This window comes from Pollicipes pollicipes, unplaced genomic scaffold, assembly GCF_011947565.3.
Source record: "Pollicipes pollicipes isolate AB1234 unplaced genomic scaffold, Ppol_2.1 Scaffold_7261;HRSCAF=8764_pilon_pilon_pilon, whole genome shotgun sequence".
Lineage (NCBI taxonomy): Eukaryota > Metazoa > Arthropoda > Thecostraca > Pollicipedomorpha > Pollicipedidae > Pollicipes > Pollicipes pollicipes.
Genome location: NW_023597054.1, coordinates 62128475 through 62200563, shown reverse-complemented (window position 1 = coordinate 62200563; position 72089 = coordinate 62128475). Strand labels below are relative to the sequence as shown.

The 72089-nt window shown below is 49.6% G+C and overlaps 3 protein-coding genes across 5 annotated transcripts in view; 2 read left to right on the top strand and 1 right to left on the bottom strand.

Moving 5' to 3' along the window:
• Positions 1–15934: 15934 nt before the first annotated feature.
• Positions 15935–26011, top strand: LOC119112268 (galactosylgalactosylxylosylprotein 3-beta-glucuronosyltransferase P; the record flags this gene model as incomplete). Its single annotated transcript, XM_037236377.1, has 7 exons — positions 15935–16548; positions 21334–21743; positions 23241–23404; positions 23708–23884; positions 24239–24349; positions 25085–25203; positions 25861–26011. Coding segments are annotated over exons 2-7 (1131 nt in total), but the record flags the coding sequence as incomplete, so codon positions are not given.
• Positions 26012–36573: 10562 nt separating this feature from the next.
• On the bottom strand, positions 36574–57006 carry LOC119112041 (galactosylgalactosylxylosylprotein 3-beta-glucuronosyltransferase P). 3 transcript variants are annotated; one of them, XM_037236007.1, is made up of 7 exons: positions 56857–57006; positions 47415–47824; positions 45862–46025; positions 45380–45556; positions 44977–45087; positions 41392–41510; positions 36574–40731 (listed from the first exon to the last, which is right to left on the bottom strand). In XM_037236007.1, the coding sequence occupies exons 2-7, from the start codon at positions 47821–47823 to the stop codon at positions 39930–39932; spliced, it is 1782 nt and encodes a 593-aa protein (XP_037091902.1). In that variant the 5' UTR covers position 47824; positions 56857–57006; the 3' UTR covers positions 36574–39929. The 3 variants fall into 3 exon arrangements, with proteins under 3 accessions (XP_037091902.1, XP_037091901.1, XP_037091903.1); XM_037236006.1 differs by lacking the exon at positions 56857–57006 and adding an exon at positions 48710–48969; XM_037236008.1 differs by lacking the exons at positions 36574–40731; positions 56857–57006 and adding an exon at positions 48710–48969 and having other exon boundaries at positions 40826–41510.
• Positions 57007–67045: 10039 nt separating this feature from the next.
• Positions 67046–72089, top strand: part of Pka-R2 (cAMP-dependent protein kinase type II regulatory subunit) — a 29975-nt gene continuing 24931 nt past the window's right edge. The window contains exons 1-2 of the mRNA XM_037237569.1: positions 67046–67242; positions 67604–67840. Of these exons, the coding sequence (XP_037093464.1) occupies positions 67621–67840 (220 nt within the window). The 5' untranslated portion in view covers positions 67046–67242; positions 67604–67620. The remainder of the gene's footprint in view (positions 67243–67603; positions 67841–72089) is intronic.

Genomic DNA, 72089 nt, shown 5'->3' with positions numbered 1-72089 from the left:
CCCCCGCGTTCACCAGCTGCAGCAGCGTGCGAGCACTCCGCTCCGCGCTTCGGCGCCGGCCCGCCGCCGCCCGCTCCCACGTCCTCCACCCACCGGCGTCGGCCCTGGTGAGGATGCACTGCATGGGGTGGTCGGCCGCGTGGCGTGTGGTGGCCGAGCCAGCGTCGTGACAGCCGGCGCACAGGTCGTAGTCATAGCAGATCAGGCACTTGTAGCGGCGGCCGCGGAAGTTGCTCCGCAGGCAGGCGTCGCAGCTCACTCCTGCCGTCGAAGGGGCGCGGGAGGGGTCACGCAGCGCTCAAGACGACGGCCAACAGGCCGAACTTCGACAAGGCTACGGCTTGGGCCAGACTTCGGTTGAGTTAAGCTCTTCGCGGACAGTGCGACGAGGCCTGGCGGGTAGTGAACGGAGTAGCCAGCGGGTTCGGTCGGACGATCGCCGAACTGTTTTGGTGGAATGGGGTCAGGGCTCTTTGGAGTCGGAAGTGGGCGCGGTATGAGGGGGACAATGGCAGTAGTCAGGTGCCTGAAAGCTGACTTTGGCGGGCATCATGGGTCGAGGAGTGCTTCTCAGGGCTAGGTGATACCGGGCATAAGTCACGCGGTACTTGACGTTCTTCTGCGACGCAAACAGCGCCGATTCGGCTGCTATCATCTTAACATAAAGTGAGCATCGTCCAGAACACCGTTTTGTTTGTATATTATTTGGTAAGGGCCATGACATCTTTCTGATGGCATGTAGCACCAAACTAGGACTTCAAAAATATCAGGCATGGGGTTTATTTATAATGACAATGGCCACAAGCATGTCAATGTTAACAACAACTTAGTTTATATGGTTGGAATCTTTCTAGCTTAGGCTTCTTTTCACAACATAATCATCCTGCATTATACCAGACATAATGCACACAAGAATGCAGCCAAGTTTCCAATAAATGTTGAATCTGTGAGTAGATTATCATATCCAGCCACTTCCTCCACTAATACAGACCACCAATCAGAATTTGCTTACCTCCTGACCTCCTGTCACATCAAAACACACATTGGAAACTAAATATTTAGAGACTCCCCTGGCAATGAGGCCATGCTGCAAACAAACTGTGCCTTTTTCAAACTGTTTTTATGTAGTCCAATATAAAGATGTTATACAATGATGTGTGTGTGTGAGTGTATGTGTGTGTGACATATTGAGTGGATACCTACATCAGGGTCCTCTCTGAGATGCTGATGGAGATGTGGGTATGCTGACTGGGATACAGGTGTTTTACAGTGATGTGTGTGAGTGTATGCGTGTGAAACATCAAGTGGACACCTACGCCAGGATCCTCTGTGAGATCCTGATGGTGTGGGTGTGCTGACTAGGATGCTATGAGATAGACAGCTACTACTGAGGGATACCTTCCAGAGGCAAAGTTCTATGCTGCAACTGAGAAAGGCAGCACTTTGGTCACAGAACTTGTTCTGTGGGACATGGAACAGCTTGAGGATTCCAGGGTAGTTAGAAAGCTGATGGATTAAAGAAGTCCAAGAGTGACAGCCACCCAGACCCCTGCCATACAAGGACTTATAGCAAGAGCAAGGGGCCTTGGTAAGAATGCACTAAGGCAATGCTAGCCAGTGTATCATTGCTTTACTGGTGTAATTGATCCATTGGCACATATCATTTGAATGAATTCACATTGCATCACACTGTTCTGTGGGCATGTGTATCAGGTGATTACTAAACCACCTGATCAGGAAATTTAGGCTGAACATAGGGGAGGTCATGTAAATGTTGCAACTGCAGACTGTTCCTCCATTTCCTCATAGCAGAGTACCAGACTGGTCAATATATGCAGCCTATTCTAAAAAAAAACAGGAAATGCACCCACAACTTTTATGTCAATGATCTCTATGCCTTAACATCACAATTCTGAAATATTGCAGCTTTGTATGTGTATATGTATATACATGTATATATTAAATACTGTTTCTTAAAAAGAACTGACACAAGCATTACAACATTACAAAAAAAGATAAAAACCATGACCCGGTAACCTATTTCTTATCACACAGAACTGCTCCATTGTCAAATAAAAATAGCTTGTCAGAATTGAGGCATTAAAAGCTTTCCAAAACATGCAATAGATGGTAATACATTTGAATCCTAAGCTCACAGCATTTCCTCCCTTATAATGTACATTGGTGCCCAAAGCACAACTTATACAGCAATCAAGTGAACCAGAGTATCACAGGCCATCTGCTGCACTTGATGTACACAGTATAATTTTGTTTGTACTTGAGTGCATTTGTAATGTGTGTGGATGTAGTGCTGCATTAAGGAGAGCGATAACCATATGGTGCCTGCCGCCTCCATCAAAAGTCAAAGAGCTCAAAATCACACAACCTGCAGTGGAGCAGTAAAAGGTCACAGTTATGTGGCAAGTGTATTGAGTCCATAAGGCTAAGAGGTTGGAAAATCAGAATTAAGGTATATCCAAGATCATGAATCCATGGAATAGATAACTTTGTGTTTGAACTGAACAGCTCATTGAATTGTTGTGAGACATTTTCCCTAAATACACCTCCACTGCAATGGTATTTATAATTTTCTACACAAGAACAACATAAGTTTTATATCTATTTTATCTTGTTTGCTTCTCCTTAGTTCTCCTTTTAGTATCATATAACACCATTTCTGACACATCATAATGACAAACATGCCTAACAGCCAGCTATACAACTGGTCAAGAACTGTACATGTAAGCATCTACCCATAATGGGGAGAAAAATGCACTTCTATTTTTATACAATGTTCATGCTTAGTATACACAATGGACCTTGTTAAAATTGCCTTAATCTATACACTACTATATTATATCAAGAGCAAAATAGGCTTGTATTTAGTGCATTCAGCTCATTTACTTCCATGGGCTTCCATTATGCATAAATAGCCTGTTGGCCAGTTCAAGGTTTATGTATCTAGCCAATTGCTATGCAAAATTAGGATAGATTTTGAAGGCTTAGGTTAGCTAAATCCAAATTCAAGGCCTTAATACCTTTCAAAAATGATGCAGACTCTGTCATGATCAGCTTTAGAGTTCCAGTGATGCAAAACTTTGAATAAGTACCTTGGGAACATGTGAGGAATGGGGGAGAGAGGGCAACACTCACAGGATGTGCCTAGATGCCCTGATGTGACAATAACAAATGATCGTCATTTCTAACCATAGGCACCATGCTATTAGCACAATGTCAGCACAACAGAACTATGCAGTTGCCTCTCTTCTTGTCCCACCCAAGCAACCACAGAACAGCGTAAGGACCCACTGATGACTGTTAGGTGGTGACAAGCCTATTTTATGAAAATGGCATCCTGACAGAACCATAAATCCCAGCTCAAAATCTCCATATCAAGGATTCAAAGCCTTCATAAAGTTGACTGATCAGATGGCTACCCAAAGACAAAGAAGCCTTACAATAAAGCAAAATAATAATGCTTGCCTTCATGACGAGACATCTCCCTCTCAGCACAGGTCACCAGTTATGGCACCCAGTGAACTGTTTATTAAGTCTATTGCAACCAACCAGCAAGATGAAGCTAAACCATAATGATTGTCTCGTTTCAATGAACAAGGAATAAACACTACAGGAATCTTCTCGCGCTTCGTGGGAAAAATCCTACATGAGTAAGATTCCGTAGTCAAACACTTCCGACGAAATGGAAGCCTGTCACAAACTTTTTGGTCTGTGAGTGACTGGTTTACAGTTCTGAGACAGTAATAAACGCAAACGGCACGCAGTTATCCCACAACAGAACGACGGCAGCGCAATAGCTGTTGATGCTGGGCTTTCGCCCTAACGATGACGACATGACATTAGCACGCGGTAGAATTGTCGCAACTGAAAGCTCCCAGATCTGAAAACTTCCTTGAAGTTTTTATTCTTGCATTGGCCTGCTTTAAAAACAAAAAGTTTGCAGGACGTCTTTGAACGCTTTTCACGTCACATTTTAAGCTGAATCAAGATATAAAAAGATAACCTCATTAAGACTTTTTCAAAGGGGAGGATTTTACGATTTCAAGCTCCGCCTGCATGGAAGCGTGGCGCATGGCCCGCGTCGAGCACGCATGTTCGTACGCCTGGCTGTTGAAATCAAATCGAATCGATTTCGGGATCAAACGAAAATGGGGGATCTGACGCAGGGCGTAGCCAGGCAGGGGAGGGGATAAAAGGGGCGGTTGCCCTTCCACTTGAGAAACTGGGGCTCTTCCAAGCGTCCGAACGGTGCCTAAGTTACGCATCACGGGTGCGTAAACTTTCTTGAGAAATTGAAGAGCAATAACGATGAATAAGTTTTTGCGAGGTTCCCAGGGGTGTCTAGGATTCCTTAACCGGCCGAGAAGCTCTTGGTGGTCGGAGATGTGATTGCACTATGTAAAAAGATGGTGTAAAAAATCCAACGTGTCGAAGATGCTTGAAGATGAATTCCGTGGCCCTCCATCCTCCAAATTGTGCGACATCTCAGGTTGCACGGGCTCATTGATCAAATTTTCGTCCATCCCCATCCCTTGTCGGGGGGTGGACAGAACGAATCGCCTCTGAGGCAGCGTCTCGCGCTGCGATATACACCAGCAAATATGTGCAGGTCCCTGGGCGGGGCGATCACAACAGACCCTCACAGGCACAGGCCGAGGATAGTTCAACCGCAGAGAGCTTGGTCTGCGGGCAGCTGGACCGGGGAACAAACAAGCTCGACCCGCAAGGAACAAACGAGCTCGACTCAAGCGGAACAACCAAGCTCGACCCGAGCAGAACAACCTAACTCGACCTGACCGGAACAACCGAGCTCGACCCGACCGGAACAACCAAGCTCGACCCGACCGGAACAACCCAGCTCGACCCGAGCGGAACAACCCAGCTCGACCCGAGCGGAAAAACCCAGCTCGACCCGAGCGGAACAACCGAGCTCGACCCGACCGGAACAACCAAGCTCGACCCGACCGGAACAACCCAGCTCGACCCAACCGGAACAACCAAACTCGAGCCGAGCGGAACAACCGAGCTCGACCCGACCGGAACAACCGAGCTCGACCCGACCGGAACAACCGAGCTCGACCTAACCGGAACAACCAGACTCGAGCCGACCGGAGCAACCAAGCTCGAGCCGAGCGGAACGACCGAGCTCGACCCGACCGGAACAACTGAGCTTGACCCGACCGGAACAACCAAGCTCGACCCGACCGGAACCACCAAGCTCGAGCTGAGCGGAACAAGCGACATACCTGTGGGCGGCCAAGCTTCGTCACGGTCGTGGACGAGCGAAGCTAAACTGTGATCTCTCCATGAAAACCCGCACAAAGTAACAAATAGCGTAAGGTCTGGTACTGTCGACAGCTCGGGCAGCCATGGGCAGCCATGGGCAGCCACGGGCAGCCACGGGCAGCCATGGGCAGCCATGGGCAGCCATGGGCAGCCATGGGCAGCCATGGGCAGCCGGGCAGCCATGCGTCTCTAAAGCGGGCTAATTCTGTCCAGGTTTGGCACTGCATGGTATGGTCTTAGGGGCATCTTGACAGAGAGAGCCCTCCAGTGCTCTGACTGGACAACCAGCCACTCACCGCGGGGTAACCACAACACATTCATCATTCCCTTCCCAAAAACAAGGTGTAGAGCATTTCTGGATTGGGAAAACGTTGGAGAACAGGAACAAGCATTCGCACCATGAGCAAGCCCACAGACGCCATGTCAACGCTTGTATGTGGTGTTCCGTAAGCAGGGCAAACCATTGCGGTTTATGACACCGATAAGCCTGCTACGGCATTAGCAAACAACACAAGCACGGGACGCGTCCGGGCTGTGGAAAGAGTCTGAACGTGTTTGAATTCCAATCACGCAGCATTTCCCCCTAATACAAGCTATATCTCTCCTACGCTATTTCGCGAAGGGATGGGGAGGGAGGGTGAAACTAAAGAATGCGGTCAAATGACTCACCGTATCTAGATCTTTTTCAATACCTTCTACCGTCTAGTTCGGGACACCGAGAGTCGACTGGTAAAAAACGCGAAACGGCCGACCAGCCCGGCCACAAAACATACACTGATTTGCCGCCGATCTGCTGCCGAGTCGAGCGAGCAGCTAAAGTTGTGGGATATTTTTGTTACCGGGTTGGGATGAAGCCTAAAAAGATACCATGGTGCCATAGAATACGGTAAATGGTCTTTACAGAAATGGTTGCTGATACTGTGTGACGATATGCATTAGCATAGTGGTCTCACACTAGATAAGGCGATGTGCGCCGTACTATTGTGTCGTGGCCGTCACCAACGTTTTCAGGAAAACTGTTTTGGCATCAAGTGTCGCGTAAGATTTACGTTTCCGTTGCCGACCCCATCTACCAAGTCGGCACGTTTTACCACCTATGGCCGCCCCGCCACCCCACGGAGATCGCACTGACCGCCATTTCCGACCACACCTTTTCCGCAAATGACCGGGGAGAAATATCACTGCCCTGTCGCCTTAATCTCGGCGGGTGCTTCGATGTCATAGACCACTTAAAACTCCTCTACAAACTGCGCACCCACGGCATCGATTTGGAATTCGCACGTTTCGCTTGTCAGCAAACACTGCTTCGGTATCTAAGCTGGTCTATCACCTCTAAGGCACAGTCTGACTGTAAGTGTCCCAGTCACCCTGGTGAACGCCTTGGTTACATCACAGGCCCGTTATCGCATGTAAGCACACGACAGCGGCTCGCAGCTCGATAAGTCCAAGATTAATTGACTTTGCTGCGAAGCTCATTTTCGGCGGTGAAACATTGATCACGTGTCAAACCTACAGCAGAGGCTTGGATGTCTCTCCGCTGCAGATCTAGGCGGGTATCACACCACCTCAGTCAACCACAAGATATTCCATTCGAGCGAGCCTGACTTGCTAGCTTGCACGCTCCGTACTGTGGGTTTAGTGCACGGTCGACCCACGAGACAGGACTGTGTATATCTCGCTCGCATACTGATATAGAAAAATGACGTTTTTCTTTTCGCGTATCCAAAGTGCATAACGAGCCCCCAGACAATCTTCAATTTCTCCCGTTTGTCTCTTTCCCAAAGCATCTGGAAAGACATCCCGTAGGACATTTTAGGATGTCATGACCTGTCTGGGCGGCGGAATCGTGACTGGTGCGCATTCAGGTGTTTTTCGGTACGTTTGTTTTTGGATGGCTGTATTTTCATCATGACCTATTAGCGGCCCAATTATCTGCTAACGATGGACCGGAATATCCCACGGCTGGTTCGTGATTGCCCAAATACACTGCAATAAATGGATAAATAAATTAGACACCCACCTTGTCTCAGAGGTTCTCAAACGGTCCAACAAGATAACTGAGTGATATTTCGACCCACGACCCTACTGGTCGCGTTTCTGTATATGACTTACAGCCAGCCTTTGGGCCCTTATGCCTTTTAACCGAGGACTTGATCACCGGTTCGGGTGGATCGCCCGGGCTCCAAGCTAAATCACGGAAAATGAACCCTGAATGTATCATACTGCCATGTGACCTAATGTTCATGATCATACCTGGAATGGTCGCGCCTCCTAAACTGAGCACAATTACTCACAGACACAGTTTATACGCCGTTAAAGCCAGGGCACGAAGTGCCCAAAAGGCCACGATCCACGTCGTGCTCGGCTTGGGTCCCCTCCCCCTTCACGCAAGCGCATGACCCAACTGTAACAGTTGGGCACCCGATGTGGCATTCTCGGCCGCCCGGCTGCCGGGCCTCGGCTCCAGGTCCGGTGTAGCCGACAGTCAACGTGACCGCCACCGGGGGACAGGCACCCCAACTCCCAACGTGACCGTCACCGGGGAACAGGCACCCCAACTCCCAACGGTGCCGTGCCGCGCCACTCAGGACAAGCGGCACCCACAGCCAGTTCCGCGATCCCTCTCCGTAGGGAAACACCCTCGCCACGGCCGCGAAACACGTGACACTTGTGCGGAGGCGTGCCCGAGATTTCACCAGCGGGAAGCATCTCAAACGTTTTCGCTGAAAACCGTGTTACGGCACCCGCAGTTTCTTACACGTCTTTAACTGTTAAGATGAATGACGCACGTTCTTGATCTTCTCGTTTACGCGAACCTGCATGCCGTTTTCAACTTTCAACGTGCTGTTACGTCCGCATTAACACATGCCCCCAAATTTGGTAAAGGGAGGAGGAGGGGTGCATATACCTATGTTGGCCATCGCTCGGTCCCATATTTGCCTCGGAGTAGTATCAGCAAGAATCTGATTATGCATCGTTACAAACAGTACCCCGATGTCTCATAAATTAAATCGACTAAGCTCGTCTCATTTGCCATCATTTTCTTTTCGCCTTTCCCGCCTTTTTACGCTGTCATACACATATCCGCTCCTGCCCGTACCGGTACGCTCACGCTGCATCATCTTGCTGGTATTTTTGGAAGTTTTTGTGCTTTTTCATGTGCGTCTCTGGCTGCCCCAGCTAGGACGCCGTGACCAGTGTCCCTGGCTGCCCCCGAATGTTCCGTCTGACTCATCCCCTTGGCCGCTGACAGGTGTAAGCGTACCAGGCATCGCTGCCCGAGCTGGACTCATACACTCTAAAGGTGCGTTCGCCATCAGCCCAGGAGCATGTGCTACCAGCGCCGGTGCCATTCCAGGCGCGTTACGGTGTCACAATGGCCGCCGCCTGCCGCAGTCTGCTCGCCGAGACGAAGTCCGACAGTGTGGCCATAGTGGCTCTTTCGCGGGATCGTCCTCAGGGCGGTGGCCGAGACCGATGAGCCCACTGCGGGTGCAGACCGGCATGAGACGACGGGCCTATTGGATCGAACAGCGCTTGCTCAGGCTGTGTCGCGATGGTGGGTATCATTTGTGAGTGCGGCTCAGCCGTCGATCCTCTCGGTTTCGACAGTCAAGTGGCCTTTAGAATGCTATGCATGTCTACTGTGAATGCTGTCACCACTTGTCTGTGTCGCCGCCGAGAACAATCTGTCAAGTGTCTGTCGTGACGGTATGGACCGTTCCAAGCTCGCTTTGAGTGCCATCAGCTGTCTGCCGAATATTTAAAGGGATTATGTCTGGTTTAAATATCGTTCTCCAGTGACACGTAAGATCGGTTGTGTCATTTGCTGAACTAATTCTGTGCCTTTCTCTACGCTGTTGTATGTGCTCTTCATACTGCAGAATTATGCTGAGCTTTGATCTCAACCTATATGCGTTCAACAGGAAGTGCGTGCCACTTCGTGATGCTTGCATGACATCTTCAGCTCATATTGTAGCGTAATGCAAATAGTACAAGATGGTAATATTTCACGTTCTGGTGGCCTGACTGTCTGGCAAGTTATGTGTTGTAAAAGGCAATGTTTGTGAGGCTCGACGTCGTTGAAGCCCGTCTCCTCGCCGCCTGCGCCACTCGCTGGTCCGACGGGGCGCTGCCGTGTCCGCAACTGTCAGCCCAACCTCGGACTTGCTACCGGCCGTGCTAGGGGCGGGGGCGTCTAGCGAGCTATTCCCCACGGTGGCGGGATGCTAATGCACCTGATTCTGCTGACGCAACGGCTGTTGATAGAGCCGGTGCCCTTGGACCGGCTGCTGGTCACGGCGGTTCGAACGCCGACATCTTCAGCTGGCCGAGAGACATCACCGGGTCAGGCGGTCTGACATATGCCCTCCCTTTTCAGGGGGAAACGCGCTTGCTCTATGTGGATCCAGTTTTGAATGTTACTCGCTTCTGCTGACACGCAGACGAACTCACTGGTGCATAATTTGATATCATGGTTGCTGGCGAAGGAGAGCCATATGCATGGCCGGTAGATAAATGTTGGGGAAGCCAGGCTTCAATGCGCTTTGTACTATGCGTCCCGGAATTCGCGTTTGGGTCTGTCCTGATCAGTTCACTGGAGAAAGGCAGTCCGCGAGATGTGAGTGATCGCCGCGTGGTATGAGGTGTTGTTGACATGGTGGTGTGACCCGGCGACATTCCTCTGTCTTATCTCTGGGGCTTGGAGACCCCGGGGAGAAGTACACTTCTCCGGCCAGGCGCGGTTGTCTCAGACCCTCGGCCGGGCGCAGCTGTCTCAAACCCCGGTTGGGCGCGGCTTAAGACTTTAGCAGAAATTGCGTCGGAATTTCTGTCGTGGAGCCGTTGACTGCGTCGGCGAGAAAGCAGAGGCCCTTGAGTTGTAATCATTGCACCCGTTGCCTGGCACACCAGCCGGATTGTGCGCATGCGTGAAAGGGTTGACCGGCCAGTGCAGGACAATCCCCGTATAGGTGCTGAAGACCAGGCCATCGCAGCACTCCGTGCCGGGGCCTCCTCGAGGTAAGGCCTGGCCTGTGGGTCACGTCGCGGGCAGGGTAGGAAGTCCACTCGTATAATTCCAAGTTTTATCTAGCAAAGATGAGACCTTTGCACTTGCTGTGTATTTACGAACTTTGACTTATTGCTCGAGATGTTCGTTAGGCATATTCCGTGTGCCGTTTTTATGGCTTGCGTTATTTCATTGGACAAGCTAAATCGCAACATAGTTGAGATTGGGATGAGTTGCATTATGTCCAAGAAATATCAGGATGAATATTTTCCAAATATTTGGGGGAAGGATCCGGGGGCGGCGCCACCGGGGGGGGGGGGGGGGGGGAGGGACGCACCCCTCCTTTTCTCCGACTATGGTCGACAGTCCTGTTCCTGACCACATTCTTTCAGGAAAATATGTTTTTCATGCATATTTTCACCACGGGTTTTTCCATTAACAGCAGGGCACGGCGCCATATGGTGTGGTAAGGGTATTGTCACTAAGGACACGGGGTTCGATTCCCCCCGCGGTGCCCGCCCTTCCTGCTAGGGTGAGAGGTTGGCAACGCCATATAGCCCCAGCGGTTGAGTGCGTCGTTAAGCCCCAAAAGGCGAAGACTAAGGGACATATAAGCCTATATGCCCAATTTTTAGTGCACTGCAGTTGCCTCACATCGATAGGATCCCGATGCTACAAAGCTAGAACGATGCTACTAGAACTCCAGAAGACCGCTCGGCGATGTCCCCCTTCCCCGCATACCGGCCGAGCACATCCATTACCTCCCGTGCCTGGAGTTCAGTCAGATTAGGAGGTGACTGTATCATCACGTGGCCTCCCGTACCTGGAGTTCAGTCAGATCAGGAGGTGACTGTATCATCACGTGGCTGCAACCTATCGACAGACATCTCTAAAGGGAAAAGTGAAAACTAGCATTGCACTTGATTACACGTGCGACAATGCAATACCCTTAACCCCCGCGCGCCGGTAGGGGGATCGATGCGACCCCATTAAATATTGTTTGGGATATCGCTCCGGAATATCGTGCAATAGTGCCCACATTTTTAGTGGGCTATAGGGAATACACTGTACATGTATCAATCACGCCCAAATTTTTATTAGACTGTAGGGCATCCACTGTACACGTTTTGACACCAAAAGCATGTTCCCAGTTCTTCTGGTTTCGTAGCAGCGGCGTTTTTCCTTTTCAGGAACGCCGCACGGTGATAACGGCTGTCGTGGACGGTGGGCGGCAAACGACGATGCCGCGGAACGCCCGGAGGGTCGACATTGCTACAGTAACGGAGCTGCAAATCATAACCGTATGCTCAAAACACACCAAAAATACATAGTTTCACTCAGAAATAAACAAAGCTGAAAGTAAAAACACGCCTGTCTAGATTTTGTGTCGCTACGAAGCATGACATCGTATGCATAATGTCGTAAAGCTGAAACGATTAAATTCTCTGGAAAATTTGACCTTTGACCTGAAATTATAAGGAGAGTTATTTACCTTAGATAAAAGCCGGTACCAATCTTGATATCTCGTTGGAATCAATTCACTAGGCTTTGTTTTGCTAGGCTCCATACGTAATAGTTTGGAAGCGTCAGTGGGGTCGCATCGACACCCCCGTCTCATTACATCTCTCAACAATAGTCTTTCAACAGCATTGGTGTGCCTGAATTTCCACTTGAAATATAGGCAATATCTCAGCTGGGCTCAGCCGGAGGCGCGTCCCTGCGATGCCCACCCTTCCTGCCAGGGTGAGAGGCAGGCGACGTCACATCGGCCCAGCAGCTGAGAGCGTCTTAAAGTCGCGAAGGCCGACGGCGACGGTCGGAGGGCGAAAATCCTCCCCTTGTGCTTACGAATGGTCTGCACTGGGGCTTTCAGAGTAGCTTGCATGACGAGAATAGCTCGTTACGTGTACCTTGAAACCACCACCCACTTCGTGCCGTCCGTTGTGAGGCTATGGCGCGGAATGCTGCGTACGGCTGCCAGCGGCCTGGATTGACCCTCGGGGAGTTGCCTGCTGACCTGTCCATGTCGGTCGGGCCAAACGATGCGTACGCCAGCTGGGAATTAATGAAAGTAGCTTAAGCCAGACTGTAACTTGTTACTAGTCGTTGCCATGCTAGCCGTGTCAGAACTGCTAGTGTAGCGGACAGGCTGACTTAATTGCAGCACTCACCTCAAAGGACCTAGTTAACTTAAGCGTGTGGGAAACCTGCGACCGTTATGCGCGCGCATTTTGGCCCTTTCTCTTGATGTTCTTGAGTACTTTTCCGTGATAGTATGCTTTATACTTGCATTTGCATTATTGGTCAGCGGTTATAAAAGGGTATTTTTGTCACTGACCGAATTTGTACAGTCAAAATTGTCGCCATCAGTGTAACACAATAGCATATGGCATATAATAACAATGAAATCCTTGCCCAGTACCGCCATCAGGAATCACCGTGTCACCAAAAGCCTCCTGCGTCACCGCAAGTTTCAACGTCATACACGCAAACAAAACCCTCCTTTATACAATGCCATTCCACCAATGTCAGGATAACTACTGGAGCTAGGAATGCAGGAACACTGCCATAGACTATGGGATAGTCCAATCATAAAAGCAGTCTTCTTCCACCATCGGGACATGCCGGGCCTCACGTTTTAACCTCATCTACAGCTGGATTTGCTTTACTCGACCGCGAAAAAAACGAAGGACCTCGACAGCAGGGTAGCTGAATACATGGCAGAATTCCAACCGGTGGCAGGCAGCGCTGGGGGATGGCATTCCAGCCGGTGGCAGGCAGCGCTGGGGGATGGCATTCAATATGCTGGGCCTCCTCGGGGCCACGCCACCTTATGAAAACCACGTGTGCGCTCCGAGCTTCACCCAAATCGTCATTATGCTTCCCACCGTACCACAGACATGCTCCAAGCCAGACGCGACATGTTTTACATGGTGGACGCCTTTCGTCGCGCCCCAGCAATCGTAATATACAATTGTATGCCTCGTTTTCACGCTGTCGGGTAAGGAAGGAGCAATATCTTTGGTTCCGGTTTGGGCTTAGGTTGAGGTGAAGGCGGCTACGTAAATGCTGGGCGAGAGGCAGTGGGGACGTACTGAAAAGACAATGCATCTGGGTCATGGAAAGGTGTGATCGCCGAACTGTTGGAGGAAATATAGCAGTTTCTTCATATTGGTGCCGCGCTGGGCAAAAAACAACAATAAAAACAATAATTTGCGGCTGCAGTCCAACGTAAGTAGACTGTTGCATATTTTGACAATACGAAGGTGCCAGAAATTCCAGGCTCACGCTAAATGAATTTCCTCCGTCTGAATAGAGAAATGATGGGTGTTCCAGCAAACTGTTGTTGACCCTAACCGCCTCTATTATCCATTAGATACCAAAGAAGCTTAACAGCTGGCTTGTCGACTTGGACGCACCGAAAGCGCGAAATTTTTAGTTTTGTTGAAATCATAAGTCATTTGGTTTTCGAACCACAGCCTGACGACGTTTTTTCAATTTCACGCAAATAAAGCTGCAGACAAGTTTCTGCCTGCAAACTGGCATGCACAACCCTATTGAGCAGCACTCCAATATGTTTTCCTCACAGAAGTTGCATGGACGGTTCAGTTAATACGTGATTATCAGCGGTACCATTTGGAACAAAGAAATGCCATTCAAGCATTTCAGAGTAAATTTTCATCGTCAATGGAACCCTTAACTTTTTCTTAACTTAACGAAAAAAGGAGGTGAACAGCAAGAGCCCTTTCTGACTGCGCTCGGATTTTACTGGCCGGTCCAGGGCCACATCCTTTTAGCCCATTTTCATGCAGTGGCTAGAGTTCATGCCTGCCAATAAGGGTCACTGCTTTTTGAAGCAACCGAGGCACCATTGGTAACCAGGTGGCCTTTGAGCGGAAAAATGGGCTCTGTGCAGCTAAAAAGACCACGAGTATCCACAGAGTAACGCGGATATAAGGACCTCGAGCCCCTAAAAATGTCCTGAGCGCACCGTGAGTCCCTGAGAACTCAGAGATCATCTCATTGGTCAGAGGGCTCTTCAGTGGCCATGGCAGCCCCTCGGTAGCCTGACAAGTCCCTAAAGAGCTCAGACGTCCCTGGGTGGCCAGAGGGGCGCGAAGAAGACAAGAGAGCCTCGGTTGATGCCTAAGAGTCCTCGCGTCCAGAGGGGACATCGGCAACCAAACGAACACCTCGTTGGCCGGAATGGTCTGCGAACGATCCAAGGTTCCCCTTCGTGACCAGGGGGTCTGGGTGGCCAGGGGGTTTGGGCGATAAGAGGGGGATCCACACCCAAACCAGGCTGCTCAGAAGCCAAAGGCGCCCATAAACGGCCAGAAGGGCCCTGATCAACTAGAAGGCCCGTGCGCAGCCAAAGGGGCCCTAGTACATAGAAAGTTGAGAGGTCAGTGCGACCCCCCAAACGACTGCTTCCATTGGGACTTGATGATTTGATGACCTCGTGGTTTGGTGATTTTGATGGCTAGGTCAGTGAGGACATTGCGCAGCCAGAGAAGAATGTCAGTGGCCGGAGAGTTGCTTGGGGGCCAAGGTGTCCCTCCATGGATAGACAGCCCCCTTAACAGCAACGTCCCCAAGCAGCAAGCCGGGCACTAAGCAGACAGGCAGCGCTAGACATTTACTGCACACCTGAGTGTCCAGAGTGCATCTGGCCGGCCAGGGTGTCCAACGAGCAGCCAGAAGCTCTCTTGGGCGATGGAAGGGACCTCCTCCCAATGGCCAAATGCGTCCCGAGCAATTAAGACGGTCACATGTGTCCAGAAACTTTTGAATATGAATACATCGCTTTGACGACGAAAAAGACCACAAAGTGGCCGGCGAGCTCTCAATAGCCAGAGGTCCATGAACCGTGCGATTCTCTCCTTCGTAGCACAGCTTTCATATCGAGTGTATAAATTGGAGTTGGACTTGAAATTTTGCGTCAGTGGTGGAATGCTTGGTAGATTTAACCACCTTAACCATGCGCATTCACTTGGCTGCAAGCATAAGTAACACTAATTCAACAAGAATGATACGAATTTTAGGTGTTCCGTAGCTACATTACAGCTGAGTTATTGTTACTGGGGACAAAACTATGCGTTTCTTCTGTTTCCGTCAGTCTATTAATAACAAACGTTGGCACGACAACTTTGCGGATTGAAACATTCACGTCGTGCGGGTTTAACATTGGGAGCCCGAGGTACGAAGTGCATGTGTGGTGCTGAGGTGTCCATCCTGTGCTTCATAATCTGTCGTGACGGTGACACATCGCATTTTTGTTCACGTGCGTTGGTAGGCTTTTACTATTCTCCTTCAGGATATTGCACGCTTTTCCGCAAATAGTCCTCACAAATGTAAAAAGAGAGAGAGGAGAGAGAGAGAGAGAGAGAGAGAGAGAGAGAGAGAGAGAGAGAGAGAGAGAGAGAGAGAGAGAGAGAGAGAGAGAGAGAGAGAGAGAGAGAGAGAGAGAGAGAGAGAGAGAGAGAGAGAGAGAGAGAGAGAGAGAGGAGAGAGAGAGAGAGAGAGAGAGAGAGAGAGAGACCGCCCCCTGTAGACCACACTATTCCTCGCTCTGCACCTCATCCCCGCGCAGTAAGCACGACCTAACCGGCTGCCTCCCGTCTGCACTGCGTCGCTCTTCATAGTCGTTCGCGGAAATCGTTGTTGCCGCCGCCCGCTGTTTCAGGCAGCTCAGAACCGGTCGTCGAGCTGGCGGAGCGGGAACGGAGCCAGGAGCGAGTCGGCACGGCACTCCGGCCGAGTCGAGCTGGCGGAGCGGGAACGGAGCCAGGAGCGAGTCGGCACGGCACTCCGGCCGAGTCGAGCTGGCGGAGCGGGAACGGAGCCAGGAGCGAGTCGGCACGGCACTCCGGCCGAGTCGAGCTGGCGGAGCGGGAACGGAGCCAGGAGCGAGTCGGCACGGCACTCCTGCCGAGTCGAGCTGGCGGAGCGGGAACGGAGCCAGGAGCGAGTCGGCACGGCACTCCGGCCGAGTCGAGCTGGCGGAGCGGGAACGGAGCCAGGAGCGAGTCGGCACGGCACTCCGGCCGAGTCGAGCTGGCGGAGCGGGAACGGAGCCAGGAGCGAGTCGGCACGGCACTCCGGCCGAATCAGGAGTCGAGCACTCAGGATGACCGAACGGACGGAGCGAGCACGAAAGACGACCTGAGCCGACTGACGGGAAGTCTACCAGAGCCTGACAGTGCCTCACCCATCCCGGAGTCCAAAATTACGTATGTTGTTTAGTGCATTAGCGAGGAACATTAGTCACATAGATAAGACAGTAGTATTAGCCTTATTCCTAGGAAAACTAGGAGAATAGAGACATAGTTAGGTTGATATTTCGGCAACATGCCTTTCCCTAAACAACAGCAGAAGTTTCTATTCTTGTTAGCAAAAGTTCTCAGAACATCTGCTATTGTTTCGAAAAAGGTATGTTGCCGAAGTATCGACCTAAATATATCTCAATTCTCCTGTTTTTTTTCCGAGGAATAAGGTTTATACTGTAATCTCATCCCAGAGTCCGTTGAACTTTCTATACCAACGGCTGAACTTCGCCGCCGGCCGCTCTGCCGTTCTCTGTTAAACACCGTATGTGAGTTGCATGTCAGAAAATCTCAGTCGCTCCTACACCTTGCAGCATGGCCGCTTGTTTACAATCCCAACAACAGCCTCGGGTACATACCTTGACATTGGAGCGTTGGGTAACGCTCTCCGGCCAGTGAGCGCGAGGTGGCGCCAGGTGAGTGGCCGCTCCGGACCTTTCGGCCGCTCCTTTGTCTTACCGAGGTCAACGTTGCTACGAAGGTGGCGTTCGGGGTGAGCTGAGCACAAGACACCGTAATTGTGGTAGACAGGCACAAGTGTCAAATGCGCGCGCTATAGTACAACGACATGCTACGATGGTACGTGTTAGCACCTGTTCTAGGTTTGTAATCGCGCGCATTTTGTGTTTTTTTATTCGCGAATGTGTATACTGCACTCGTATTTATCACGACCATTCGCTGGGTTTCTGCCGTATAAAAGACTTCTGAGAGATGGAGCTAAGTGGGGCCTTCGGTGGGATCTTCGGGGGGGGGGGGGGGGGGGGCTAGCCTACTTCGCATTAGCGCTGTCAGAGGCATGTGGCGAAGTGACAAACTAGTAGTGTTTTTGCTATCGCAAGTGTTGCGTGGGTAGACCGCACGAACGGATGTTTTTTATATCGCTACCCATAAGCAACATTTTGTAGCTTTCTACTTTATACCATGCATTTTGTGCTCGTGCGCAAGCGAATTTCTGCGCATTTATTTTCTGAACGCGCCTTAGCCCCCTGAAGCCCAGTTTTTTGCCTGAAAATCTGGATTGTTGAGCATTCCATAACTGTTGCGAAAACTTATAAACAGTTTGAAATTTTTCGTTCCCTAAGAGTAATGTTTTTCAGTATCTGCTTAATTCATCAGGTCTGAATAGAGACATGCAATGAATGTTGGTTGTAAATGATAACTGTCGTAAGCTATGACAGACGACACAGAGAACAGGCTGGGCTGGGCAAGAGCATTAAGACGCGCTCGAGTGGGGGTCAATTTGACCCCGCCGAATGTTTTCCGGAATGGTTTCCGTACAGCGCGACGTACCCATGCCATATTTTACATAGCTATAGACAATGGAATAGCAGCTCGTTTGGTATCCAATATTTTGAGGCATTTTTTAAGGTTGCTGACCTACGGCAAGTCAAAGTCAGGCCATGGATTCAGCGAGGGTGGGGGTGAGAATTTCTAGAGAAACTTTCAATCTGATGCAACAAGGGAGTGTAAGACAAAGCCATACACCTCTGAAATACTTTCTTAGACAACAAAACAATTGAATAAAAAAATTCATCGACCTAGAATCAGGTATCAAAGTTAGACCCGGGTCAAAACCAACCTGTTTTATTACTTTAGAGCTTGCTGTATGGGGTAGTTTCTGGTACTCATTTCTAACTCATTGATAACAGGAACCACATTACACATCTTCCATAAACTTCTTTAAGATCAGAATATATCACTGACCTAAAATGACCCAGGTCGATATTTTGCTTTTAAGGACATACTGTCTAGCGTAATCTTTGGCACTTATTCAAATTAGGAGCTACGTAGTCTTGTGTGATTTTGGTCACCTCATAAAAGTCAAACAAGGTTGCTGACCTTAAATGAGCACCACCGACGTTTTGCTTAAAACAGGTATCTGGGTGCTGGGGCACTTAAAAGCACCAATCTAGAGTTTGGCCTTGTTTGATCTTTTTCGACCCAAAGTCATGACCTAGAAATCCCAACTTTTGACAAAGGAAAGGTCACGTACAGCCAACACACCTTGTCAGTTTGGTGTCTCTAGGTTTCTTAATTTCTGGGATATCAGGGGGTCAAATTGACCTCCCACCCGAGTGAAGAGTACTCAACCGACCACCCGGGCGCATGTTACGTGAGCAAAACCCTGGTTGGTGATGGGATTTCAGATAATCATTTTTTTAGAAGTGCTACTGGTTACAATGCTGCGACTGATGTGCGGCTTTACTCCTGTAAACTCCCACTTGAATGGAACTTTAAATTGAATATAAGCCTTGTAAACTTGTAGAACTTCGGCAACGGCGGGTGGTGAATGGAATTCAGGCCAGTGCGATGCTTATCTTGTTTCTTTCCTTGCAAGGCAACGTGCTTTCTTTTTCAATGCTAGGTTTTCTATGACTGGTGAGTGACACCGCATCCTGACGATACCACCACGCCCGATTTTACTGTAGTTTTGCGACGGTAAATCGTTATGCATGGTTTTGCGTGCATCGCACCAGTTCACCTACTGTGACATGGGCGTCGTTAATGCTCTGACGGACCCGCGGGCCTCCGGGCAGCTCGTTTCCGGTAACAACACCCACTGCCCTATCGCAGCGCATCCCTCGGACGCATGGGTGGACAACGTGAGAAGTCAGTGTAAAAAACCGCCAAAATTAAATCAAGATATAATAGCATCGTGATCGAACCATGACCGTTTCCGCTATAAACTGGTTTGCCAGCTGCTGCACCCATCATGCCGCATTTTCCACACAACTTGGGCAACGTGTTGGCGAGCGTGCCATCACTACCAAGACTTTGGGCGGCTTCCATCAGCGTGGTGTCATGATGTGTTAAGTGTCGCGCAGCATTAACGTAAACGGCACGAACAGCGTTGCCTCCCAACGTGCGATGGACGTTTTCATTGCCTGGATTGTGACGAACGGTGCTATGATCGCCGCAGACCTCGACTTCATTCGCTTCACATACGTCCATCACACGTTCGTTTAAAGCGAATTCGCTTCTGCACCGATCTGCAACGCATTCTTCATTATATGTAGAAAGTTTATGTTGAAAGAGATTTGTTGATGTTGTTTACACAGCTGCTGCCGAGTTGTAATCTACTTTACCATTGAAGCTAGGGTCATGTGGTGCACCAATAATGTGTTTGTGTTTGTTACATTTTAAGCAATTGTTCACCTCTCATTACCTGTTTTCATTTTGAAGAACATCATCTTCAGCTCAGTGCTGGACCATCTAGCGAAATCAGATGAGTATATATATATAATATATATATAATATATATATAATCATATATATATACCAATAATATATATATGATATTATATATAATATATCTCGCTCTCTCTCTCCCTCTCTCCTCTCATCTCTCTCATCTCCTCTCTCTCTCTCTCGCTCTCTCTCCTCTCTCTCTCGCTCTCTCCATCTCTCTCGTCCTCTGGGCTCTCCTCCTCTCAGCTCTCTTCCTCTCTCTCTCTACCATCTTCTCGCCTCTCTCTGCTCTCCTCTCCTCTCTCTCTCTCTCTCTCGGTCTCTCTCCTCTCTCTCTCTCTCTCTCAACCAACGTGTTCTGTATCTACCTACCTATATATATATATATATATATATATATATATATATATATATATATATATATATATACAGATGTGTGTATGTGTGTATATTTATGCATCTGTTTGACATGACTACATTCACAATTGATAAGAATCAGACAGATCTTGATGAACAACGGTCTTTCAAATTCTGACGTTGAAAACGAAACACAACGACATATGACAAGACACTTTGACGGCAAACCAAGGCAAGGCATCCAACCAACCGTTAAACCGTGTTATTAAAATCAACTGACATATGCCCACAAACAAGACGAAAAAGCTTTACGGGAAATTATCTCTCGACATGTTGAAGACAAAAACGACCACAAAATAGACATTGTCATTTACTATTGTAAAAAGAAAATATCGAACTTTCTTATGAGAAACAGCCAGACAAACCCGACAAACTAAAATGCACCAATGTAGTGTATCAATCCCAATGCAACATCGAAGGCTGCAAACTTCGTTCGATACACTACATTGGTATGACCACAACGACACTCTCACGACGCCTGACAATGCACTTAGGTGACGAGGCACCTCTGGACCACATGCGACAGGAACACAACATGACATTGACACGACAACAACTGACAGACAGCACTGACATTTTACGGACGTGCAGTGGCAGAAGACGCCTTTAAATTTGGGAAAGCGTATTCATTAACGGACTCTTTCCAGCCTTAAACAGACAGACAAATTCTTGCAGAACTCTTGAACTACTAGGTGGTGGGTGGTGAGCACTTCTAATGTGATTATGGCAATAGTGTTCCCATTGTGTCTTTGCGGTGTTCCCGTTATGAGTGTTTCTTACATGTATGAAAATGAAAATAGGATTCCGTCTTTTTTCAATTAAATATGCTTCATTTATGTTCTCCGTACCAAAAGCGAGAGAGAGAGAGAGAGAGAGAGAGAGAGAGAGAGAGAGAGGAGAGAGGGAGAGAGAGAGGAGAGAGAGAGAGAGAGGAGAGAGAGAGAGAGAGAGGAGAGAGAGAGAGAGAGAGAGAGAGAGAGAGATATATATATATATATATATATATATATATATATATATATATATATATATTTATACACATTAATGCGGTGTACGGCACACCGATTGTCTGTGTCTGCCGCGCAGGATGATGCTGCGTGGCCGGAAGCTGCACGTGGTCTGCTTGCTGGCGCTGCTCAGCGTTCTGCTGCTGGCCGTGTACCAGATGCGGCCGCAGCTGTACGTCTGCAGCACCGAACCGCTCTCGACCGACGGCGTGCCAGAGATGCGGATGGCGTCGATCCTGGCCTGCCCGCCGGTGCTGGTCGAGTCGGTGCAGCGGCCTCGGCCGGCGACCGCGTCCGCCCTGCAGCGGGTGTACGTCATCACGCCCACCTACCCGCGCGCCGTCCAGGTGCCCGAGATGACGCGCCTGGCGCAGACCCTCATGCTGACCTCCAACGTGTTCTGGGTGGTGACCGAGGATGCGCCGGTGCGCACGCCGGCCGTCACTGAGATCCTGCAGCGCTCCGGACTGCCGCACGTCCATCTTCTCGGTGAGTGGTAAACGGCTGCGGGGAGCGCTGGGAATCCGGTACCTGGGTCCTCACCAGCGGGGACAGCTGACGAAGGGTGTGCCAGGTATGACGCCACTCTGGCGCCACTCTGACTCGAAGAAACTTCGACTTGTTAGTCACTGACTGGCTTCTTTTTCCTCTGAAGGCACATGATGTACTTGCAAATCACAGCTGAACGAATGGGAGGGTGGTTAATCTTGTGCGACTGCAGCTGCCTGCCCGACCAGTGCGTCTGGTCCGACAGTTGCCTTCGTTTTATTTTTTTTTTAAACGGGTGACGTGCGCCCAGATGTGTGCCGGCGCACAGCCACGCACACCGAAACCAAGCCTATCCGCGCACTGTTACCTTGAGAACGTCTATCAGATCATGTCGGCCAGCGTACAATGCCTTGTCCAAAATAGAAGGTGGTCGTGCACGTCAGCGTGGGTCAAGTTAGATGCGATTTTATCGTTCTTCATGTTCAGCGCTGCTCATTGTGCGAATGCAGGCGCACAATCACCAACATTAGCGCGACCCGCCCAACCGGCCATAGCTCACTTCGAGCTCCCCAATGTTTGCATAAAATTCTTGTACGCACTACATCTGAAGAATCTCGCGACGATACAGGTACATCCAAAGAGTCTCACGACGGTACAACTACATCCGAAGAATCTCGCGACGATAAAACTACATCTGAAGGATCTCGCGACGATACAACCACATCCGAAGAATCTCGCGACGATACTACTACAACCGAGGAATCTCGCGACGATACAACTACATCTGAAGAGTCTTGCGACGATACAACTACATCCGAAGAATCTCGCGACGATACAACTTAATCCGAAGAATCTCGCGACGATACAATTTGGCCCTGGCGGTCAGGTCAAACATTGGTTTCTAGAGGCAGCCTTGCGCTGTTTTTGTGCTCTAAATGACTCAATTGTTACCACTTATTAAAGGAATGGGTTTCAAAGAAAGCATATGAATGACGTGAAAGCGCAGTAAATGGATGCCCTAAGGGTTGGCTATCGAATGACCCTGTGCGCAAAGAACGCAAAATGCTACTCTAACGCATCATGTTTTGTTAACAACTGAAGGGAGCCGTCTGCTCACCACGCCATGGTGTAGCCTGGGCATGAATTCAACTTAAGGGGGTTGTGATTTTGTTCACAAAAGGTAGGGCCTGTTGAAGGCTAAATGGCCCTACGCGCGCAAGAGGAATCGACACGATACGTTAGTACCCACGGAAACATTTGTTGGGAACGATCGGGTGCGCCCGGATGCATTGCACTTTGTTTGCAGCACATATTCTTGTTGCCATGCATGCCTCTACTAGAAATGAGCCTCCTTAAATAATGCATTGTCGTTTTTTAATTCTTGTTCTGATATGAATACCACTTACGACTCCAAATATGAACGGATCGACGATCTTATTACTTTCGGTCTTAGACCCCGCATGTCGTGAGGGTGACGTCATGCCTGCGTTTTGACAGGTTTAAAGCCCGACAAATATTCTCGCAACGACTTCGAGGGTCCAGTACCAAAAGGTGTATCCAACCGCATGGCTGCATTGGAATGGCTGCGGAAAAACACCGACAGCGGAGTCTTCTACTTCGCTGACGACGACAACACTTATGACTACCGCCTATTTGAAGAGGTATTCTACTTCAGTACCATGCTTGTGCTCTTATTACATCCAGGGAATGCTGTCCCCGTAAACCAGGCGCTGTACTTAACAGCATACTAGAAATGGTTCAACAATGATCCATCGGGTTCAGTTTGCGCTCACCATGTGGATCGCGTAGTACACCGGTACTTTTCTACGCGTATACCTCGGCACACATCGTTCGTCTCATCTGTGACGTTTCTCCGTGCTCGCGTTCCGCCGTGTGCCGTCTGTCGGGTGCTGCCATGCCACCGCCGGTTGCCGGCGTCCGCTGACCGTCCCGGCGTCTCGCAGCTCGCCAAGACGAAGCGCGCCTCGGCCTTCCCCGTGGGTCTGGTGACCATATTCGGCCTGAGCACGCCGGTCGTAGAAAACGGAGTCCTCACTGGCTTCTACGACGGCTGGATAGGCGGTCGCACCTTCCCTATGGACATGGCCGGTTTTGCAGTCAGCGTGGAGGTGCTGCTGCAGGTGGGACATGATGTCGTCAGAATTTCTGCCCTGTATGCAGCATTTATGCTGCGGGTACAGCTCTTCCATCCTGATCGCCGTCCCCCCCCCCCGCCGTGTGTATCTGGCGCATTCCCCGTGATTAAGCACTTCCTACTTAAGGCTTGAGCTAGCCCCAAGCCCTTGATGATGTCAACTATTGCACTGGGATTGGACACTCCTCACTAGCCTGTGAAGTGGCCGCTGAGGCCTTTATCATAGGAAAGGTAGGCACCCTGAGCCCGTTTCCTGGCCAGCAATCCACGTAACGTGACGCGGCTTGCATTAAAACGGACGCTGATTGCTGTCACACTGCGATATGGTCCTGTTCCGCAGCATCCAAAGGCGGCCATGCCGTTCAAGGCGGGTTATGAGGAGGACGGTTTCCTGAAATCGCTCGGCCTGAAGGAAGAGGATCTGGAGCCGCTGGCTGACAACTGCACCAAGGTCAGCGCGACGACTGTCGCTGCCCTTACGTGGGCAGCACCAGTCTCGTTGTGGGGAGCTATGGCGTGCCACTTCGACGCACGTATGCTGATAAGCACGGCTTGTGCCAGCATCCGTTTGTAGGGTAGGTTTATGTCAACGAGTTTGAGTCAACGATCGTAAGGTTACGGCTGTGCCGTAAGGATGAACATGCTTAAGTCGACCAACTATCAAGTAAAGCTGTTCAACAACTGTACCACTTTACATGCAAAGGCTCTTAAAATGACTGTTCCACGTTTGTATGGGATGTGGAACTGAGACGACCGTTTTCAAGATCACTCCCTTCAGTTCACACTAATGCCGTTTTTCAAACCTGAAGTCCTTTCATTTCTGAGCTATGTGCATGGGAACTTGTCCAGATTATTTCATGCTGTCCTGTTTGAAGTCACCCAAAGATGATGTCATGGAAACGTCACGCTAATTACGCCCCTTCAATGGTCACACTATGGTCATGAGGTCAATACAAATATGAATACTTTGGGTTGTTCGTGTTCAGAGTACGTCACCACGAATCGTAACTTCAACGGCCAGAAGTTGGTTTGCAACCATGCACTAAATGCAACTTTCAAACAGGAATAGCGTTTTGTGATACTTAGTGCAGGAATGTGGGCAGTGCTCTAGCTATGACGAAAATTCGATTAGCAATCATATAATCAAAAGCCCTTATCAACCCTCAACGCCAACTCTGCGCCGTAGATCATGGTGTGGCATACGCAGACCAAGCAACCGAGGGTGCCGTTCTCCACCGTCGACATGGAAGATTACCGCAACACCAACCTGGAAGTACTGCGACACGTGGTCAATCCCAAGCCCAGGTGATAGTGGGCCGGGCACCGAGCTGGCGGCAGCGACGGGCGGTCTGACGGCCCCTGTCGTCGGACTGGTATGGTGTCAGGGTACGGGGCTTGTGCTCCGACTGGCGAAGGTCTGATGTTGATCAGGCCACGGATAGGGACGATCTGGGACGGCCACGGGCGATTGTCCCAGCACAGGGACACGGCCTGCCGTGGAAGTGGACGTCATGCGGTGGCGCTGGGCGATCTGATGCCTCGCGTGTGGTCTGTGATTCAGTGGCAGATGGCCACGTCACTGGGCTGTGCGAACAGATAGGAGGCTTTCGGACGACGCGTCTTCATCGGCGTGATCCGACACGTGACGGACCGTCTTAGAACTAGCAGGAGCCCGCACTGCAGTGTGTTCGGACAGCCGTGTGCGGTGACATCCGAGAGTGTGATGCATTGGCTGGTTTTGTGTGCTTCTGCTGGGCGGAAAATGATATCAAGGCTGCCTTATGGATATTGTTATTATTCTTACACGCTCCGTTTTGGTGCCTGAGTGTACATGTGCTATTCGTGTATTTAATAGAGATATACAGGTGTTTGCATTCTGTAAAACAGCACAGTATGCCCTAGTATGAACTTGTTTTCCGTGTAATGCATCTTTCCTTATCTCTGTTCCCTCCTCCGGCGCAGTTCCTGGCGCTCCCCGCCGGCGCCCGTGCGGCGACCGGCGCCTCCCGTCCGACCCAGTGTCGCCATCCTGACCACTTCCGGCCCTCGTCCGAGTCGCCCCGGCACCGCCACCGTGCGGCGGACTTGGCTGCCCGCCCGGCCTGTGCTCCGGCCCGACCCCGCCGGACGCCGGACGGACACTTAACGCGGCTCTCGGCACCCCCTGGTGACCTGGCCCGGCTTCACGCGGATGAGGTCAGCCAGCCCTGGTAGCAGGACTGCTCCCGGATCGGCCCTGGCCCGGCCGGCGACGCCGGCTCAACCAAAACGGCGCCGGCCGCCGACGACGTCCCAATCTCAGGCGGGCTCCGTCTGGGCCGGCAGCGTCGGCTCTGTCCTGGCAGTGGAGACGGGCGTCGCCGCAGGCGTCAAACGCGCTCTTAGCGTCCTGCCGACGCCTCAGCTCGCGGCTGGCACCCGTGGCATTACGCCGCAGCGTGGAGCAGGCCCACCTGACGCGATCGGCGCCGTCTCGACGGACCTCACCGCAGTGCAGACCAGGCCGGAGGACAGCCTGAGCCACGGCTCTCCGCGGCCGTTGCAACAGCCGCAGGCGCCGGCGAGCGGACCGCCGACTGGGCTGGAGCCAACGACCGTGGATGAGATGACGGCCGGTGACAGGCCCGGAGCCGCGTCGGTGCGGGCTGTGGACGGTGGCGGCTCCGACGACGGCCACTCCGCCCCACAGCTGCCTGCTGTGGCGTTAGCGCTCGCCCGCAGCACCTCCACACCCGACGCGGTTTCAAGGAGCAATTTCGAACCACATCGTTGACTGGTATGGCTGGTTCCGGAAATGACAAGGTCGTTGTCATGACTTGTGGCCCAGTCAGAGCCAGAGAGTCGCAACTACGTGTTCACAGGCACCCTTTCGGGTATTTCCTCCACGTTGCCAGGGTGCCGAACCAATCGCTGAGGGCCTAGTGCAATGCATGTATGCTTTTGTGGAGTGCCGCGAACCGTTCACAACGATCTAGGTAAAACTTTGACTGGAATGTTTTGCCAGATTGTGAGACATTCGTTGATCTACATCAACAGCATTCCGTCCGTTGGTTGGTATGCTGGGGGACTGCTAGGAGAATTTAAGCGGGAGAGAGGAGTGAATCTTCAAAACAGCCTCGCACGTGTTGAGGTCGTACACTGAAGTGGAGAAGTTCTAAGGATGGACCGGCCGGGTTGCTTAAGAGGGCTTCGGCAATGCCTGTGTAAAGATGATACATCACACTGACCTACAGCGCTGTGATTATGTTCCTTCGACCGCACACTATGTGACAAACGCAGCTTCGTCCATGATCTTCGTACCGGGTCCATCCAGGGTCCCGCGAGAGGGAGAGAGACCAGACAGACGAGGCCAGTCATACCCCAGCAGAGGGGAGCAAGTAACGCCACCTACGTCTAATGATCTTGAATGCTGTTGGGGCCTTGCCTTTTCTTCGACGCAGGGACACTCGCTCATTCGTGTTCTCATACTGCGGTAGAGAGGGGTGAACCAGCAGGTCAGCAGGTGTACAGGTCGCCGGCTGACATCGGTTATGGTAGGCGTGGGAGCCTGGTGGCGGCTGAGACGGCCAGACGGGCTGACGAGGTAGCAGATCATACGCCGCCTGAAAGCGCTAAAGGTCAGAGCGGAATCTGTCGTCAGATACACAACGGAGTTCACTGACAAAGGGGACGCCGAGCAGTAATGCTCTGTCGTCAGATACACAACGGAGTTCACTGACAAAAGGGACGCCGAGCAGGAATGCTCTGTCGTCAGATACACAACGGAGTTCACTGACAAAGGGGACGCCGAGCAGGAATGCTCTGTCGTCAGATACACAACGGAGTTCACTGACAAAGGGGACGCCGAGCAGGAATGCTCTGTCGTCAGATACACAACGGAGTTCACTGACAAAGGGGACGCCAAATAGAAATGCTCTGTCGTCAGATACACAACGGAGTTCACTGACAAAGGGGACGCCGAGCAGGAATGCTCTGTCGTCAGATGCACAACGGAGTTCACTGACAAAGGGGACGCCGAGCAGGAATGCTCTGTCGTCAGATACACAACGGAGTTCACTGACAAAGGGGACGCCGAACAGGAATGCTCCGCAGAATCAAGTGTTGGAGACCGCTGCTCAGCGAACGGAGGAAGCACCTCCAATTGCTATGGTCGAATTGCCGGTGCGTAAGGCGGGGTGGACCAGGTGACCTCCCAGTCGCTTAATCACTGCGTCGTGGATATTGAGTGGCTATGGTAGGTCATGTATTTGTGTGTGCGTGCGTGCATGCATGCGTGCATGCGTGCGTGCGTGCGTGCGTGCGCGTGCGTGCATATGCGCGTGCGCGTGTGCGTGTGTGTGTGTGTGTGTGTTGAGCCACTGTCCAGTGTTTGAATATTCTCTTGTGGTCCACCAGTTTAGCCGGCTGGCCGGGGATGGGGGCCGGCCGGCTGGCCAGCCCCCATCGGGACCGAGCGGGTTTGCGCTGTAGGCGATTTGGATGGGGGGGGGGGGGGGCAGTTGGCGTTGCGTGTCAGCGGCTCATATTTTGTATGTTCGTGATACGGTTTTTTGTGTCTGAAAATCTGCAAGATATTTCGGTCTTCATCAGTGGCAACAGAGCATCAACATCGGCCATCTGACACAGGGCCGTTCAACTGTCTCATTGTAGATCCTTCCATCGCCATTTATCATATTTTCTTCCACTGCCAGAGGGCCAGACCAACGTAAGGGGCCCTCGGACATTCGGCGTCCCGTGCTGTCTCTGTTCAGCGAATGGACACCCTGACCGACACACGGGACCCACGATCGTCTCAAAGGCCATCAGCAATGCGCTGTCCCTGCTGGAGAAACGTGCCCCCAAGGAGACACTTTGACAGGGGAGGTCGGCCCCGAATCGATGCAGATCCCCACTGACGCAAAAAGTACGCATGCGTGAAGTGTACGCACTTGTTCGTAAGCAAATGCACCTGAGGTAAAGTATGTGTGGAAAATGGTCGTATCAACAAAAGCTCATCAAGACAAAAGTTTGTAAAGAAAGAAACTCGTATCCATAAAGAACGCACACCAGTACTCGTAAGCATTTAACACAAGCGAATGTTCGAAGCGGATGAAAGTGGGTTTGCCAAAAATGCGTACACAAAGTTTCATAAGCAGCATAGGCGCACGGGTACGCTGTTTGCTTGCGATTCAGTGTCGGAGAACGATGGACATCAAGCCGGTGGCAAAGCATGGATAAATTTCACTTCGGGATGGTGAATGATGCTTACATGGGGAGTGCACCAGGACAGATAGATCATCGGGATAACAAATTATGCACCCGTGCTCTTAAATTTCGCTGGAATTTGGTTTCCGGGATAATGCAAGGTGGGGATTTGATTGAGCAATTTCTGTTTCTTTCGGTGGACGGTTTACAAATGATGCTCTCGAGTAATGTTGGATCGGGTTCAAGCAGGGTCCCAATCCCAAGGGAGGGGGGGGGGGGGGTCGTGGCGAGTTCACTTGGTGCGTCATTTCATCCGGAATCGGATTTGCTTGATATAAGCAATCGTAAACCGGGCGTCGCTAGCGCGTCTGCGCGACGTTTGCCACGGCAGTTGACTCGTCGTGTCAGTCAGCTGGCGTCAGTGGCACGCTCAGGGGGAGTCAGGCAGTCATCGGCAGATAGGCTGTTAGGGTGAGGTATAATAGGGATGCACAGCAAACTCGGCGGTTGTTCTAGCAAAAATACTTTTACATATATATATATATATATATATATATATATATATATATATATATATATATATATATATATATATATATATATATATATGTATATGGTTTTAACCTCCAGTTCTTTCGATTCCAAGGTCATCGTGCACAACCCTAATCAACTTGCGTTCGTTTGCCGGTAACCTCAAGACGTTAATTTCACGTCATGAAAAGTTAGGCAAGCCATAAAACTTCAGCCAACACATGCAACTGTTACCCCCCACCGTCATCTCCTACCCCCTTCTCTCCCCAATCGACGGGAGGTAGCACCCACGGTGACCACTCATTCGGAACCTAACACCAATCAAGAACATCTGCATTCCAACGTTCCGTGCACATCTGCATACGAGGGTCTGCGTGCGAACTCTCACCAAACGAACGTCATCCTGACGCAAATTTTTGCGCAAACGTTATGGACGTAAATCATATGTCGAAATACGAACCTTTCCTCGCGATTTTTTTGGAAACAACCTTTATCCTTGACTAACGTTCGCCATCACGAGCTTTTGGCACCATGATGTGTATACCCTTCGTGATTTATCTTGACAAACACTAGACGTACGTACTTTATTGTACGAACAATTGTCATGCGTACCTTTGCTGCGCATACGTTATTCCAAAACCCCGACTCATGTCGGTAAAGAATTGTCAGAGCTGAGGTTCGCCTGTAAGGAATATAGATGACGCAGTGGTCGACAGTCCGCACTGAACGGAGCAGCCTGTTGACCACGGCGACCTTGGTCGCATGGTGGGTAAGCTGCGGGGTGGTGCGAGAGCGGGGTAAAAACAGTCACGCGAAAGGCAAGAAACGCGGTAGTTGGTTAGTCCCCGGGCTCACTGCATAGGCTACATTTACCAACTGCACGTTGAACCATACTAACCACAACTATACCAAACTCTATAACTTGCTATGCGTTGCGCCGTATAGTTGGTTAGTTTTTGCTGGCTCAAGCATAAAACACAGAGGCTAGATACGAAACTGGAGGTACGCCGGAAGTGAACATCCGAAGTCGATTAGAACAGGCAAGTTCTTGCAGGCATGCTTCGTTAAGTAACGGCACTGACTCGTTGATGACCCATGCGAAGACCTGCTGTGGTATATGAATGACTTGCGTTTACATTATTTCGGGATGCTTTACCCATTACTTTTGCTTTATTTTTTGTTTAAAATGCATGTTACACCTTTAAATGGGGGGTTTAAACTGAAATAGCCATCGTGATGACCCTCTGATGCAGTCCACGGCAATGCCCTTCTTAAGGCCCAAAGCTCTTTGGTTCCTGAGTCATACGCCCTCAAAAATGCGAAACGTTTATTGGGGTACTACTTCAGTCACCTTGGCATTGATGTCGTCATAGAAACGTCATAGGATTGCCGTTATATTACAGGCCGATTTCTGCTTGTGGTCGCTGATACATTCGCAAGGGTTGTGGCGCGGCACGTATGATACAATCCGCGGAAGATGATTGGCTGTTAGTAAGATTTCGCTGCTGAATGCGTGTCGCAAACGTAAGCGCGAGCACTTTCGGGTTGTGCGGCACTCGTCGCTAACGGGGCATTTTTCCTTATTTCTGTACCACAGGGAGATGTTATAAACAGAGAATGCCACTGTCTGCAAAAAAGTGCAGCACAGAAAAAAAGAACGGCACTCTCCCGCAAGTTATAAAAAAACAGAACGCAACGTAAAATCTGCCTTTTTCTTCTGCTGGCGTGTTTGTTCTTCTACTGACATATTTCTTACGGACAGCTCGGTTGGCGCCAAGGCCGGCTGGCACTATGTGTACGGGAGCAACGAACCTTGCAAAGGTTTATGGGTTAGCAGGGCCTTGTAAAATTAAGGAAATATTATGTTTGGACTTGTTCTTGTTGTTAAGGTCATATATATATATATATATATATATATATATATATATATATATATATATATATATATATATATATATATATATATATATGTATTTACGAGTGTATATATTACTAAATATTGAACACATATTCTAGGAAAATATGAATCTTGAGTAAAAAAACGTGTTCTTCAAGTACAATCTCTTGAGTTGTATTACCATGAACCCCCGTTGCGACCTGGTTTTGAAGGTGGCTCACGGTGAAACGCGGTGTTATAACCGAAAACCTGCGCGGGCATTGCGAGATAACCTGCAATTTGATAATCCCGCGGGTTGTGTTATTGCGGGATCACACTTATTTGACAGAGTGTGAATCAAGAGCTTGAAGTGGGTGCGATCACAGGTGGTGCGTGCCACTGGCTTGCATTGATCTTGTGCGACGTGGAGTGTACGTTCGAGGTTTGTACTTCCGAGAGAAAACAATGTTTTGGTATTCTTTAAATTTAATGACTCCCAATAAAATGTCATGCATTGATACCTGCCTCCATCTTTAGGTTTCAGTTTGAACATGACAAGGTGACGATGTCGGCAAACTGAAAGAAACACTAGCACCCATGCTGCAGGGGTGTTTAAAAGCAATTTGCCGCTTCATTATGATCTCGCCGACATTCTGAACCTACTGAGGAGTTACAGCATGTCATTAATCCATTGCATGCCATTACATTAGCAATTCATTTGGGCAGTAGGGACAGGTCAGCACAGCTTATTGATGCACATGCTGGGCATAAGTTCGCATGATGCAGTTTTGCAAAATTGTCTTTCACTCAAAAATTCTGGAAATATAGTGTTGTATTATTATGGATGCACATATGACTGTCTTAGCAAATTTTGTACGCAGGCAAGCATTGCTTATAAGTCATCATTGTCATAGTCACTGCAACTTGTGTGAGATGCTGGGTGCTGAGAAAGGTGGAGAAAAATTGTTGCTCGCTTCTTGGATTCTTGGATGGCACTTAATAATGTTTTTTATCGTCACCCTTGTGTGCACTAGCAGCTTCATCACTTCCTTGCATTTCGTCCATCTTACCATAACTACATACACTTGTCATGTCTCCAGCGTTGTGCAAGGTCAGCAGGTTCGTAGTGTCATTTTATTGCATGTAATATTTTATTCTTATACATGTGTTATTGTGTTGTGTGAATAATATTTTGAAGTGAAGCAGCCTGATGGCTGCAGGACGTTGCATGGCTGTGGAAGCGCAAGACGTGTTTGCATATTTGTCACCTATGTTTTGTGGATTCGCAAAACACACTGAGCAAGTGATGTCACTTATATGTTGAATGCTTTGCTGAAAGTGACTTGTATATTGTATCATGTGTTTTTGGTCAGTCATATGTCTGATGCGGAGAAAGCACAAGAATGCATGCTTGACCCATCTTTTCATGACGGAATTTATTATGAAAGCCGCAGGAATTGCTGTACAAAAACCATATCATTGTTCATCATGCCATGCCACAGTTCAGCACTGAGGTAGTGCCACGATGGCGCTGTTGGTCCGTGCCATTACACAATGTACCACATTGGTTGACTACTCTATGTCAAGCCTATGAGACAACATCTGATAATATATGAATGACTGGTAACAACTGACTTAACAGCACCAAAGGACTATCACCAGCGAGAATGCTGTTGCGCCACGGTTAACTAGTAATTACCTAAATAATCCTAAGCAAGAAAAACCTTGGTAGCTCAACCCTGCCATCTTTACCATACAAATAACAAAGCTTTGGCAATCAACTCATAGCTATATTACGGGTGTATTTATTTTTGCATAAAACTGCATTTCCAGCCACAAATAATAAATAAAATAACTACTGTACACATCACATGATATCAATGTCATGACTACAGCACTGCAGGCAAGGGTAAGTCGACAATACAGTATTGACATCCTCAACAGTCCTTGGCAGGTTTCGGTACGAGATTCATGACCCCACATGACAGTCTTCACAGCATATCGTGTTTTAAAATTTTGCTACTTAGGGTCGTTTTTAACCTTTGAAAGCTTACCAAGAGTTACAAGTAAGCTTTCCCCATCATGTATCTTGCTTATCTCAATATCTTCAAATGTAGAACATTCCCTTCGAACATTTCAGCCAAACCATTTGAATAAATGGATTTCTAAGCTAAGAGCTCATACCAAGCCGTGCTTGTTGTGTGTGATCTGACCCCTACCATCCGATCATGCAATTCTAGATCAACGGCAGAATTTGGTGGCGAAAGCTTAACGAGCCCTCATGCTCGGCACGGTCCGCCTCCTCTGACATCATCTGACCTATAGCGCGGCCCTTCTCACCGGCCGCAGGCCATACCTGTCGCGGAAAAATAGTGAGTGCTTGAAGCAATTCGAACACGCACATCCCACTCCCCCCCCCCCCTCGCCATCGATGGGGGATTGCAATGACGACGCTCTTATCAGTTGAGCTATCGGGTACAATTGCTATATCTTAGAGCCATAGGACATTAACGTGCGCCCTGGTGGCCAGTTAAATACGCTTCGCCCGGGTGGGGGTCAGTGTAACCCCTGAGGCCTCAAAAATTAAAATAGTACAGACATTAAGTTCATAAATCGGTTAGCCTGCATGTGAGCACTAAAACTGAGCTCTAAACGCTTTTTATAGCTTCTTATATTGTAATAGAATATTTCAGCCAACTTTGGTGCGGACCGTTTTGAGGGACTTCCCAGAATCTGCGTAATATTTCGGTTCGAATAGTGTTCAGCTTGTATCATGTCTGTCGAGATATTGCGTTTGACTATTTACGGTCACTTATGGGTCAAACCGCTTGACGCCCCACAAATGCCTTTACGCCAGTTTTTAGTGCACCATGGGCTATCATTTACAAGTTTCGTTTCAAGCAGTTTGCCATCTTCGGAGCATATTTCAAAAACATACGCTAGTGAAACCTGAGGAGTGGTTGCTTCCAAGAATAACACTGAGTGGTGGCACTGCAGCATCACCAAGACACAGTAAGGCAATCAATTCCAATCATTTTAGAGTCCAAATTGCGCTGGCAACGGCTTGTAACAGCACCACGTTTCTTCCCTCCAGTCGCAACAGCCATCGGCATGACGCCGGCAGAATCTGCTGGGGGCCATCTGTCACTGAATGACGTCAGTACCAACGAACGTCTGTGATCGGCACAGCGGACGGCAAATGCCTGTAACTCAAAAGCGTTGAAGTTTGAACATGTGCGTCACTATAGACCATGTGTTACTCCGTTTCCAAAAGCCAAGGTGCGCTCCGAAAACAGCCGCTGTCGTAAACACCATGAGGGAGAAATCAAAGCCATAGTATGTTTGGTTGGATTGACGGCATAATGTGCTTCAAGCCTTCTTGTCATTTGTTACATAAACATTTTGGCACATTAGTGTATTGCAAACATTACAGAATACGCAGGTTCGATACAGCATGACGAATTAAATGCGTTGCTTTCAGAGTGGTGAGTATGGATACCAATGAGATTCCTGCCGCAAGAGTGGCTACTTCAAGTATAAAATCTGAGCTATTCAGAAGAATTTGGAGAAAACCAATATTACTGATCAGCTCGTACGCTTGTGATCCCACAATAACTAGAAAGTAAAAAAGCTGGCATGCTCCCTTTGAAATCGAGGGGGTCGCCGATTTCCGCCAAGTATGAAAAAAGGGGTTTTCGTTCGACGCCAAATGTGAAAATCAAACTGTATATTAACTTCACACACGCTGGAGTGACGTTTACACATGACAATTTCACGACAGACATGGCGAAAGACGATGAGTGTCATTCATAAAAAACAAACAAAAAACAGGGCGCTGTAGTCTTCGCGCATTTCAGATTAAGTACCACGTTAGGTCCCTGTATGTTAGGGTCAAAGGACCAGCGAGAAGCAAGAATTGGGATATGGCTTTTTATGAGTAAGCCATTGGAAATCAGAAAGTTCGGCCTAGGAAAGCCGATGGAAGCCAAGAACCTGGTTGGTGTTTGGTGTTTGCAAAGTAAACAGAGACTGGCGTTAAGGAAAGCACCAGCCGGAACTAGGGTCCTAGATCCCATTTTCATGGCGGAAAATAGGGACCAGGAACCAACACTTGGAACGGGGCAAATGTCTGCATTGAATTTATGCTGAAAACGACATTGCGTGAAGGCAATACAGGGTGAAAATAGACTTGCAATGCGATATACCTTGTGATATTCAGGATAAAGTACAACGACTTTCTACGAACAGGCTGGACGAATTACCCAACATACGCAGCAAAACACGATGAATCTCCTTTGCTGCCCTGCAACCAGGATCTTTCTCTTCAGTCCGAAGTCCTACTTTCGTGAACACAACCGGAAATTCGTGAGTGTCCCGGCCGGCATTAAGCCATAAAAGTGTAAAGCGCGGGAAACATAGAGCAACGTTATGTCGTATTTAAGTGAAGATACCAAACATTTGGAAAGGATGTTTGTTCCTCCCTACCAGAAATCAAACCAAACGTTAAGCTCCTCTGCACAGTGCGTAACGTGTAGCTGCATTTAGCAGTTACCCCATCGTCCCCCTACTTCTCGGTCCCACCCCAGACCGCCAGGGCTACTCGTCCACGTCACACTACTAGCGTGGCGCCATCAGGTGTGGGGACGGCGTGCGACGACCCTCCCCGTGTCTGCGGCGTTGTCCTGTGTGGGGTGGGGTCATTCAAGGATCGATGGCGCAAGAAGCGCCAATACGGGGCGAAGACGAGCCCCGCGATGACAAGGATCGACGAACGAATCGATCAAGCGTCAGCGGCCCGAGCAAATGACAGGTCCGCTAGCGAGTGCAGCTGCGTGTGCATGTGAGCTCACCACGTGCGACAGACTCCCTGCAGATCGAAACAGGTAGGGGAGGAGGTGCGACCGGGGTAGGGCGCGCCAACGCTCCGTTACCGGCTGCAATCCAAGCTCTAATCATAGCAAAAATAGCGTACAGATGTTGGCCGGCTTGCCATAAGTGATAAGCGGGAAACTGATACGAGACAAAGGTCTCTACCCCGCACTTGATGACGACTTTTCCAAGCGGCCATAAAGGCAGAGCGCACGGCAGGCTTAACTCAAACAAAATAAATGTTAAGACGGCAAAACAAGAGTTAGTGATCTTCAGAAACGCGCTGGAGGATTCAGGCAGGTGGCGGTTTTAGTTGTTTATTTCTGGGATCGTTTTACCCTAACGGCTTCGTGTCAGCCCCTTCCCAAGGTCCGCAGTCTCCATTCGGGCTTGAAATATTCGTAATGGAATCGTCCAGTTCCAACAGCGTACTTGCTGCACGCCATCCGACCAGGCTTTGCTTGCAATGGCAATTCAGATTTGTGAAATGTTGCATTGATATCTCCTGGCAAGGAGCATGGTACGAAAGCAGGTCCTCTCCAAGTCACTCAGGGCGTTGTCGGGGCTGGCACCAAGCGACGCACAGTATTATAACACAATGTCCCAACGGCATTGTGACCACCAGCACACATATTTGGCTGTGAAGCGACCCGGTACGGCCTGCTTGAGTCGCAAAATTGTCTTTCAACGTGCTGTACAGTTTCGCTGATCGCTGATCTTGCCATACGTGGCTAGAGGCGGTCACATGCGGGGTTATAGTGTCCTGCTCATGCCCAACTTCAGCTCTAGCCTCCTAATTTTGCAAGAAAAATGGGCCAAATCTGGGGAGAAACCGTTCGTTGGGTCTGCTGCTGCACGCGAAAGAGAAACAGGAGTGCCTTTTTCATTGGTTGACCGGAGCTTACGCTCCATTGCGAAGACATTTGGCAGAGGGAAAGCAGAGGCACACAGGATTTCACACATGGGGTGCAGTTTCAAATCCGAAAACCGAGTTGAGAGGACCGCAGACGTGCGCAATATATTACGTGACGCAAATACCGTCGCTCGTTCTCGCTGCTCTTATATGTGTGTCTACCAAAAAACTTTAACCGCTAAAATCTCGTTACAAACATAAGACCGCACATCATTAACATGGTACGAGAGGGCACGTACCCCGGTGTGCTGATATGTGCGGACACTACTAGTGGGTCGTGTATCAGGAGTGCGGCAAATGGGTACGATCGGGCTCATGACCACATGACAGCTGTGTGCTATCGCCGTCTTGTACGGCGATGCTGTTAACTTGGTATCGATGCATCTACGTGGTATCTAGCGCGACCAGGGTGGACCCGCCCACACCACGAGCCTATTTCGCACCCAAACAGTTCTGTTATCGGATTCACACAGAGACAAGGGTGTGGAAGCCCGGAGGAATGTTTGCCCCTCTACCTGATGATACAAGAAGGTGAAACATTAGCCGCATGGTTTTGCTCGAACCAAATGGTTCTTAACACGTCATGTCCCCTCCTCTGACTTTATGGGAGCTCCCGCGGTGAAAACGACAGGTGTGCTGTCCCCCACGCCCTGCGACTGAGCTTGAGCGTGTCCAGACAACCAATCTGCCTGCTCGTGTTATCAACGGGGACGAGGACACAGCTGCATCTGGCGTAGTGCGTAACCAGGAGTGGCCGCGGGTACCTGATAGACAAAAAAGGAAAAAGAGCGTAGCAGGCAACAATCCACTTTGTTAAAGAATTGGCGATTCTTGGAATTTGTAGTTCGCATGCCCATGGACTTCATGTCCGGTAAACCAACGACAGGTAGAGTTAAAACCAATGATTCCGACAAATCTGTCATATTAGCTCCGTCATCTCCGGCGCTTTCACCAACCAACGCACCCGAAACCATTGCATACTGCAGACGTTGACTGAGCACGCTTACTCAGCGTCATCTCTTAACACATAAAAGCGCACTAGGCAGGCAGGACTAAGGACGCGCTGTTGTATGCCGGAAAACACATGTTTGCTAACAAACACCGCACAGCGCACTCCAGACTGTAGACCAAACCGGACCTTCAGGGCAGCCCTCTGGCCAGCGGAGACTGCCAGTGGAGCACGCTGCCACTGATCCACGAGGCCGAACGGCTGCCGCAGCTGACACGGTGGACAGGCTAACTTCGATGCCTCTAGACTCGGCGACCCCTCCATTCCATGGCCGCGCCGATGCGACCCTGAGGTCTCCCGTCGGGGAAAAACCGCCCTCTGCCCACCCGGCCTGCGAGTTTTTGCGAGACTGTCCGGTCTGCTGATCCAACATCAAGTATTCGTCTCGGGTGCGAGATCGCCCCGGTTGGGCCCCTGCACTCCTCCGAGTCCTGCCCGCCTCCGAAAGTCGCGGGCGGCGGCGGCGGCCCTGGGGACCTGACAACAACAGGCAGGCAAACCACCGCTTCACATCACCGTCGGATCGCCAACCTCGAAATGCAGCAGGGAAAACGTGATAAGTCTTCCCACTGCTGTCGAGGGGTGTCGCGCGTGCGAGAGTCACCGCTGCTTGCTTTGTGGCCTGTATTGGTCAAGCCGGTTTGCCGTCTGCGCCAGGGGAATGCATCTACGGAACTACGGGCTATTATTATATGACACATCAACACGGGCGTGAGCTCAAGCATGAGCACACCAACCGCGACGGAACCTCCAACACATCGCATGAAGCGAAGTAATCACTGCAGGTTGGAAGAAAGTTTCGGCGACAAAAATAGCCATTCTTGAGAGATAGCCGGAGATGCTCATTGTATGTAGCCAGTCTGAGCGGAACAATCCTGCGTTCAGTGATGCCATCGACCTTTGAACGGGCGATGCACACTGCACCGCCAACCCGCTGAGCACTTCCCAGAGCCGAGTCCTGGCACAAACATCACGCGTCATACGGCGGTTCATAAACCGCCGTGCCACAGCACGTACAGTCGCTGCCAAGCCAGCGGCAGGTGGCATTCCAAACCAGCGTGTTGAGCTGCGGGGTCCCAACGGTCAATATGCGAGCCAAACCGCCTGGCTCAATACTGGACAATTATTTGATGCTGGGTGCTGTACATCAGTTAGTGTCGTAGGCCACGAAATACTCGCGTAGTACTGAGGGTTCCAGGAACTGTCCGTGATGACATCTGCAAAGCAAATGACAAATGCAAATGGCGCCGAGTGATGGTGTAGACGGCGGGCCCATTTACTGCTATGACTGCTTTCCTTGGTGGTTGGTGGGTTGGAGTTTAAGGACACGTCAAATACAAATGGCCATGCAGCACCCATGAATGCCTACCTTGATAACATGACGCCGGCTGAACGTTGTCATGACCAAATGAAAGCAAAACGTCACAAAAACTTAACCTCTTCGCTGATACCATGACGTCAACTAAGCATTACAAAGGTCAAACGAAAACTAGACATCATGTTGATTCAACCGCAAGGCAATTAAGCCTGCACATTTTAGTGCACGTGACGCAGTCGTTTTTAAGGTGTCCCGGACTACGACGAGCCTGTCCTCTCCGGCTAAATCCGCAGAGTTTCACGTTGTCAGCGCCTACCAGTTCACGGCGCCGTTAGAACATCTCATCTTCAAACAGCACCGCGCCGGGTGTGGAGGTGCTGCGGGCGAGCGCTAACGCCACAGCAGGCAACTGTGGGGCGGAGTGGCCGTCGTCGGAGCCGCTACCGTCCACAGCCCGCACCGACGTGGCTCCGGGCCTGTCACCGGCCGTCATCTCATCCACGGTCGTTGGCTCCAGCCCGGTCGGCGGTCCGCTCGCCGGCGCCTGCGGCTGTTGCAACGGCCGCGGAGAGCCGTGGCTCAGGCTGTCCTCCGGCCTGGTCTGCACTGCGGTGAGGTCCGTCAAGACGGCGCCGATCGCGTCAGGTGGGCCTGCTCCACGCTGCGGCGTAATGCCACGGGTGCCAGCCGCGAGCTGAGGCGTCGGCAGGACGCTGAGAGCGCGTTTGACGCCTGCGGCGACGCCCGTCTCCACTGCCGAGACAGAGCTGACGCTGCCGGCTGAGAAGTCCGGCTGAGAATGGGACGTCGTCGGCCGCCGGCGCCGTTTTGGTTGAGCCGGCGTCGCCGGCCGGGCCAGGGCCGGTCCGGGGGCAGTCCTGCTGCCAGGGCTGGCTGACCTCATCCGCGTGAAGCCGGGCCAGGTCACCAGGGGGCGCCGAGAGCCGCGCGAAGTGTTCGTCCGGCGTCCGGCGGGGTCGGGCCGGAGCACAGGCCGGGCGGGCAGCCAAGTCCGCCGCACGGTGGCGGTGCCGGGGCGACTCGGACGAGGGCCGGAAGTGGTCAGGATGGCGACACTGGGCCGGACGGGAGGCGCCGGTCGCCGCACGGGTGCCGGCGGGGAGCGCCAGGAACTGCGCCGGAGGAGGGAACAGGGATAAGGAAAGATGCATTACACGGAAAACAAGTTCATACTAGGGCATACTGTGATGTTTTACAGAATGCAAACACATGTTTATCTCTATTAAATACACGAATAGCACATGTACACTCAGGCACCAAAACGGAGCGTGTAAGAATAAGAACAATATCCATAAGGCAGCCTTGATACCATTTGGACCATTCCGTGCTGCAGAAGCACACAAAACCAGCCAATGCATCACACTCTCGGATATCACCGCACACGGCTGTCCGAACACACTGCAGTGCGGGCTCCTGCTAGTTCTAAGACGGTCCGTCACGTGTCGGATCACGCCGATGAAGACGAGTCCGAAAGCCTCCTATCTGTTCGCACAGCCCAGTGACGTGGCCATCTGCCACTGAATCACAGACCACACGCGAGGCATCAGATCGCCCAGCGCCACCGCATGACGTCCACTCCACGGCAGGCCGTGTCCCTGTGCTGGGACAATCGCCCGTGGCCGTCCCAGATCGTCCCTATCCGTGGCCTGATCAACATCAGACCTTCGCCAGTCGGAGCACAAGCCCCGTACCCTGACACCATACCAGTCCGACGACAGGCGCCGTCAGACCGCCCGTCGCTGCCGCCAGCTCGGTGCCCGGCCCACTATCACCTGGGCTTGGGATTGACCACGTGTCGCAGTACTTCCAGGTTGGTGTTGCGGTACTTCTGCAGGTTGACGGTGGAGAACGGCACCCTCGGTTGCTTGGTCTGCGTATGCCACACCATGATCTGCGGCGCAAAGGCGGCGTCACGGGTCGTTAACGGCGCGAGGGGCGGCGCGCGGCACTGGCACCCTGCATCACACAGACAGAGTTGAGGCGCACTGACGGTGTGTGCCGACGAGGCCACGCCACCGACAATGACGATCTTGATTCAACATTGACCACCTGACGTCCGAAAGCGCGACACTGCATCCCGGTATGCTCCTGAGGGAGCACCGCCGCGCGGACACGAGCTGGACACCGCGCGCTGCCGTCGATAACGGCCACATCGAGCGAGACAAAATGCGTTACAGGCATATGATGGCATGGGAACATGACAAATGGGACAGGCACTTTCGCACCTGCAGCGCCAAGGCACGCTATCAAGACAACGGATTGACACACATCCTGCGAGCCGTGCTATTGCGGGACACACAAACTGGCCACCGCGGGCAACGCAGCACCCTTCAATTTATGGTCGCATATCAGTTGCATGCAGCATTATTACCATACCAAACGTTGCATGCTTTTCATAATGATGATATCAAAAACGTGCAAGCAGAAATCGACACATGGAGGATGCTTCCACCTCAATGGTCATCCGTATATATATATATATATATATATATATATATATATATATATATATATATATATATATATATCAGCTGTCAGTACATGGCACGTGAGCCGAAAGCCCCATCCACCACATGCTGCCTATGTGCATATTCCGATGAAGCTGCACGACCATTGGAGCCAAGTAGTTCCTGCGCCACAGTGGTTAGGACTTGTCACCGCCCGATGGTGGCATTACTCCCATGGAAGACAATTGTGTTCGCATGTTCGCAATTATGTTCGCATGCAAAAAATGTGCGATTTAGCAAGCGTTTGCATGGGGATGCTGATCAATATTGGTCAATTTTAACACAACACGGTATTCTTTGCATGATTCTCGAGCAGTGTGGTGGGGCGACGCCAAACTTGGACTAACCCTAAATAATTGAATAGCCGATGCTGTGCAAAACAGGACAGATCTTTCAGGTCACTGACATGTACCGTGTCAGTCTGGCCGCGGTTGCCAGGAAAGGCATTCTTAGAGCATCTTTCAAGCTAATGCAACGACGAGTTCTAGACGAAGTCATATAATTGTGAAACAGCGTCTTAGACAATAAACGATTGCAAATAAAATTATGACTAGTTGCATCGATCTCTGGTCAGTTAATTGAGTCACAGCCACATCAAAACTTAACAGCTTTATAACAAGCAAACTAGATTGTGTGTTAGTTATTGAAGCTATTTCCAACTCTATGGTCTTAAAGACGGTAACGGACTTCTCAAGTCGACTCTATGAAGGCAAAGGGGAGTTCACTGATCTAAAATGACCTTGTGCAACCAATTTGCTTTAGAAACTTGCCACCTCGGGTATTTCTAGGCGCTGATTCTAAATTCGGATCTCAAAATGACATCCAAATGCTCTGATAATGTGATCTTTCCACGGTCGCTGACCTGAAATGACCGTGGCTGGCCTTTTGCTGGGAAAATATACCTAGGTTAACGTTGGATGCGTGCGGATGTTCGCGGGCACTTCCAACAATAGCTCCCAGCTTGACCTTGTTAGGCCTCAGTACACCTAGAAGTCACGACTTAGAGGCCTCGGGATTCCACAAGAATGAGTTCACATACGTCCTGGCTCCTTCTCGTGAGTTGTTCAGTGCCAGCCAGATCGATACAAACGTGATGATAAAGGTAATGCAATACTGTCTGCTATACGTTGCTGTAAGATCCCGCTTCGGAACGCTACACATTCACAAGCCACGTTTTCCATGTCAAGCCACCGACAGAAAATTTCCCTGTCATGGCGTCAATGTTGCACGAAATCAAAGATATCAGCACCTTAAAATGCATTCGCACCATTTCTTGCACGTTCTTTTATCTTATACCCCATGAATGGTACGCCACTAACACCAACAGCTGCAAGGGCCACCATAGCGACAATGCCATAGTTGTGCCGAGCCGATGACTTCATCTCTTACGCTGGTCTGCCTGACCCACTGGTCATACCACAGGACGTTGTAATGCCATACGCACACCGATGGTGGCCAAACTTGTTATCGCTACACGCCCGGGACGCTCATTCACTAAATGGTCCCGTACCCTTATATCTTATGGGCATCTGTGGACTGCAAAGGCTTAGCATATTTTTGCGGGCACAAGCATCAGTTCGCAATGTTCTGAATAGCCCGCACCTCCGCGCTGTTGTCATCGTTGTAGCAGCACGCTAGGCGCCACCGCAACACCGATAACAGCAGGCGCCGGTTGCATGGCTAGAGCAACTGACCAAAGGACACCATACTGCGCTGGTGGCAAGTATAACTCAAAGCGATGACGCACGAACGAACCAAAGAGCCATCCTACCATGGAAAACATGCTGAATGACGTCATAGGGACTGACTGACAAAGGAAACTGAGGGCTTCTGAGCAGTGCTCCGCTTAACTTGGGATGGGAATTCACCTCACCGTTCCTTCGTAGAAATCGCAAACATAGGCGTAGGAGCGATCTACACTACCCGTCTCCATCATTCACCACTCAAAATTTTCCTGATCACCAAGCTTGTTAGCCGTCGTCCACGCCCAAGAAACCATAGAACATGCACGTAAGCCTGCTTATACATTTCCCAAACACCATCCACCTGGATCTGAGGGCGGGCAGAACTCAGCACTGCCGCGCGATCGATTTTTCTGACTACGTGAGGCAGCAGTGGCACGCAGTAAATCCCAGCAAATGAGACCTATACGACGCTGAAACCTCCGCTCAGTTCGCCTCAACTAAAGGTACACCGCTTGTGAACTCGTATTGCGTGAAAGCATACCAGCCTTTGCACCTTGGCTACATTGTGTCAGTTGCACAAGATGGTCAACCACGGAAGTTTCGCGCTCCGTGCGGCAACTGGCGACATAGGCAGATGGGGCAAATACACCGAGCATGCATATCAAATCACGGGCCATCGCATGCCCCCACTTGTATGCATGTACACTTGTGTCCCGACAGTACAACACGTCTCTCCGCATGACGGCAACTACCTACCGGCTGGCTCTTTTCCTGTCCTGCACCGTCACTCAGCAGAGCATTATACATCATCCGAGCCTCCCCCCCCCCCCCCTCCCCCGCCTCCCCGCTGCCGAGCCACGCCCCTCGTGCCCGCTCCCCGCCGCTCGCGTGACGCCAGCGGAGCGTGTCAGCGGAGCGGACGCAGCGTAATAACGCGTCAAAGTGACGCGTCATGGCTGCCCCACAATGAGCCTGGTGCTGGCCACGCGAGGGCAGCGACAGGCAGCCGCCAGCTCCAGATGTGAGTGGCCCAGGTGACGAGCCAGCACGCCAAGTCCGCCACGCCAGCGCACCACCGTCGGCTCCCGCTCATATTTCGGAAACCGAGAGCACGCCCCAGTTCCGTGCGATAACGCGTAACCGATAGCGCAGCCGTCACACTGACCTTGGTGCAGTTGTCAGCCAGCGGCTCCAGATCCTCTTTCTTCAGACCGAGCGATTTCAGGAAACCGTCCTCCTCATAACCCGCCTTGAACGGCATGGCCGCCTTTGGATGCTGCGGAACAGGACCATATCGCAGTGTGACAGCAATCAGCGTCCGTTTTAATGCAAGCCGCGTCACGTTAAGCGAATTGCTGGCCAGGAAACGGGCTCAGGGGGCCTACCTTTCCTATGATAAAGGCCTCAGCGGCCACTTCACAGCCTAGTGAGGAGTGTCCAATCCCAGTGCGATAGTTGACATAATCAAGGGCTTGGAGCTAGCTCAAGCTAAACATGCTTGATGTCGGGGTTACTCGCTGCACAAATGCTGCATGCAGGGCAGAAATTCTGACGACATCATGTCCCACCTGCAGCAGCACCTCCACGCTGACTGCAAAACCGGCCATGTCCATAGGGAAGGTGCGACCGCCTGTCCAGCCGTCGTAGAAGCCAGTGAGGACTCCGTTTTCTACGACCGGCGTGCTCAGGCCGAACTGGGTCACCAGACCCACGGGGAAGGCCGAGGCGCGCTTCGTCTTGGCGAGCTGCGAGACGCCGGGACGGTCAGCGGACGCCGGCAACCTGGCGGTGGCATGGCAGCACCCGACAGACGGCACACGGCGGAACGCGAGCACGGAGAAACGTCACAGATGAGACGAACGATGTGTGCCGAGGTATACGCGTAGAAAAAACACCGGTGTACTACGCGATCCACATGGTGAGCGCAAACTGAACCCAATGGATCATTGTTGAACCAGTTCTAGTCCGCTGGTAGGCACAGCGCCTGGTTTACAGCGGCAGCAGTCTCTGGACGTCATAAGAGCACAAGCATGGCACTGAAACAACATACCTCTTCAAATAGGCGGTAGTCGTAAGTGTTGTCGTCATCAGCGAAGTAGAAGACCCCCCTTTCGGCGTTTTTCCGCAGCCATTCAATCGCCGCCATGCGGTTGGATACGCCTCTTGGAACTGGACCCTTAAAGTCCTTGCGAGAATATTTTTCGGGCTTCAAACCTGTCGCAACGTTCCAGTTGTGAAATCAAACAATTACAATATGCCCATCACTCCTCATCTGGCGACAGCGAAACAAATGCGACCCGACGATAGAAGTCCCAAGGTGGGGGTCAACATTTTAAAACAAAACAGCTGACTGCCGTGCACGCAGTTGCCACGGTTACGACAGCTTAAACTTAGTCGTAACAGTGATCTTCACGATCCTCACGCTATCATGTCTGCCTAAAAAAACAATAAAAAAACAAATGGGAACCTCGCCGCTGGCGCCTGTGCGAGAAACTTCATCTAAAGCATTAATGATGTCACGAACAGCCCATCTGAATGACGAATGGATTCCTGCCAGCGTTAAACCCCACGCTACGTCATTTTTAGAGATATTCTTTGAAAGTTTTATGTCCACTACATTAAACCCAGAAAGTCAATCACAATGGACCATGAGGTAATTTCGGGAAAACCAATCCGGTCAAAGTTGGAGGACAAAGACAGCCGCTGTGTTGGGTGCAGGCCCCCTCTGGCTTCAAGGCATGTGTACGCTTTCAATGCTAAAGTCGTGCTTCGATTTAGGCAGTGCGTCAGATTGCGGGTTGATGACTCAAGAAATTTGATTTGCATGAAATGTCACGAAAAATATCGTGTGGACGCGGAGGAACAATTTAGCAAATACGCGGCATGGTGCAGGACGCATAAAGTGTCGGTGGTAGCCCAACACATTAGCTAGTCATTTATAACAACAATCTGCTTCGAGAGTGGTGATGTCCCCTCAGAGAAGAGTGTCACCTATGTAGGCAATCACAAAACAACCAAACCAATTTAAACGGAGTACACTGAAAACGGCTGCTGGTCTTTGGCCCGGACCGTCGGCGACAACAAAAGCTACAGCTGTTGGAGTGATTGCGCTAGCTAGCGTTGCTGATTGAGCAAATGCATTCGTGCCACGAACAATGCCAAACAAGTCTTCTTAGAATGCAGCACTGGCATTCAAGTTCAGGGAGTTCTACACCTGACGTTGGGCTCTGGCTGCTGTGGCCTGTTTCAAGCTGTTACGGCAGCAATGCGCGGAGCAAGCTTGTTTTCATACCGCCACTGACATATGTCTGAGCATACGTCACCCGTCGTATTACATTGCAAACAGCTGCGATGCAAGACACACTGGTCGGGCAGGCAGCTGCAGTCGTACAAGATTAACTACCTTCCCTTTTTATTCAGCTGTGCTTCGTAGGTGCGGCATGTGTTCTCAGAGGGGAAAGAAGCCAATCGGTGAATAACAAGTCGAAAATCTCTTCCAAGCCAGAGTGGCGCCATACCTGGCACACCCTTCATCAGCTGTCCCCGCTGGTGAGGACCCAGGTCCCGGACTCTCAGCGCTCCCCGCAGCCGTTTACCACTCACCGAGAAGATGGACGTGCGGCAGTCCGGAGCGCTGCAGGATCTCAGTGATGGCCGGCGTGAGCACCGGCGCGTCCTCGGTCACCACCCAGAACACGTTGGAGGTCAGCATGAGGGTCTGCGCCAGGCGCGTCATCTCGGGCACCTGGACGGCGCGCGGGTAGGTGGGCGTGATGACGTACACCCGCTGCAGGGCGGACGCGGTCGCCGGCCGAGGCCGCTGCACCGACTCGACCAGCACCGGTGGGCAGGCCAGGATCGGCGCCATCCGCATCTCTGGCACGCCGTCGGTCGAAAGCGGTTCGGTGCTGTAGACGTACAGCTGCGGCCGCACCTGGTACACGGCCAGCAGCAGAACGCTGAGCAGCGCCAGCAAGCAGACCACGTGCAGCTTCCGGCCACGCAGCATCATCCTGCGCGGCAGACACAGACAATCGGTGTGCCGTACGCCGCATTAATATGTACATATATATATATATATATATATATATATATATATATATATATATATATATAATTTATCTGCATCCACTAAATGGTCCAGCACTGAGATGAAGATGAAAATCGACAAAATGATAACAGGCAACGAGTGGCGAACAATATGGGCGCAAAATGACCTCAGCAGTCGGCGCGCCCTAAAACTCCAATTAACGAGCGGCGAACAATCGTTTAAAATGTAACAAATACAAATATCTTATTGCTAAAAAGAACCCTAAAAACATATATACGGGATGAACAGCAGTGCATGGACACACAGAGATGTATGTTTGTATTTTTCTATGAAGTCCATGGTCAATTGTGCCCCCCCCCCCTCCCTGTTCGTTCGGGCCGATTTTTTCTGTTGCAATATTACAGGTGTTAACGAAAAAAATGTACGAAGAATACCTCCACTCGCCATAATTTGAGTCATTGCTACTACCAAGGGTCAGTGAAAGCTTTAAGCTGGGGTACCATACTTTTCCATAATTTCTTCTTAATCAACGCTCGTACGCAGAGTTAAATTTTCGGGAAGCTGGGAGAGGGGGGGGAGGGGGGGGCAGGCGAGGGTCTCCGCACTCTTGCCCCCTCCCTTCCCTGTTAAATACTGCTTATAAATACGCTTTGCTGGAATAAAGAGCTTCCTGATGAATGATAATTTGAAATAATATACGCAAAATTGCTCGTTGTGAACGTAACGTGGGCTAAATCCGCTGAGAAACAGTTGGGGAGCAGGACCCTTGTCAGACCCCACAACCATCTACACAAATCGACACTTTCGTGGATGTCCGATGACACCAGGATTGGTCATCCTTTGGCACCTTAACAGCATGCAGCTAAGGAAGTACAACTTCCTCCTACTGCAGAAAGTACGGCACCAACCAAAGAAGTTTAACTTCTGCTTGTTTCTTGACGACCATCTTGTCATACACAGGTCTGCAAGTGACCAACCAGATGAAATGCTGCAGCTCGAGTGAAATCACAAGACACAAACAAAATACTTGTTTGTCAAGTACACACAAAGTAACGTTGTGGGAAGGTACCGATCATCGCACTCAGAACGACCCAGCACCGACCAGCCCCTCCCTGCCACCCGATATCACAGTCGAGCGCCACGGTCAGCTGATTGTGTAGAGGGGTGTTGCTAGGCAACACGCGAAGGGGAGGGACTAAAAACCGACCTATGAGGTAGACACGCTCGTTCTCCGAAACAGCTCATCCTATCGCTTTGAAGCTTTCACCGACCGATTCAGTGCATTGAGGTGAGTAATGGGATGGTAATATTGAGACCTGACGTAAGGTCTGGTACCTCAAAAACGCAAAGTAAAATTTTGACATGCGAAAGCAGGCAACTCACATCTCAGAATCTACTGTGCTGATCGCTGCGAAGTCCTCACCATTGGATGCGACATACCTGATGCCTGATTGATTGATTCCCAAACCTGATTTAAGGCTCCGTATTTCCGAAAAACAGGCAAAATAAACTACCGTTGGCTTCCAAGTACCATCAAAATCAATCACGAACTCCACTGCTAGCTTATTTACGACCAGCCGACTGGTCGATGTGATCAGCTGATGACTGACTATTAATGCAGTTTTTCATCTCTTTTAAAAGAGTACCAAGTATCCTAGCAATCAAAATGTATTAAGAACGTGATGCAAAAATATGATAAGCGTCACACATTCAACGATCAAGGGAAATGACGCATAAGACGTCGGCGGCACCCAAAATTACGTTCGACAATTGCGCGTAAAAATTTGTCTGCGCATACCCGACTGCTGCTCTAAGGCTATCGAACCAAGGCCAATAGGGACGGAATCTGAGCGATCATGGGTGCCGCGGAGACCAACACAGGCTCCCGTCAACAAGCATAGGGTCCTCAGAGCAAGAAGAAACTAAGGACAACGTCGTGGGCCCTTTCACGATAGACAGTGCCTCAGCAGGCTGACATGACCCCGGACAAAGCGCAGGTCCCTTTGAGCACAGGAAAACTACCGAAGAGCAGTTCAATGAACTAATGCCCCTGCGCCAGCAAGAGTGCCCGGACAGGTCAACAGAAAGGGTCCCAATAGGAATGAAAGGTCCTCCGCGGATGAGATCAAAGGGAAAGAGCCCTAAAGCAAAGAAGTGGGCCGCTGAGCATCACGCGGCTCGGTCCCTTGCCTTACACAAGCCCCAGCAATAGGACAGGGCCCTCTGAGCAAGCAGAAAGAACTCGACACCAATATGAGGGGCCCCTGAGAAACGGAGTGTACCCTGACATACGAGGCCCCGGAAAAAACGTATTGAGCCTTTTGGGCGAATGAGAAGAATCCGTGGAGGAGAAGAACCTGATTAATCAAGAGTGCCCCGACATGTAAGCAGATAATTCCCCAACAGCAGCATAAAGCCCTACGAGAAAATACAGAGATCAAGGGTGATGTGGAAGGCTCCTTAGCGATCAGATTAACCCGGTAAGTGGACACATAGGGCCCGGGCAACAGCGTAAGGCCCCTGGACAGCGCAGCAAACCCCAAAATTTTCCCCAGTCAGCACCTTAATCAGCGAAGAATGAGCTTTGTCTCCTCATGGACTCTTCAAAGACAAACAGAGGGGACCCTCGACAAGTGCGCATGCCCCCCCCCCCCCCCACACACATATTCCAATAGTACGTACCCAAGACCCAATGTAGAGAGCCCGAACAATCGAACGTGCCCGAGCAGGTTATCAGATAGGCACCTGACAAGAGCGCAGGGCTCCTCATTCACATGGGAAGTACTCAAGACCCAGTGTGGAGGGCACAGCGCATCAATGCGTGTACAATGGCCTTGGGTATTCCCCTTTACTCAGAGGGCCCTAAGCTCTGACCGAGCCCTTTGTTAGCCTGCCGGGGGGCTCCCGATCGTTCAAGGGTCCCACTGTATCGGTCTAAGGTTCTTCTCGCTTGCTCTGAGGACCCTTCACTGTTGACGCGAGCCTCTTTGTTGGCCCACCGCGGCGCCCTTGCACGCTCAGGTACCGTCCTTATTGGCCTTGGGTTTTCCCATATAACATGACGGCCTACACCGTTAACGGGGACATAAATCTTCATAATAATGATTGCGTTCTTCGTCTCACAAACTGTCAGAGACATTTCGAAACGGATGTCTTATCAGGTACCATGTGGAATGCGGTGGTGGCGTGGCTGGGGAAGGGGTGGGTAGGTGGCGTAGCCGCGAGTGGTGGAGTGGAAGGGGTGACCGGGAGGGGGGGGGGGGGGGCGATGGCGTGGCGCGACGAAACCCAGACCGACAGGTCCAGAGACGAACACCCTAGCCATGCCACCACCGCCTAGATCTAAATCGTAATCGGCCAGGGAACTCTTGATAGCTCCGGAGAACTCCACATTGGTCGTGGGCTCTTACGATGAAGTCAGACGGATCCAAGTGAAAAGGAATGAAGGATGTTGCCGAAAGCCCCACGTGTGCCTGCGAGCGCCAGGGCCTTCCGCCTATTCGTGTGTACGGGTTGACTACATTGCTTCATGCACACAAGACCGAGATCACAGAATGACGATTTTGCCTTGACGCCTTGGCCTTAGTGCAGCAGTCGGATACACGCCGATGGATTTTTACGCGTGATTGTCAAACCTAATTTTACACGCCGCCGGCTTCGCGCACGTCATTTCCATGGGTTATTGGATTTGCGACACTTACTATAGCTGTGCATCCCGTTCTTGATACCTTTTGAATGCTGGGATATTGTGTGCTCCTTCATAACAGTCGAAACAACAAAAGCTGCCTTATTTATCAGCCATCAGGTGTTAACATCGACTCGCGGGCTAGCCATAAGTAAGCTAGAAGTCAAACTCGTGCTTGATTTGTATGGCATTTAGCAGCCAGTTAAAGTGAATTCTGCCATGTTTTCTCCGACATACTTAGTCTTTAACTGACAGGATTGCACATAATCTGGAGAAAATGAGCAGGCTTCATGTATTTGCATGCGAAGAAAGACTAGTTTTTAGGGCTGCGCACACCAGGACGGGCTCCCGTATAAAACATACATAATAACATTAAAATGTAATGGCCAAAATGCGTTTTTTTCGGGGGGACGGGGCCGCAAACTCCATGGTCCACACGATCTTGCGCGTCCCCCCTCCCCCCCCCCCCCCCACCTTGACGAAATCCTGGATACACCCCTGGATTTGACGTGCCCGACTGTGAGGGAAGGCTCGATGGACCTGCCAGAGACGGACCGGCTTGGTCAGTGTCCTGCTGTGACAGATCGATGACCATACTCCATCTCGGGACTTGCTTTCTTCACTCTGTGTACAGCATGTCACCGAGGTACAAGGCGCATAAGCAAACGGTGGGAAACAGTGACAGAAAAGACGGCACTACTTTGGTCGACGAAAACCTTTACTTTGGTCAACGGAAGCCTTGAGCTTCACCGAGCGTGTCGTGCGTAGCCGTATTCATGCGTGATGACGATTACGACTGTCCCAAATGTGCCAAAAACTGAACACGCGTTGTACAGTGTACAGTTTGTGTGCCTTTCCGCCCCAAAAAGAAAACGATGCCCTCGTCTTTGCGCGCAAAACAGGTAGAAATGTTATTGCTGTCATGTGCATGACCACAAAATAAGTTACAAAAATGCCCACGCGCTTGCGCACTACAAAAATATAGCGAATTGCTCCATGGCATACATCACAACTGCAAACATCTCGTATCGAATTGTGAAGGCTTGGGGACGATCTGAGCAATAAGTTTCGAGATCTGAGTTGTCTGCAAGCAAGAATTCGGAATTCTTGAAATTTGATGACTTTTGACTCAGCCTAGCGTCACCAAACTTTCACCCAAAATATGAAATCCGCAAATGTCATTTGACTCAAGCACCGGAGGCAGTGAACCTGAGTCGGGAGAACGCCCGCTTAACAACAATCCAGTGTGGGGTTCGAGCCTGGCTCCCAGCCAGAAATTGCGTCACCTCCGGCCAAATCGATGTGGCAGCTTGCCACACTAAATCGCCTGAGCTGATGAAAACGTCGTGAATCCCAGCGTTGACAGGGTCGAAAACCACTAAATTATCGAACCGCGAAGCTGAGTTCTGGTCACATCAGCATACTGTTGCTCCCTGCCAAAAGTGTCGACGTCTTTTCGGATTTTCATCGCAGAAAGGATATCACGACGATTCTTGGATAGGGAGATAGGGAGATAGGGAGATAGGGAGATAGGGAGATAGGGAGATAGGGAGATAGGGAGATAGGGAGATAAACTTCTTAGGGAGAACTTCTTCAATAGGGAGACGTGGTCGTTGAATGGTGTAGAGGATAAGTATAAATTAGGGGCGTAGTTTCGCAAAATTTGTTAAGGGTGAGGGCTATGCGGCGAAAAATGAGGTAACGTAATAGGTTTCTCCCCGGATGTGATCCACATTCTTCTCCAAGTTATGGGACTGGAGCCTAGTTGGAAACTTGGAAATCAATCCGGAGTTTCGCCTTGTATGGCCTTATTTGACCCGAAGGTCAAAACCAAGGAACATTAACCTTCAACCAAAGTGAGTTCACGTATAGGTCAACACATTCTGTGAATTTGGTACTTCTAGCTCAGTTATTTCCTAAGATATCAGGGGTCAAATTGACCCCCGCCCCCCCCCCCCATCCGAGCGAAGGATATCCAACCGGCCACCCGGGCGCGTATTAATACTAGGCGGTGGCGAACGGGCGGGCGAAAACGACAACGTTTCTGAGGAAAGTGCCTTTGAGCGCTTTTGATGTCAATTAGAACGCTCAGAAAGTGTTCCAGGAGTATGTGCCGCCTGCGCAATGGTTGGAGTTATGGCTGAAATGAATTAGCTTTCACACTGTCACGAACCGGTACTAGCATTTGACGGTAGAACTTGACGAGTAAAGGTAGAATATCTATTTTCGTGATGCTTTCGCTGTTAATCCCTTCAGAGGATAAACTGAAGATTATCAAAGTTAAACGCGCGCCGCAGTGCCACTTCTGAACGGCACGAAGTAGTTTTAAAAGACTTTTGGAGGGATTTTTCACGATGGCTGTCCTCGGACGCCAGACGCCCACCGCCCAGTGCTAGCCGCAGTGGCTGACGCCGCTCGGTCTCATGGAAACTGCAACCCCAGCCATTGGTGTTTTTGCTCCTAATATTGGTGAGCACGCACGCTCACAACTGTTTTACGCAATATGTTTCATACGTTGATCCTGAATAAAAATGGACGCCTCGTTTGTATCGGCCGTCTTTATTTTTGACCTCCTTGAGATCCGCCCTATTGAACGCAGAGGAAACCCCTTTTTTCCTTCTCGGAGCAAGGGACCCAGCGGGTAGATCAATAGGGGGCACATTGTATTTTCCGGTCAGGGGCTCCAGGACCATTCGGTTACAGCGTGGGGTGCCTGTCGGCTGTTATGTCGGTGGCACGGGCGCGCGATCCCGTGGTCGATACGGAAACCCTTAGAGGTATGCATCATACATTGGTCGCCTGCCTGACGCCAGGGGCCCCCTGACCCGGCCCCTTGTCCCCAGATAGACGCAGTGACCCTCATGTATGCAAAGTATCTCTTATCGTCGCAGGTGTCGAATAATCGGCATAGAGGCTACAGTTCGGCGTAACGAGCTCCTGCCTGAAACTGAATGGAGAGTCTTCCGCTCGATAGTCGGAGCTCTGAATGACAAAGAGCCTTCCATTGTCGCATCGTGGAGTCACATCGCAAACTCTCATTTCCCCTGTCATCGTCAGAGGGCCTCAACCAATACAAGATGCCCCTGGCTTTCGGGCTCCTGTCCCTGTCCCTGTCCAGCAAGTGTTGCCCTGGCCGACTTGAGGCCCCTTGCAAACATTGGGACTTCTATTAGTCACTGTTGGCCGCCGTCCAAGAAAGAAGCCCTCATTGCTTCAGGGGACCGGCCAATGTAAAACGCGGGTTCCGACCGTCTCTGGTTGGGAAATGGGCCCCACGGCTCAGACCGACACGGCGCCGGCTGTTCGCTGCTGGTAGTCTGTGACCGAAATAGAGACCCGCTTGTCCCAGGGTGTGCCCAGTCCGTGCAAGAAGCCCTCTGACTGACATTTGATGGTCCGTTCGTGCCCTCCAACTGGGCACTCTGCCTGTCCCTGCTTGGGAAATGCGTCCCAAGTCCCAGACCTGACCCTGAAGTAAAATCTGGTGAGGAATGTTTCGCGTCACGGTCGTCGAGACTCCACCATAGGAGCGTAGTTTTGCAAAATAGGATTGGTGAGGCCGAGCGGGGAAAAGGCTGGCCTCAAATGCACTTAAACACAGCATACTTCTCGGATTTTACCTAGTTAACTCTCAACGACGTTATGAAGCTGGAATCCCTACCCCCACCCCGCCTAACACGATAGGAAAAACAGCCCTGGTCTAATACGTTTGCTTGCTCTGTCTCGGCGAAAGATGTCGTTAGGCATCATTATAACTCTGTTTGGTGTCCATCGTCGAAACAAGGTCTCAGTAATCGACGTAGGGTCGATGTTATGTGGCTTCAGACGTTGTTGTACCTGTACGGCCTCCGGATAAGGAATGTAAGTAGTTTTGCGCGACTAATGTCTGCCATGGAAATCCCTGCATATTGTCGCAAGGCGGAGTGCAGGCGCATCACTCCCGTCAGGGTTGTCCAACACGGATGGCGTTGGTGGCCATGTTCGTACGACCACTGCCATCGGTCTCGTCGGCTGGTATCGATCGTCAGGTTTTTGCAACTGTCTCGTCGCATATTCAAGTTGAAGTGGAAGTCGACATGTTTCAAGGGTTTCTCCGAATGTAGACGGCCAATTAGTTGACCACATTTTGCGTGCAAATACTCCACCGCTTCGTTCTCATTTTCCGATACGGTGCCGTAGCAAGATAATACAACCTGCTGCGGTCTGGATAACTTAAAACATCGCTAAATAATGCCAAAACACTCCAACAATAGCACAGTACGACCGCGGAGCTTTTAAAGATTGACTTGCCCAGTCAGTTGCACTAAACTGGACATGACATGACAGTTTTAATTGTCTTTGGTCCTTTTGTCTTACAAACAGTTAGAAGAAGGCTTCTTAAATTTGATATAATTTCGAGTTTTTATTTGTAATGTCCTTCATGTACTGGGGTCCAGAAGGTTTGAGGGGCAAACTCGCCGTTGGGGGGGGGGGGGGTTAAGCGACCCGTCCAAAAGATACACATCGACACCCGTAACTAATCGTATACTTTAAGTAGAAAAGACTGACCTAGGCAAACAATTCCTCTTTTTTAGTCAATGTACTCTTCGAGAAGGCATTGTCTGATAACCTCACCGTACCTTGCACAACAATGGAGCCAATTGACGGCCAATATACCTGGAAATCGAGTTCATGAACGCCAGATATAAAGGACTTGACCATTACATTTGTATCGGCCTTGATCACCACATGGTACATGGAGTGACAGGATCTGAATGACGTCATTACACGTCATGAATGTCAAGGTGACCTTGAAATACTCTCCGAAATACTTCCCCATCTTCGCGGGTGTGCAGCTAAACAATTGGAAGGGTTTAGGTCGTAAGAAGCGCAGGGCTGTGAAATGCAAAGAACTATCTTTGAGATGACTATTTCAGTTCAAAAGCCGTATAAATGTGGAATGTGGAACACTCCCTGTAACTAAAATGTTCCTTGCACTATAAAATATTCCTGTTTCCTCAACCTTCGGCATATCCCAGCTAAGTTCGCCTTTTTCGGGGGGGGGGGGGGGAAGCTACCGTCGGGGATATCCAGCTCCCCCTCCAAGCATAACGCAGATTATGGACGATCCCTAGGCCTCGCAACCATTGCCATTTGGTTACGATAGTCTCAAAAGTTGGCACAATCTCTCTCTTAATAAACAATCGAAAAATCGCATCCACACAGTATTAAATCTGACATGACACGAATCACCGCGGATCCCTCCCAAGCCTTTGCCCTGGAAGTGCCGGGCACACAGGCTGAAACTAACTTCACATGGCCAGACTTACCCGTCTATGTCAGCCGGCGTTCCTACAACCGCGGCGCCGGAACCGCTCACAGCTCCACGTGCACAGAAACACGACACCGACCGCCCCTGCTGAGCGCCGCCGCGCACCCCCGCCGTCGGACGTTCCGATGAACGCCTGGCCGGGCGCACTGCGCACGCGCGCCGGAGGTGACGTCGATACTGGCGGAGCGCCCCTGGCGACCGGCGGAAATATTACGGCCGGGCGATACCGGCTGGCCGTGCCTGGGGGCGACGATAGGCAGGGGCGTACCCAAGGGCAAGGGCCGCAGACCCGGACGACCTCTTATACCCGCGATCTTTGCATCTTACGCGATATTTGGCTCGTAACAGAAATATGAAAATCACTATGCTGCGTTTTCACTGAGTCCCGCCTCCTCCCCCATTACGACAATCCTGGCTGTACTTTCGAGGGCGAATCCTGTAACCAGTGTCCTAGAATTGCCGACTTTGGGTGTAAACCAACACCCAATGAGGAGGAATTTTTCACTCCGTTTCCACATCTTTTATGTGAATTTTTCACTCCTGCCTGACATTGTCTAATCGCACATGCCAAGCCCATATTTCCCTTTCTGAGGTTTTCAGATGTCATCATCCAAAACCGAGCTCACTTGAAACCACCAAGCATAAACAAGGCTCCACAGAACCTGGACACCTATGGCTATGTCCTGCCTCACCTACACCGGAATCATGTCTATGTATGCACAGAGCAAGGACGCCAGGTACCTCCAAGCCCAAGACCCTCCCAAACGACTCCATCCACCTACACGCATCAAATTTGGTTTGTTTACAAAATGCATCACAATCGGCAGCAGGGTGCCAAATGCAAGTTTTTCGCACATTCCCAATTTTTTTTGTCTCACCACCACACGACGGAAGCGGGGCCTGGTGCAAACACCAGCAAGGCCTGGTAGAGAATTCTGCTCCATGTATTTCTTTTACCCGAAGAAATCTGACCATTAAATTGCATCACTGCCGAAATGCAGGGGTGAATAAGTCAGGAAATATCTGCTAAATAAAATTTGCAAGATGAACATCGCCATTTGGGCACTTATTTTAACAGGTTTTAAGTCAAATCAGCTGATTGCACAATTTTCCACAAAAGTATCAGTTTTTATATGTATATAACTACTTCTTTCTTGGTATCATACGAGTGTGATACCACTTTATTCTTTCTTCCTTTCCCATCACCTTTAGAAGTACGGTCTACTTTACTTGAATTATCCGGTGGCGGCGACTGGGCGATCGATCGGTGACGTTTTGACTGTCACAAAAAGACAATTTATAAATATTTGGATAAAGTTGATGTTTGAACGGAACGGTGCACAGAATCATTACAAATGGGTAGCTACACAGCCAATGAATCCACGCGCGAGGTGATGTAAATGTCAGCAGGATGCTGCTGATGATTTCGACGACAGCCTGTTGCATTTGGCAATGTTTTTTTTTCAAAATCCCGACATTCCCGGTTTGCGCGATGATTACTGGCGCAACGGCGCGTCCCACAGACCCGTGTCAGCACATGAATTGCAAGCCGCACGTAGGTCAACACTTCGAAGTTGGATTAACGACTTTAATGGCTCTGGCTGCCAAGATAATGGCATAAAGTGTTAAAAACGTCAAAAACCAGCCATTTGGTTTTCACCACTGTTGTGCGCATGACACGTGGTATATGCAGCCTGCACGTGACATCGCACGATTTTCCGCTCAATTCTCTATCGAAGCGTGTAAAGGTCGCGCCGCTCCGATCCATGGTAGCTAAGATGCAGCAACGGCTTTCAACGGCCGCTCGCCGGCTTTAGCACCCGTCGCTTTTGCGGAGCGCCGATGAAAAACCAATGGGCTAAAAAAGCAATTAACAGCACGCCCCACGCGCCACCCGCTGACCGCACCGGCACGAAACTCACGCTGGCACGCCAACCCATTCGCATGTGCACCGTGCTAAGTTGGCAATTCAAAGCGGCCCGCAGCTCAACCTGCACATGCTCCCGAGGCAAAAGACGACAAACATCTAGCCAGCCAGCCAGTCAGCCAAACAGCCGGACAGCCAGACAGACAGTCATCCAGACAGCCAGTCAGGCAGCCAGACAGCCAGCTAGACAGCCAGCCAGACAGACAGCCAGACAGACAGGCGCGCCCACTCAAATAGTTATTTAGGTTTGCCTGGTCATCACTGTACCACCATTATTTATACCTTACCATTGCAGAGTACCACCATTATTTATACCTTACCACTGCAGAGTACCTTTTTCACATCACGTTTTGCTCAAGACACTTACTTCATGCGTCAGAAAAGGCTCTGGATCTGGGCTAGGAGTCAGAAAACGATTTCAAATAAGTTTGGTATTTTATGTGACACCATTTTTTTACTGATATGAAAACAAACAACACCATGAGCCTCCCCTCACAGCACAAAGATTACTCAAAGCCCACATGGGGCCCTATAGAAGCCCTTGCATTCTTAAGGACATTTTTTGTAGCCCTCGCGACATTTGCAGGCGTCGAGAACGTTCTTTAGTGGATCAAAATGCTTCCGCCTAGGTTTTTGGGCCACAAGTTCAACCGTCGGCTCTCATTCAAGCAACACGTCAAATGAAGAAAGGAAAAGTGTCTTAAACACATGAACGCCATGAAAATGATGCGGCATATCACTTTTAGAGCCCATAGGCGCATTCTGCGAATCCCACACAGAAATTTAACACGCCCTGGGTGGGAGTCAATATCTAACCCTTCGAAGGCTTTCCCAGAATAATTTCGGGACGGCGCGACGTAGCCCCATCAACATTTCCACATTTGTAGGCTATTAAAAGCGGATCTCAAGGTATAACAAGATTATGTGTACCTTGCAAGGTCACTGATCTATGTTGGGTCAATGCCAAGTCGTGGCTGTCAGCGAAGGCAGTTTCTTGGGAATCGTCCATTCTGATGCGGTACCGGAGTGCTTGACGAAGCCGTGCATCTCTGAAATATTTTATGATTCAATTGGGCAATGCAGTTTAGAATATGGACAGTTTCAATTAACCTTGGGTCAGGTATGAAGTTATGGTTGGGGTCAAAACCAATTCGCTTTTTTGCTGGAGAGCCTGCCTTGACGGGTAGTCTCGGATTCTCATTTCGATTTTTTTATAACAGGGACGACAACAGATGTACCCTTTGAACTCCTCAAAGGTCGGAGGAGGTCAGTGACCTAAAATAGACTAGGTAACCTTTCTTCAAGAAAGCACCACCCATCGTTATGCTTGACGGTTGTTCAAATTCAAAAAGGAAAACGATCTCGTGGGTGCTTGGCCATCATGGCTTTCTAAACATCAAATAAAGTCACTGACCTGACATGAGTATCAGGGAGCCTTTGCTTAGAACAGGCATCTAGGTTCAAGGCAGTTGCATCAAAAGGTCTGGGGCACTTTCGAAACCAATGTTATCAATTGGTCACATTGGTAAGAGCGCCTGCCTTCCGATCCACCCACCCGTGGCGGGGTGGGTTCGAGTCGCTTAAGGCGCTCGCTATTTGCCCGTGGGTGGTATGGCCTGCGGCCGGTAGCAGCGGTGGCGGCAAAGTCAATTGACGTTAGAGGGTGGGACGGACCGTGCCGAGCATTGCGGCACGTTAAACTTTGGCACTAAATTCTGCCGTTGCCTGGAATTGCGCGATCGGATGGTAGGGATCAGGGCTTACACAACAATCACTGATTAGTGAAGCTTACAGTGCTTGTTACGTGAGCTTTGAGCTCGCGATCGTGAGCTTTGATCCCAGAAATCCGTCGTGAGCTTTGATCCCTGAAATCCATCCATTCGAAGGGTTCGGATAAAAAAGCTGAAAAATCATCCTTTATATTAGAAATCCATCCATTTAAAGGGTTTGGATCAACTCTAAAAAACATCTTGAGTTGACCTGATTTTACCCGAAGTTCATAGCTTATGGACCTCAAATTTTGACTGGAAAGAGATGACACTAAATTACGCTGACATCGCGATTAGATTCCGTTCATGAGAACGTAACGTCACTTTTACAGCCCTGTGGTATATACATGTGGCCCAGAAAGGGATGTATTTATTTGACCGACTTACAAAGCGCACTTTTATCATGGAATCCAACTCCGCTGTCACGTGACTATCCCTCTCTGACGCGATCGATCAGGGAGGATGTGGAATGGCTGAGCAGCGTTAACACCCGGATCAACTTCATATGAATCCCTAGCCACGTTGGGATATTGGGTAGTGCGAAAGCGGATGCTGCACCGAAGACTGCTGCGAGTAAGGAGAGGATGCTACCAATTTATGCATCCGCTCGACACCTTAAGTCAGTCACAATCACCTGCATCCGCGACGCGTGGCATAGTGGCATGACAAACATAGCATAGCATGTTTGGCTAGCATCTTTACATATTCAGGGAGATCAAGCCCGGGCATGGTAACTGGGAGTCCTGTCACTGCGTAGGCCGCTTCCAGGAAGCCGCTCTTTGTAGGCATTGGTTTGGCCATGCGTGCGCAGCACTCGTTTCGCTGGACGCCACGGGCATGCGCCACAGTGTGACAGATCTGTGGACCGGCTATCTGTGGAGCATGTCCTCGTCTCGTGCTGACGCTATGAAGCGAATAGGCGGCGGTAGTCTTCACCAGCATCCCTCCGTTGACTGATTGGTCGAAAGCTCGAGACCAGCGTTGCGAAATGCAAGCATGCTCTAAATCTTATCACACGTTGATTTTACAATTATTTTCACTTCACCCATATCATAAGCGCAGCGGTGAAGCCATTTGCTAATGGTGGGCAGCACATTTATGACTGAAGTCTACATACTCAGAGGATCGTTTTCAAGTGGGTGCAGAACAGTCTCGATGTCGATGCGCTCTTAAATATTTAACCAAAAGCTCCACCTCCTGGTACGACTTGATGGAAGGTCAAAGATAAGACACAAATCCAAGCAATCCGACATTCCTGCTGACTTCCTTCAGCTGCGCCTTTCATCAAACCGTATGAGGTGTCTTGCGCCCTACTTCGGCGCAGTATCTAGATGCTTTCCTCTTCCATTATTTCCAGCGTACTAGAATTGCCGACTTTGGGTGTAGAGCAACACCCTATGAGGAGGAATTTTTCACTCCTCCCCATATCTTATATGAGTTTTTCGCTCCTGCCTGACATTGTCTAATCGCACATACCAAACCCCTATTTCGCTTTCTGGGGTTTTCAGATGTCATCCAAAACCGAGCTCACTTAAAACCACCAAGCATAAACGAGGCTCCACAGAACCTGGACACATATGGCTATGTCCTGCCTCACCTACATCTGAATCATGTCTACGTATGCACAAAGCAAGGGCGCCAGGTACCTCCAAGCCCAAGAACCCCAGCGACTCCAGCCGCTTGCACGCATTAAGTTTGATTTGTTCACAAAATGCATCACAACCGGCAGCTGTGTGCCACCATTTTGGGCGTAATGCAAGGTTTTCACGCATCCCCTATGTTTGTGGTCTCACCACCATACGACGAAAGCGGGGCCTGGTGCAAGCACCAGTAAGGCCTGGTAGAGAATTTTACTCAAATTATTTCTTTTTCCCGAGGAAACTTGACCATTAAATTTCATCACTCCCGAAATGCAGGAGTAAAAAATTCAAGAAATGTCTTCTGAATTAAATTTACAAGATGATTATCATCATTTAAGCACTCATGTTAACAGATTTTAAGTCAAATCAGCTGATAACAAAATTTTGCCATAAAAGTATCAGTCTATATATTTATCTAACTGCTTTTGTTTTTCTTGGTGTCATACGAGTGTGATACCACTTTATTCTTCCTTCCTTTCTGATTGCCTTTATAGGTACCATCTGTTGCTTAAAATGTTGACCAACTTCTCTGCAAGATGATCCAACTGCAAACTTGTACGTATTTCATACATAAATTAAATTAATTCGCCAGCCGCCCAAACAAGTTTGATATGCACCCAAGAGTGAACAAGTCACAGCGAATGAAGGAGACAATTTGAGGCACGGAACTTATTTTTACCGCCATTTTTGCCCTGTTAAACCCTCGTTTAACCGTTTTATTGGTTCATGGCGGTGCTCAATAATGATAAATCCGAGCCTTTCGAATGTTTGACTTACCAGGCTACCGGGCAAGGCAATCCTAATGCTGCCATGTACAGTTTTGGGAAAGACCTGACGCAGCTAATACGGAAGTGCTTGACAGCGAAATTCTGCCCTCTGGAGATGTTTATCATGCACACCTATTTGTTTTGCATTTTAATCTCGTAGTTTGGTGGGCATGATTGATATTTAATTTTTTTTGGGGGGGGGAGTGGGATGGCTCTGTCTGCCAGCAGACCATGCAAAAGTACTGACTTTTTGTTTTTGGGAGCTGGAAGAAGCCAGTAAGTCTCCTGTCGTCCAAGTAATTGCTTACCTTACCTGCTTCCAACACATGATTGGTAACCAGGGTTAGCCATTCTCTGCTTAAATCCATCGAGTTTTGTCACAAGACAAATAATGATGCTACAAGGCATGCAATGGGCTTATTTTGTTCCATATTCTTGGTTAATGGCCCTAAATTTCTTGAAGCGGTCTCTCATGGCTGCTTTAACCAGATGTTTTCTATAGCTGCCATGGTTTGCTGACTGGCAAATGACTGTACTGTATATATGCACTACATTTTTAACACAGGCATACCTTAAGCTGCATAGTAAATGCTTGTTGAATTTTCTGCTGTTATTTTGATATTGAATTCCTTTGCTTTGTTTTATGTCAAAAGTTCTGTTGATGGGAAGTGCACAGTGCAGCACCACATTATTGGCGATCATAATTTTTTGTGTTCATTACACTGTCATGAAATTACTACGCTTTAATGTATTCTATTTCACTTTATTGGCCTAAGATGTTAAAAAACGAAAAACTTTTGTCAGGTTTTTGATATTATGTCTATGCCAACTTGAAAAAGATGTCTTTGTTTGCTGAAGCATCAGTCACGAGCTCATAAGTTCCATCTTTTGTGAATTGATGTTATCACTCCTGCACGGTCTTTTTGCGATGGAATTTGTCACTCCCACCATAGTTCAAAAACGATTCTAGCTCCCTGACTATTTTACCCAGAGTTCTGAACTTGTGTTTTTAATGTCAGTAATGCTGCTTACATCCCAACGCATCATCAGCGAGTGTGCTGGCTGCAGACGCAGCTGAGTGTTTTGCCGGCTGTCGTATCGAACTGTCGCTTCCAACATTCGGTTCGGCTTCCTGTATTGTGAGTCGGACCTGGGGATGCACGACGCTCAGCCAAGAGCCGTTTTGCTGCTTTTGTAACGAGTAGGACATGCGATTTTCCTATCCTTATTTCGCACATCGGGACATGTTTGTTCAGCAGACGAGTCATTACACGAATGAACGGGTTCCGCTGGTCGTCTGGTAAGTCGGACTGCATTATTTGTATCCAATCAGGTCCAGTTAGGCCGTGGAAAAACACGGTCCGTTCTTTTACGCGATATGATCAAGTGCGTCTGATAGAGGTCTTAATCGGCGGTGCTGCATGGTGACTGGCTGCAGGACCAGTTGGTTATCACCGCAGTTGCTTGGTGCCATGAAAATTCTGTTCACCAAAGCTGTTCAGTTCGTGATGGTTGCATCCAGCAGTTACTCTATAGTTGGGCGGGTCACTATCTGTTGAAGACACAATCTGTTCACCATATTTATCCTCAGAGATGAAGAGATGTCTCTTAAACAAAAAGCCATGTGGCTTTATTAAGTTGGTTTTGAAGTCTCCGACAAGCAGGATATGTCCGTTATGTATTGCTGGAAGTACTGTATAACCCCTGGAGGCCAGTAAAGCCACTTATAGAATGAATCGGTTCTTCCATACCTGACATTTCATCCACATGCTTTCCGACCTTGGATTTTGACGCGTAACCAGGAGTCGGAACTTCCTCGTCGAATAATTGTCTCGCATAACAATCAGAAGCCCTTTTGAATCCCCTTTTATCGCTCTTTGCCTCTTCGCGGAACTGCGTAGCCGCCCTAAGTCATTCGATCTGGTGTGTTTCTTGGCGACCAAGTTTTGTTCAACGATCAATGTCAAATAGATAAGACAGAGTCGTCTTATTCGTCAGAGAAAAAAACATGAAAATAGAGATATAGTTGGGTTGATATTTCGACAACATGCCTTTGTCGAAACAATGGCAGAAGTGAATTCAAAACTGCCTGCCAATAATCCTACTCCATTTTTCAGTTTTTTTAAACAGCAAGCCACAGCTATAGCAGGACACCAACATCCAGTGGCTTAAACGGAGAGCGATTGCCAGCTTTTACCACGATACAATGCCTATCTAAGAATTAGAATACCCGAAAATGCGTGTACATGCAAACAAAGTGTGCGTGTCGATATGTCAGTAATCTTTGCCGCTTATTCGAACACAAAACTCACAAAAGTCTTGTATGATTTTGTTCACCATGACCTTCAAAAGTTCAAACAAGGTCACTGACCTTAAATGGGTATGTAACCTTTTGCTTAGAACAGGTGTCTAGAACCTGGAGGCACTTTGGAGACTGGCCTGGAGTTTGACCCTGTTTGACCTTATTTGACCCGAAGGTCATAACCTGCAAACCTCAAGCTTTGACCTAAGGGATTTCACGTACAGATCAATACACCCTGTGAATTTGGCGTCTTTAGCTCTCTTATTTTCTAAGATCTCAGTGGGTCAAATTGACCCCCTCCACTCGTGCGAAGGGTATCCAACCGGCCGCCCGGCGCGTGTTAAGAAAAGCACAAAAACGTAGCGAATGAGTACAACTAAACAGCTTAAATTCACGAATAATAAAGATGCAAGAATACCACCAGAAAGGGTCAAACCATGAGTGCGTAAAGATATTTGGCTCCGTAAGCACTTCCAGCCCTGACACTGCCGTGACAGGGCTGGAAGTTGAGTTGAGTTGAGTCAGACGTGCTGAAGTACTACTAATGAGTGCTAGGGTGTCAATTTCGTACAGCTAGTTTGACACCACCTCAACGTCATGCATACGTTTCATGACGCCATGTAAAAATGGCGTATTGCGGAACACATTTACTTGATAGAGAAAACGTGCTGCCTTGAGCAGTCTTTTCCACTTAAAGTTATGCTATAGCTGACCGTGAGATTATTTCCTTATATCTGATGCTTGCTTCAATGTCTTGAAATACGGAACTTTTCTCTTGAACAGAATGCTCCACAATTTAAGATATTGAGGCAGGCGTCAGAGATGACCAAAAGGGCTCACCTGTAACTTCTGATATTGCTACGGTATTAGAGACGCTGCTTGACTGGCTGTGTCATAATTGCCACCGCAGCGAACGGGCCGACTCCCTTGTAGTATTTAATCTTGTCGCCAGATGGCTTGTTATTTTGTGCGCGACTGAAAACCCCGGAGATCGTTATATACGCTTTATAGGCCTATTCTAATGGCATTCTTGTTCAGTCAGGAACAACACCATTTTCAAAACTAGCAAGCCAAATTAAAGTTATTCTTGAACCCATGTCATGCTATATCAATAAACGATTGGCCTTGGAATAAAAGTATTACCAAGGTCAATTGTAAAAATGTAAGACAGCAGGTTGGAAGTTTGACGACTGTCCCAGTAATCTGAAGTTACCTGTAGTCACCTGGAAGCCATTTATAAGACTGGTACATAACTCTTATGTGCGACCGTACAGGCTGTGTGCGATTCAGGGAGGTTTTGATTTTTTTGTTTTGCTCTAACGTAAGCAAACGTTGTGCCGCCTACGTGCAACGTTTACACCTAAAGAATCCTGTTGATACATCGAGCGATGGAGTCTTACACAAAATGTGTGGGATGGCGCAAGGAAGTGTTAGGGGGACATAGCACAACTCAGCCGCATGGTTTACCGAAAAACGCAGCATCTGAAGTCATCGGGTCACCATCCTTTGTGAAAACCGGGGTCAGGTCTAAGACCGGTTTCGAGCTTGGTAAGAGCGAAAAGACCCAGGTATGTTGTGGACCGATGACATTTATTTTTCCTTGCCAATATTAGCAGGGTATCGAACACAATAGCCCCGCGCCTGCGTGAGGCACACGACGCAGCCAATCGCGTTCTAGAGCTTCTGCTTTCGCCAGCAGCACGAGCCGGGATCGATGACGCGCACGACGCTGGCCGACGACGGCGGCGCCGGCGGCCCCTGTCAGTCGATCGTGCCCCGGGCTGCCCGCCAGTGAGCGTCTGTCAAGCTGCGCTGGGTGCGGGCGGCCGCTGCAGACAGCCGGAGGCACTGGCGCTCCGCAGCGGCATGCGAGAAGACCGGGAGCGATCGACGGACTGAAACTGCCAGCGCTGTCGAGGATACTTCTCCTTGAGGCTCGAGGGGACGTGTTGGAGCGAGGCTGTGAGATACGCAGGAAGGTAGGTACTTCTGTGAATATGCGGCGGAGATAGTTCGGCGAGGATCGATGCTGTGCCGCCGTTTCTTCGGAGAAAACTGATCGGTGCGGGCGCCGGTCGTGAACGACGCCGCGTCCTCTCGCCAATCAGCCGCGCCTGGTCTTGGAACTGCTACTGCCGGCTTTTCATCGGTGACGTTTCCACAGGTCACCATACACGATATTGCACAAGAGCGAGTCGTCGTAGTTTTTACGCTTGCGTAATATAGCGGTGATGACAGTTGCCATTCGCCCATTCGGAACCTCCATCGGCTATGTCCCCGTGCCCTCCAATCTCCGTCATCTGCATCAGCTGCTGACACCTAACCGGGCCCTTTCTCCAGCGCTGGGCGGCTACACAATGACCGCCAGGCAGTACCAGGTGCCGCCGCAGCTGGAAGCGTTACTGCTAGAGTTTACGGTGAACGTGCTGGTGAGCCAGCCGGCCGACCTGGTCGCCTTTGCCGTGCAGTATTTCAGCCGGCTACGGCGAGGCAGCAGCAGCAACCAGCTATCGCCGGCAGTTAATAGCAGACACGAGTCGGTTTCCGACCTCGACTCGGTCATCTCTGAGGATGAAGGTAAGTGGCTGGGGAATAAGTTACGGGTGTGGACTGAAGACGTTGCTGGGATGGGGCGGTGCAGATACTCGTGTAAGGCCAGGAACGTGCAGGATAGTCTGTGAGACGCGATACAGGTTCAAAGGTCTGAGATGGTACACGTAGTGGTGTTAGGGTGAAAGGATCGAAGTGTTACGGTGCAGCAGCGCGATTGGGATGCAAATGAGGGCAGGGGGGGATTAAGAACGGCAGTCAAAGCTGTGAGATAATGCAAAGAGCTGTTCCGTGGGCAAAACACAATTGCTTCGCCTATCGACACATGCAACACCTGAGGTCTCTAGTGTCACCATGCCTTGCGTAAAGAAGGGGCCGACGAATGCTTCCCGCAGCGGGCATCAAAACTCAGAAAGTTCGCCACCAATAGTAACCGGTAGACTATTCGGCCACTTACGCTCTCTTTACCGCGAAACTTCGAGGCGTTGGGTGTTGGAAGCAGATGTAACGGGTGCGTATGTTGTGGATATTGTGTGCTCGCAGTCACAATGCAGCGACGCAGACGGGCGTGGGATGGCCAACAGGGAGGTATGTCGGAGATGCGGACGTGTATGCATACAGACATCACAGCACAACTGGACGTCGAGGAGGCAGGGAGGTGTAGGATGGTGCACGAGGAGATCTGAGAGGATGGGGCACGTTTTACAAAGACGCATGAAGAAGGTAGGAAATGAGATATCCGGAGAGATGGATAAACCTCGAGGCGCACACATGCGGGGAAATGTGAAGAGGAGATACCGCAGCCAACGCCTCTTTAAATGAAAAATCAAGTGGCGGCATCTGCGAAACAGAACACATGTCCTACTTCTTTGCTGTTTTGAGCGACAGCTTGCGTAGCACAGAGCATTCGTCGTGCGAACGCGGGATGAAAATGCCACATGGTTACTCAACGTCACTGGTTTATGTGATGCTAAGAATCAAACGTCGCGTGGCATATATCTAAATACAGCTGACAATCCCATACAACTGCTAAGAGATTACTGAGATGGTCTACAGCACATCAAGTTGGCAGTGAGAAAACTTATTGACCTTAATTGATGTTGCTCGCACTATTGCACCACTGCGTACTTGCACGGTTCGACCCGTTACAGCATGGACTGTTTTCGTGGCATCAACTTTGGCGCGGGGGGCATTCAATGCAGCTGCGATCTGAAACCGTGACTCCATTTTATCGTTCTTCAAATGCAACCATATAGCCTAAAATAACATCGACTTGTGGGACTAGTGTTTGCTTCTTGCTTGATGGACAGTGCTGAAAGGCGTTTTGATGGCGGACTGATTACCGTGCTGGTAATAAGCGATAGAGCAAACATCCTGCATGCTTTGCAATGCACATGTTTACAGTGCTTCATACAGGTTAGCTTCGCAGCAATTTTCTTGTATTTTATGCAAATAAATGGACACCAAACATTCTTATACGGCTAGAACCGAACACAGCAACGAAATGTTTGTTTTTTTCGGTGAATAAGCTGCAATCAATGATCTAATATTAGTCCAGAGTTCTTAAGCCGACAGATATCGACCTTCCATAGATTTCACTATCAAGTTTTTTTACCTTGCCTGAATCGGTTTACAGCTAAAGTTATGCAAAATACACTGACTTGAGACTCGAATAAATAGACAATAAAAATATAATGAGCCACAATAAGGACTCAACACGGCCAAGAAAGCAAGACAGGTAGCGCAACACAAAAACACCACATCTATGGCGGCGTTATTTTGACATATTTACTTGTGTTGTATTTTTATGAGTCTCAGAGCAAGTTGTTTTGCACTCGACGTTCACGATGCTAGAAGGTACTGCTTAAACGACGTTGCGCAGCAAAACATTAGTTGCATTGTCAATACTCAATGACGCATTCGAGTATTTACTTTTGAGAATTAACAACGCAAGCAATGTTTGCTTGCTAACGTCGTATAATCAGTGCCTCTTTCTGTATCTAATTTCAGTAGCTGTCAGTGCAAGAACTCTGAAGCTATCATATCAAGAAACCAGGAGCTCCATGCCTTTCTTTCTAATATCAAGGAGGCATGTGCCTGGAGCCTCTCCCCCAAAGGATACCAGGGTTCCCTTAACATGGAACGATAAGGGATCCACCCTTGCGATCCAAGCATATGTCTAAATTATCCAGTATCATTAAAGTAATCAGGCTGGAAGTTCCCTTAGATGGGGATCACGAGCTCATTCATGGCGTCCGTGAAAGAGCGTAAGTGTATTTCTATAGCATGCCCAAAAACCTCGACAAAAATATGCCGTATGCCGCCTTCACAAATTTCCATTACTTTTTGTCCGACATTTATGCCATCAGGGTATTTTTGGAAACCCCGTTGAGGCCACCGGTACTTTTTAACGCTTATTTGATCAGACAAACCATCACACCAACTAGCATCGATGCAGCCTCGTGGAATATGTGATTGCTGCAACCTTGAATGTTTTGCTTGAATACGTGTTTGCAAGCCATTAGGAACAAATTGGGATTGCATGGATCCAGACCCCGCGGTGGTGAGTATTTGACACAAGTACCTGCTCAAACTTTAACTGAATGTATGTACTTGACGTGGATTACTTTTATCATATACCAGTTTTCGAAAGTCGGTACACATACTAACCGATTTATGTATATGTCCCGATGCGTAAGTGCACGGTATATACCATGTGCCGTACTTGTGGCTTGACTGAATCAGAATCAACTCTGGCACCGACCAATTCCCATCAAAACAGAGGGGAATCGATTGCTTTGATATTGTTGTGTGAGTAGGAGTCAGGGTTAAATTAAACGCGTCATCAAATAATCGAATGATATGCAAACGGAACTAGCAGGAAACTGTACTGTTACCGAATCAAACGTCCCACTTATGCTCTTATGACGACCATATAACGGGTTATCCTCAAAATGCTGGCACGAGAATCGGATGCATCTGAATCGATTCCAGAATTGAGCCAGATATCCAAGAGGTGGAATCGGAGTCGGTCTATAGTTACTCTAAGATGCTCGGATTCAGAGTGGGGGTCAGCCACACCCATCGTGAATCTGAGTCGATATGGATTCCGCCAAAGAGGAATCAAGCATACGTCTGCCAGACGTTCGTCAAGTTAGATCGATATTACACATCCACATTCCCGTGTCACATTCGATCTACCCACCAATTACAATGAAATTTAGCTCACAGATAGAGCTTATTATGTCATTGACGAATAGACAAGTCACTAAATGTGACATCCAAAAACAAACGAGTTATTAAAGATAAAATATCAAGGTCGTTCAAGGTCATTGCTTAGTGAACCTTCCTGGACTTGACAAACTTCGACCCAATTTGGTTTGTTGATAGAACAAAACACTCCAACTAATAAAATCACATTTTCCAAATGTGAGAATTAAAGCCACGCCCGTAAAGAACCATAGAAATTCAAGGTCACTCAAAGTCGGACTCTTTCGATTGCTCTGAAATTTGGCAAAAACACTCACATCGTTTTGCTCCACCTAGCCTTCAAATATTAGGTTGTGACATTCAAACATTCGTCTTCCAGAGGCGTTCAAACCTTGGAAATAACGGTCTCGCACTTGTTAACATATGTACATTCCATGCCAGTAAAATGGCAGAGAGACCTTTTCCATCACCTTGCAATTTGGCACAAATATGTACCATGCACATATACAGTTTTTCATTAAGTGGCAACTTGTGACATTTCCAATCACGCATTCCAGAGACTCTCAAACAATGGGATATATCACATATCTCTAAAACAACACAAACAGCTTCGTAATATGCCACCAAGACCAAACAATGCATCTCCTATGATGTAATTAGCCGTTGTCTCTCATATGATGTGTCATATGACGATACGACATGCAAAATGTGACGTACAAATCAAAAATGTCACATTCGATACCGGTTTTCACACATTCGCCGACTCCTCTGATTGATTTGAAATTCGCAGCAAATAATTACCTTACATGGTTCATATATAGCATCATGTTTGGTGGCTAGGTGTTGCCTAGCAGCGTTTTAAGGTTGCGCGGGAGATAGTGTGCCAGGAAGTGACTCCTGACAAAGGGACGTTTGCGAACAAGAGCCGAAAATCCCCCTATTGAGAGTTACGAATGCCGTAATCTGGCAACAACAAGTTTCGCGGGCTGGTGGTGCAGTGATACTGAACAGGTGGCTGTGTACAAAACGTGAGACGAGCGTGACCACGTCTCAAACGCACCAGGAC

What these genes read in the sequence shown, in the direction of transcription:
- LOC119112041 (XM_037236006.1), bottom strand. Translation starts at nt 48,816, where the DNA reads ATGACAAGATGGTCGTCAAGAAACAAGCAGAAGTTAAACTTCTTTGGT. An exon ending in CTTAGCTGCATGCTGTTAAG is followed by an intron (nt 47,825 to 48,709) that starts GTGCCAAAGGAT and finishes TCTGCCGCGCAG; the next exon opens with GATGATGCTGCGTGGCCGGA. An exon ending in GTGGTCAATCCCAAGCCCAG is followed by an intron (nt 40,732 to 41,391) that starts GTGATAGTGGGC and finishes CCTCCGGCGCAG; the next exon opens with TTCCTGGCGCTCCCCGCCGG.